The sequence below is a fragment of the Lissotriton vulgaris genome, chromosome 5, assembly GCF_964263255.1.
Source record: "Lissotriton vulgaris chromosome 5, aLisVul1.2, whole genome shotgun sequence".
Taxonomy (NCBI): Eukaryota; Metazoa; Chordata; class Amphibia; order Caudata; family Salamandridae; genus Lissotriton; species Lissotriton vulgaris.
The window spans coordinates 494,755,026-494,827,114 of NC_141693.1; positions in this window are offsets into that span (position 1 = coordinate 494,755,026).

Here is a 72,089-nt window from a genome sequence, read left to right on the forward strand (position 1 = left end):
TGCCTATCAGTTTATATGCAGTCATGTATGAGCCTACGCACAAAAACCTAACTTAGAACAAGACAGATTTCCGCGCCAGAATTTTAAAAGAGAACATTTGAGCAACAACCCAAGAATATAGTTTGAAAAAAGTATTAAACAGAGGAAAACCACAGTTGAAATGTCTTCCTGTGATATAAAATAATGCAACTTACTTTTGTAACCCTTTAAAACACTTATTCTGAGTTGCTAAATTCAGCCCGTGTTAAACTAACAGAAAAAGCTCTGACTGAATGAACATTCCAATGTCTTTTATTGCCTTTCAAAAACAACACATACTGTTCTCAAGGCAGGAAATGGCCTGCACAAAGCTGACCCCAGAACTTACTGTAAACAGACAAATTTTTTTAGAAAAGTGTGTGCTACAAGATACATTTAAACGTAGCAAAAATTCACTGTTAGCTGAAACTTTAACATTTACATGTATGAAAATGCATGTAAGTAAAGGAAGGCTTCAAATTCGTTTTTTCCTACAGAACACACAATTTAATTTTGAGGCCTTTCATGTTCCTAGTGAATGTAAATTTTAACTTTATCTAATTTAAGCATTTTAACAGTTTGCACATATGTGCCTTTGTTTAGTCTATAATTTAAAAAGCAACATATAGCGATTTTTGCAGGTAACATGGCAAATTACTGCATTCTTATTTAATTTTCACCTAATATCAATTAATGCAACATTTTCCTTAACAGACTGAAAACATCAAGAAATCCACAATCACGCATTGAGCTCCTTTCACACAGAAATATTTCAAACATACAGGACACACAATACAGCGCTTAAGGCATGTGTTTCATAAATTCGCGCCAACGCTATTCACAAGCAGAAATTACACTAACAAGAAAAAAAAACACATTTAAACACACATTAAACCCACAGATCAACACATAAGACTGAAACAAAAAGACACCCCACAAACAGAACTTAAACCAAACCAATTGTAAATGCTAGTTGTATGTCATATTTACAAGGAACGTTTGGCAATGATGTTTCAATTCACAAGTTTTGACTGGCAGAGCACCAAAAACCGCTCTGCATTCCCCATTCAGAAAAGTGCACAGAACAAAGGATCCTTACATGTATTATGGCCATATTTTAGTTCCCTGGGGATACAATATCACCAAGGAAAAAATATGCTTTCACACCTAAACCTATTTAGGTATCCCTTATAAGGGAAGCCGGCTCATTTACTTCAAATCACATTATGGTACCTTTCACAAAAGCAACACATTTTAACATGTGAGCTTAACCAAAGACAACAGGCATGCCAAAAAATAGTGCAGCATATACACTACTATCAAAGGTTTGAGGAAATATCCTCGCATGACCTGCCTATATGAGTTTCAACACATACATATCAAATCACATCATATCGAATCATATTCACATCATATTCTTCAAAGGTCAAACAAAATCCAAAGTAGACAAGTCTATCTCAAATCCAAAATATGCCACAGTAAGCGTTACAAAGGCATTCAAAACTTAGAACAGGCGCCGCAAAATTACTTTTACCAAACATAAGCTGTCCAAATTCTAACTGCCAAGTTTTATCTAACAGTCTATCTTTTTATGTTACATTTTAATACTCACGCCAAAAGTGTTCTCAGCCGGGGGTGACATCCTAGGTAGGGTCAAAGATCAGGAAGGACAGAAAACACACCGAGCCGCAGACACAAGGAATCACCAGAAGCGCGCCGTGCACAGCAAACCTTCTTTGCAGAAACCCGTCCCATGCTGCTCAGTAGTTCTCTGTCTCTTAGCAAGTGATCACTCCTCCAGATTGTCACCTCTCTGATGAGTCCCTTCGTGGTCGCTAATTGTTGTAATCAAAATCCTGCCTCTCAGGGGTGTCAATGATACGTAGTCCATAAAGCAGTAAGAGACTGACACAGAATTCTGAAATATCAAAGGACAGTTTATTACATTCATATGAAGTGAGGCTGCGTCGCCCAAAGGCCATGGCAAATGAATGAGGCAGTCTGAGAAATTCAGAAGGCTGGCGCCTTATATACATTTTCAGACTTACACAGTAAGCATACATGAAAGGGGGCAGTCCTGGCTCCTGTGAGCACACAAAGAATACCTAATATAGACATATAGAACCAAGTGGGAGGAGCTAACAGTTTTCAGAACGTAGTGAACACATTCCTATGTAAAACTTAATCAGTAAGAGATGCAGACTCTACCAGGCATTTCTGAGCATGCGTGGAAGTGGAGGAGGCTAAATATATCCTGTTACTGGGCAGACTTCAGGCGCAGTGAAAAGGAAGGTAGGACAATGCACATAGTGAGCACATGGCAGCACATGGTAGCCAAGATGGCCTCCAGAAACTAAAATGGCTCCTAAAAAGCGGATAAGATAACTTCTAAATGCAAGATGTCTTCTGCTAACGCTAACCCATTTTTACCAATTTACAACACACAAACAGCCCCCATTTACTTTGAGAATAGAGAAGCTGTAGCAGGTGCAAATAAGCTTCAGACAGTGTTACAAGTGTTGCTCGGAACAATTAACTATGGCACCCAGCATCCAGGACTTATGCCATTTGTGCAAGGCAGTGGCATCGAAGCATCTCAGGGACCAAGCACCATACCATATCCAGAGTCCTTCCCACAACCTCTGCCTTCCTTGTTACCTAGTTATTGTTCTTTCACTCCCTCTCCAGGCTTTTAGTCTGTGGATGGAAAACCATGAACCTACACTCACCTATGAAAATCTTACTATTGATGGTTTATTTTGAGCCCAAAATACAAAGGCTTGCTTGGATCGATGTTGCAGCAGACTGCCATGTAAATAGTTATTTAATAAAACGTTTTAGCCTGTTACTTTGCTGGTGTGTTGTATATATTTATAATATTTGCATATATTCATAGCGTTCAAAGCACATCAGCGTGCATAAATACGAAAATGTTTATACCTACCACGTACTTGACATTTTACAGCTTTTGATATTTGCTATTAAAAAACCATTGAAATTCACTGAAAAAACCATAGGTTATAGACCATATATAGTTAGGAATTAGCATTTACAAAACCTTGAAAATTCACTGAAAAAACCATAGGTTATAGACTATATATAGTTAGGGATTAGCATTTACAAAACCTTAATTTACTCGCACAAAACCATTAAAATTCGCATATATAGTTAGTTGCACTAACTATATATCGCGCACCCGCAATCCACTGCTGATGATGTCACATATTACATCATTCATGACATGGTCAGTGACATCACTGATGACATCATTGATGACATCTCAAATGACATCACTGATGACATCACTGATGACATCTCATTTGACATTACTGATCACATCACTGATGATATCATTCATGTGATAATACGATGAACCTCTTCCAACTCTAATATAACCTTAGATACAATCAGTGTAAACAGACACTTACAGACTGTCACTTATCCATGGAGTTACTCACACACCTAGTCAGTCATGCAAAGAATCAATCACACCTCCATTTTCTCAACTATACAGTTATACACACCTTACGTATTCAAACATATACTAACACATATTTACTCTCTTATACAATCCCTGATACAAGTTCACAATGATCCATACAGCCACTCACACATTCACTGGCTCTTATGCACAGTTATTTATATATGTCAACTCTCACATGTACTGTGTTTTACATATGTACTTACTTTGACATGTAGCACTGAGAAATCCATTCACTCACCAATACACTCATATAGACAGTCAACCACCCATACAGCTGTTTCCACATGCACTTTTGAACCCATACATCTAGTGAATCAACTGCTCATACATCTATGCACAGAGTCACACACCTCCCAGCCACCCACACACACACTCAGTCTCCCATACAAATACTTGGGCAACCAATCAATAACCCATATAGTTACTCATATAGCTACTGATCAACATATGCAGCAGTTTACAGAACAACAGACATAATGATGCACAAATTAAGACAGTTTAGTCACTAACCCATGCACTCAGTGAGACACATTTAATCACTCACTCATACAGTCAGTCATGCACCTACTAAATCCTTCATCCAGACACTTATACATCCACTCATTCTTCAATATGTAAGACATATTTTACCTTTACAGAAACATAGAGTCACTGGATGTTGTCATCAGTGATGTCATCAGTGATGTCATTTGAGATGTCATCAGTGATGTCATCAGTGATGTCACTGACCATGTCATGAATGATGTAATATGTGACATCATCAGCAGTGGATTGCAGGTGCGCGATATATAGTTAGTGCAACTAACTATATATGCGAATTTCAATGGTTTTGTGCGAGTAAATTAAGGTTTTGTAAATGCTAATTCCTAAGTATATAGGGTCTATAACCTATGGTTTTTTCAGTTAATTTTCAAGGTTTTGTAAATGCTAATTCCTAACTATATAGGGTCTATAACCTATGGTTTTTTCAGTGAATATATATATATATATATATATATATATATATATATATATATATATATAATATATATATATATATATTACCTACTGGCGGTCCCCAGTAGGTATATATAGTTAGGATTTTTTCCCTATGGGATTTTAGAAAATTCTATGTCTAATAACTTTGGAGTTTGTGGACGGAATCGGCTGAAATGTTCAGGAAAATGGCACATTTTGTTTCTGAGCAGCCCCTGAAAATATGGGGGGGTTTCGTCAAGGGGGGGCCGAGAAAAAAGGGGGGTCCCAAAACACCTTTTTCCCATTCATTTTTCCATAGGGCGGTTGGCCTCACTTTTAGCTCGAACGGCTGAATGGATTTGCACGAAACTTGGCAAAAGTGTAGGGACTGTTAGCCTGATGTGCCTTTGCTAGGTCTCAATATATGTGCTCCAGTGGATTTTGAGAAATAAACGTTCAAAAAAAGATATATATCTGTAACAGCGCTCCGGGCAGCGCTCCGGTTCGCGTACTTTTCGCGTAACGGAGCTTTGCGAAGCAAAGTTGATTGGCTCTTCGGTGTCTGTCAACATTCTAAACAGTCCGGAGCGGCCGCCATCTCGTCTCTCGGTAGGATCGAGAGACAAGAGGAGGCCAAAACAAAGGGGGAAATTACCATAAGGGGGCATAGTAGATCCTCGTTGACCCCCTAGGTTTTATGTGGAGGTTTTAAAAGCGCCCAGCAGAGCAAAAAACATTTTTTTTTTTGCGTGGGGAGTGCCCGGTTCGCGAACCGGAAAGCGTTCTGGGCAGCGTACTATAAGGAAAAAAGAATGATAGACTTATTGTGATTGTGTTTCATAATTTATTAAACTTTCTAACATTTCACTGTCAGAAATTTCATAATTTTCATTGAATATACTTTGTAGTCTCTGAGGGTGTAAAATGTCCTCATTTTTAAGGAGGTCATCTACTGCTTGCACACATTGCAGTAGTTCTTTGTCCCAAGTTTCATCCATAAATTCAATATCATTTTGATCAATGATTTCTTGGCTGCTCTCTTGCAGGACAATTTGAAATTCAACTTTCTGTTCGCCTTCCATTTTGCCTGAAATTTGGATTAAAAAATATATATATTAGTAGAGATAGGGCACTGCTGGGATTAATTTTAGATAGGCAGTTTTTATCAGTGAATTTATCTTTTGGCAGTGTATAGTATCAGAGTGGAAGTAGGAATATAAAAAAGTGTATGTGATTTAACGTAAGTAAATTCATAATTATACAAGAGAAGCCTAACTCCATCCATAACTATAACAGAGAAGTCTATCTAATTCTATAACTACTACAGAGGGATATATATAACTATCAGAAAAAGTTTACCATATTAATTTATAGTACACAATATACTTCAGTTTTAAAAATAACAACTTACCTTTACAAACAAGTTGAAGTGTTTAGTGATAATTCAATTGAAATGTACAACAAGAAGTAGCAGTCAAAATGGCTGTGTTTCCTTCTCTTCCTTTATATATATTCAGGTATATAACCAATCAAATGTCAGGTAATAAAAGTAGAAAATGAAAGTGACATTTTCATTGGTTGTCAATTCCAACACTTCAGATGTGTTTTGTGAAGTAATTTACCTCACGGTATTTAGAGAGGTCTACAGGCTTAATGGCTAAATGGAATTTCAAACAAATTTGTAAAAATGAAAGGGATTGTTATGTAGTATGAGCTAATCTATATTTGGTGAGAGTGTCTCCAGTCGTTTTTCTGTGAATTACTTTCCCACCTTTTTTATTGGACCGCTTCCCGGGAAGCGTCCCGGTTCGCGAAACAGCAGCGTTACGGGAGTCCACCATTTTGTGTTTCGGTCGAATAAAGATACAAGATGGAGGGCAAATAATGTTCAGAATGGGCAGAAGGGGGCACGGTAGACGTATCTTGACCCCCTAGGTTTTCTGAGGGTGGCTGAGGAGGCCCATATGTGCGGGAAAAAAACATTTTTTTTAGAAATTTTGCGCGGTTAGCTTCCGGTTCGCGTACCGGGTAGCGCTCCGGGGAGCGTAGTTTGTTGAAAATTAGAGAAAAAAGTTAGAGTAAAATAATAATTGTGAGTGATCAGATGTAGGGTAGCTCTGAGAAGAGCTTTTGGGTTTATGGTACATTTAGGTACTTATAAGTAGGTACCAATGCACAGTCTTAAATTCAAAATGAAAACTCTGTTCCCTTCATCTGAGAAGTGCACGCCATTTCCTCTGTAGATATCTTGCATGTAGTAACGCAAGTTATTGTTGTACATGGAGCCCATTCCATGGTCTCTCATGTAAGCTGAAACAGATTTGTTTACATGCTTCCTCGACTTCTCAATTTGTGGACAAAATTGGTTGGACCACCTCCATTTCTGTCTTTGGCATATATTTGAATATACCATGGCAGTTTGAGGAAAAAGTGCCATTAATTGCTCAAAGGTGTCCTTTAAAAGCATTTCCAGACCTACCCCAGTCAAAGTGCCCAAATCATTACCTCCACAGTGCACAATTAACAGGTCAGGTTTTGGCAAATGCATAAAGGTTTTCACCAATGGTATCAATTGGTGACATTTTAATCCTCTTTGGCCCAACCACTTAATTTCCACATCTTGTAAATTGAGGTTAGGTAAATTTCTGTTTTCAGCATACCTTTGAGCCCAGTAGATGTAACTATATCCAACAATCCAGACATAAAACATGGTGAGAGAAGGTTGTGCTGCAGTCAGATGAAGTGTGGTAATGAAAGGGCAGTTGAAACAGTAGGAGTTTGTAAAGAAAAAAAACTGTGGATTTCCAGTGCTAATGATTCATTAGCAGTGATTGGTGCATTTCCATTTCTGAAAACAGAAAGTTAGGGTGCATGGATGTGTTCTTTGAAAGATGTAATTTTAATGGTCAAGGAAAAAACATTTAATGAAAGATTGCACTGGATACGCAGGTGCACTGAGAGTTCAGAGTTCAATTGAAACATTGTTGTGTGAACTTGCAAACATGAGAGGTCTTTCAGGAGGTGGTTGCTAAGCAAAACAGGCAGAGAGGGCAGAGGGGGGAAGGGTTTTGATTTGAAAAAAGTGAGGGAAGAGTTTTGATTGGCTAATTTGAGAGATATGTGTAATGAATATCAGCATTTCTGTGCTTTCTATAGCTGCAGCCTCTGGAGTGCATCCTCTTTGTTCTGCTGAAGACAATTTGGAGTATTTCTGAGACTCTTTTGAAACTCAAAAAGTATTTGCTAAGGTGAGAAAAGATTTATTTAATTTAGATAGAGAATAGTATGATTTAAGGAGAAAATGATGAAGAAAGCTGTGTTTTTAAAATGTTGCTTTGTCTCAAGTGATATACAAATAGATTTTGTTTCTTTGAGGAATTGTAATTGCATATTCTGTGTAGAAATCTTGCATGCAGTAACGCAAGTTATTGTTGTACATGGAGCCCATTCCATGGTCTCTCATGTAAGCTGAAACAGATATGTTGTGTTTAAAAACGATTTTTGAAAACAATTACATTTCTGGATATGTTCTGCTAGAGCTTCATAGGTTGTTTGGGCCATATTTATAAGGCATTTGAGTGTCTCTGATGTTATTTTTCCCATTTTAATTGAAGAGCTTTCTCTCCCACCTGTGCTTGGCAAATTTAGATTTTGATTATGGGAGTTACATAGCCATGTTAAAAATGACCCAAAAATGGTGCAAGGGCAATCAAAAAAATGCTTTCATGTGTCTTAAGGACATTTTTAGTCATTTCCTCTTGAATGTAGGTATACAATTGATTTATATGTTGTGTTTAAAAACGATTTTTTGAAAACAATTACATTTCTGGATATGTACTGGTAGAGCTTCATAGGTTGTTTGGGCCATATTTATAAGGCATTTGAGTGTCTATGATGTTATTTTTCCCATTTTAATTGGAAAGCTTTCTTCATGGGGCAAGTCTCTTGCAAATATGCTCCCACCTGTGCTTGGCAAATTTAGATTTTGATTATGGGAGTTACATAGCCATGTTAAAAATGACCCAAAAATGGTGCAAGGGCAATCAAAAAAACACTTTCATGTGTCTTAAGGACATTTTTAGTCATTTCCTCTTGAATGTAGGTATACAATTGATTTATATGTTGTTTTTAAAAACGATTTTTGAAAACAATTACATTTCTGGATATGTACTGCTAGAGCTTCATAGGTTGTTTGGGCCATATTTATAAGGCATTCGAGTGTCTATGATGTTATTTTTCCCATTTTAATTGAAGAGCTTTCTCTATGGGGCAAGTTTCTTGTAAATATGCTCCCACCTGTGCTTGGCAAATTTAGTTTTTGATTATGGGAGTTACATAGCCATGTTAAAAATGACCCAAAAATGGTGCAAGGGCAATCTAAAAAAACGCTTTCATGTGTCCTAAGGACATTTTCAGTCATTTCCTCTTGAATGTAGGTATACAATTGATTTATATGTTGTGTTTAAAAACGTTTTTTGAAATCAATTACATTTCTCGATATGTACTGCTAGAGCTTCATAGGTTGTTTGGAGCATATTTATAAGGCATTTGAGTGTCTATGATGTTATTTTTCCCATTTTAATTGAAGAGCTTTCTCCATGGGGCAACTTTCTTGTAAATACGCTCCCACCTGTGCTTGGCAAATTTAGATTTTGATTATGGGAGTTACATAGCCATTTTAAAAATGACCCAAAAATGGTGCAAGGGCAATCAAAAAACGCTTTCATGTGTCTTAAGGACATTTTAAGTCAATGAGGAAACACAGGTGATGTAATTCTGAAAAAAGGAAAAAGGAAAAAAAACTCCACATTTTTCAATTACATTAGTAGTGTTTCCTAAGTTTATGAATGACATTGTGCAGATGAAGTTTAGGTCTGACCACAGATTCAAAAGAGGTCTGCCCTTTGTTCAAGAGTGAAGTGGACATGACTTACTTCATTGGTAGGCCTTCACATGTATTATCTCCTTTGTATTCTTCAACAAGCGAAAAACTCATCTGCAACCGTGAGTAGGCCTCACCTTAAACAAACCTCTGGATAGGCCACACCTTATCGTCATCCTGAATCAATCATTTAAAATGTTACGGAGAGATTTATGATAGGTGTATGCCTGTTTTGTACCACTGTGCGTCACTTTTGTGACGCAGTGGTGGTGCAAAACATTTGCTATGTTAAATAATAAGTAGGGTGTTACGTTTTTGATGACTGTTATTCATTTACTGTTTGGTAATAGTGGTTAATAACATTTTTTATTATATTTTTCCACAGATTCAACTGCAGATCATTTCAAAATTTGAAAATGCCAACTAAGAATCGAATTAGAAAGGCTAGAAAACGTCAAAGACAGCAGGTTCATCTATTACTGCAGCAGTCCTCTCCCAAAAAAACTTGTCAAATCACCAAGAAAGCTCCGGGTAAGACCACGAAATCATTCATAAGAAATATTTGTAGTAAAAAAAGTATTTCTACAGAAAATGTTTCAGTCCAGAAAAAGAGAAGCAATTTAAACGGAAAGGAAAGACCAATCAAAAATGTTACTGCTAGAGCAAGAGATAACTCTGTGCATGATAGTAGAAGGAAACAACAGTTTAGGGACATTCGAAAACGAATGTTCCGCAACAGGATAATAGTTAATTTATTAAAAAATATTAAGAAAGGCCAACAGAAAGTGGCATTTTATAAGAAAAAGAAAAATGTAGAGAAAATTATTGATCATGCTTTCGAAATTAAGCGAAAGTTATTTATTTTGGTAACCAATAGAATTAGGACACTAAACAAGGTAATTTCTGATTTCAAATCAAATAGTAGATGGTAGAGAGTAGTTAATCGTAGTAACTTTTGCGAAGTTTTTTCCGGAGAATGGATGCATAGTTCAAGTTGTGAGGCATTTTTTAATGAGGAGAGTTATTTTCAGGATAATGATTTGGTGTTTGCAGTTGACACCAGTGGTCGAGCTTATGAAGTGAAGGATGGTTGTCCAGTTGAAAAAGAAAAACTTGTGACAACAGAGATAGAAGAGGTGTTAGGTAATGAGGTTTTAGAAAGACGTCCTAAAGGTCCTGTGTACATTTGGAAGCGTAGTTCTATTTGCAGTGTGCGACAGGAATCCATCAATTTGCTTTGTGATTTTGTACGGACATTTAATAAGAAAAGTTTGAAGCAGAAAATGAAGTTGTTGCTAGAATTAGATCCTTGCAGAGTGAGACAAGTGACAGGTTTGCGTGGTCATTCACTGGCTTGTCTTTCCAGGAGAGTATGCCAGAGTGTTTTTCATCATTTCAGGATGCTAGAAGTGCATCATAATAAAGTGAGGAAATTAGTCAGAATGTTGTATTATGCTAAGAGTCCAGCAATTATGCTTAAGCAATTATGTTGTGCTCTTTTGCATGGTTCTGAAATAGATGTCAAGAATATTTGTGAAGAAATTGAGTTTTGTTACTTTGGAAGTAAAGATGAGAATGTTCAAATTGACCCAGCAGTAGAGGGTAATGCTGAAGATAATGTACAGGTTTCCAGTACAGATAATTTTCAGAAGGAAATTGCCACGTTTCAGATGAAATCAAGTGAGAGGCCTAATTTCACTTGTGTGTGTTGTCGACGCACTTATTATAAGAATCAGACTAAGTTAGTGGATTTATATGCAAAAAGTGAAAGGGAAAATAATAGTGAATGGAAGGATTTTGCCACATACTTGATGGTAGAAAATTGTTTTGATTTGGGATCGGATCAACGTGTGTGTACTTATTGTTGTAACAAATTAAACCAAAACCAGATGCCTGCTAGGGCGGTTCATAATAATCTGGAATTGGTTGAGATTCCTTCTGAATTGAAGGATTTAAATACTTATGAATCTATTTTGATTCAAAGTATCCATCCTTTTCAGGCTATTGTAAGAATGGAGCCAAAGACAGGGAAGTTGCCTCCATCAGAATTACAGAGAGGATTAAAGGGAAGAGTTGTTTATTTGCCTCTAGATTTGAACAAAAACATTAACACAATTGGAGTAGAAAAAGTGGAAGAGGAACCTCTGGTTATCTTAGTTAATGGGGTTCCGACAAAGAATAAGAAAATATGGCAAGATTTAGTGGATGTTAGGAAAGTCAAAAAGGCAACATTGTATTTGAAGAAAAATAATAAGTACTATAAGAATGTATATGTTGCAGAAGAGGAAGTAAGTGATGAAGAGGATAGCGATTTGTGTGCTGGCCAAATTGAGAAAGTAGAGGCCTCTAAAAGTGAAGAAATATATGAACATTATAGTGTTCATCCTTTGCATTCCAAGGAAGTCATGGGGAATGCTATTGAGTTGTTTCAAATGAAACAAGCCAAAGGGAGTCCCATTAGTGTTTGGGAGGAAAGTTTAGAAGCTCAGTGTTTCCCACAGCTATTTCCAACAGGTCAAGGAGGAAGATATGATGAGCGACCTCATCAAATTCCTGCTTCTGAATACCGGACTTTACGATTGTATGCAGAAGATCCTAGGTTTCGTCAATGCATTCCCTATTTGTTTCATCTCCTGTTTGAAAGCGATCTGTCTGGACTGTCATATGCAGTGAACCACATCTTGAAAAGTGGTATACAGATGCGAAACATCTCGGCAAGTGACTTTATGCATAAAGTCAATGTCCAAGACAGTATTTTGGATTCTCACCTAATTAATCTCATGGTGTGTCAGCGTGGTACTAATGACTACTGGTACCGTCGTCATGGTGATTTAAAATGTATGCTGAGGAACTTAGGAACTCCGACATGGTTCCTCACTCTGAGCTGTGCCGAGTATGGCTGGGAAGACTTACTTGAATTTCTACGAGAGGCAAATGGAAACATTGAAAACATTGAATTCAAGACACCCGGAGAACTGTGTTCTTTGGATCCAGTGAATGTATGCAGGTACTTCAATCATAGATTTGAAGCTATGATGTCTTTCATCACGAATAAGAAGAATCCACCTCTTGGAGAGGTGTTGGATTTCTTCTTGAGAAAGGAGTACCAAGCAAGAGGTGCTCCTCATATACATATGCTGCTGTGGATCAAGGATGCACCTAAATTTGGAACAGATCCGAATGACTTAGTGATGAATTTCATAGAACAGTATTCTACGTGTGCTGTTCCAAACACAACGGAGAAGAAAAGCCTAAGAGAACAAGTTCTATGTTTCCAAAGCCATCGTTGTGGAAAGTACTGTCGTCGTAAATTCAGAAACAAGGACAAATGTCGTTTCAACTTTCCACGACCGGTGATTTCTAAAGGAAAAGTGAACAGTTTGATGTCTTCTCTGCGACATAATGTGACGAGGAAATCACCCAAAAATACATACAATTTGAAAAGGAACGAAGAGTCCAAGTACATCAACGACTACAACCCAGTGATTTTGTCCATGTGGAATGCTAACATGGATATACAGTTTGTGCCTGACAACTGTATGGCTGTGGCTCGGTATGTGACATCTTATATCACCAAAAAAGAAAAGACAGAATTGAAGGATATGTGGGAGGACATTTCCCATGAAAAGAGCCTCAGTAAGAAGTTGTACAGTTTCAGTCTGAAGATGTTGTCGCATCGAGAAATTGGAGCTTACGAATGTTCTGACCGGTTGTCTTCAGCAAGTCTTTATTCTAAATCTAGGAGTATCGTTTGGGCGAGTCTTGGTCTTGCTGCAACGCGTAATCGAGTTCTGAAACCTGTGCGGGAAATTGAGTATTTGGCGGAAAAGGAGCCAAACAGTACCGACATTTTGAAGACCAACATGTTGGATACATATTATCCAAATCGAAGCAGTCACCTCGAGAATGTTTGTTTGTATGAGGTTCTACAAAATTACATATTCAAGAGGAACATCAAAGAAGATATTGAGAAAGGAGTGTATGCTGTAATTGGAAGTGAGGGATGTCTGGTGAAGCAAAGAAAATGCCACTTGGTAAATCATCGAAAATTGAGTGGCGAATCTCCTGAAAAAAAGGAGTTTTTCTATTTAGCACTTTTGCAACTGTTCAAGGCTTGGCATGCAGAAGAGGAACTGCTTGGAGATTTCCTCTGTTACGAAGACTCTTTCACTGCCGCCAAGGAGACCATAGAATGTCCTGCTTTTCCCAAATATCAAGAAATGTTGACTTTGGAAATTGAGCAGGAAGCAACGATTGCAGCCGAGATTGCCAGAGACAGTTCTCTGGACAGTCAGAGTTCTGTTTCATTGAGTCAGGATCCACTAGGAGGACCTATTATCGAAAATGAAGCTGCCACTGCTATGAATGAAGTGGAAAGAGCCATGGCACATGCTCAGGAGGATGCGGTTAACTTAGAAGACTTGGAAAAACAACTCAACGTTGAGCAGAGGAAAATATATGACGAAGTTACCAAGCAAATTGATCATGGATTAAGTCATGAGAAGAAAGAGTGCTCATGTACGTCGTTGAAGCCTGTCCGACTGTACGTGAGTGGAGAAGCTGGAACTGGGAAAAGTTTCCTTATTAAAGCAATTTCTTGTTACTGCAGGAAAGGACTGAGTCATCGCTGTCTTGTGTTGTTACCGCTCCTACTGGACTGGCAGCACATAACATTAAAGGTATTACTTTGCATCGTCTACTGATGCTGCCAGTGGAGCATGACAACAAATTACAATACCACAAGTTATCTGGGGATGCTTGTTGTGAAGTTTCAAGAGTCTTGAGGAAAATGAAACTTCTTCTCATTGACGAAGTAAGCATGGTTTCCAATGTCATGCTTGCCTTTGTGCATTTGAGAATGCAAGAAGTTCTTAAAACTGAGTATGATGTGTTATTTGGTGGCAAACACATCATTGTTTTCGGAGATCTTCTACAGCTGACACCAGTAAAAGGACAACCTGTGTTCAAAATACTCACGCATGAAGATACCAGGAAGTGCCTAGGGAGCATTGGCAACGTCAATATATGGTTAAACTTCAATTATGCTGAACTGCATGAAAATATGCGTCAGGCAAAGGATGAAGATTACAAGAATATTCTACAAGATATTAGAATTGGAAAAGTGACCAAGCATGGAAAAGAAGCTTTACATGCACGAATACTGTCAAATTTATATCCAGAACAAGACGTTTTGCCTGAGAATATTTTTCAGAAAATTACTGAGAAGAAATCCGGAATATGTTTGATGCCAACTCTTGCAGAATGTGCCATATTCAACAACAAAATGTTGAATTTAGAAAAGCAAGAGATTGTGAAACTGGAAGCTATTGACAGAATAGAGCATATGGGATCAACAATTATTTTGTCTGAGAATTTCAACTCAAAATTGGATTCATTAGAGAAGACTATATCTAAAACAGCGGGTTTTGAAAAGACTTTGAATGTGTGTTTAAATTGCCGAATCATTTTGAGAAGGAATTTACATGTTGAAAGAGGTCTGGTAAATGGATCAATGGGTAATGTTGTTGATTTTGAGAAATACAGAAGTAGAGATGGAATTGAATTTTTAAAAATTTAATTTGATGGCATTGAGGAAGTACAGATAATTGGTCGTTGTTCTGCTAGGTTTTTGCTTGTTAAAGACTTATATGTTCGCCGTAAACAGTTTCCTGTTTGCTTGGCATATGCGGTGACAATCCATAAATCGCAAGGTTTAAGTGTAGATAGTGCATTGGTGAATATTGGAAGTTCTGTGTTCAAGGAAGGTATGGCATATGTGGCTTTGTCACGAGTTAGATCTTTATCGGGATTGTACTTGATTGACTGTGATGTCACAAACATTTGTGCAGATCTAGATTGTGTTAAGGAATACAATAGGTTAAGAAGAGAGTATGCGCCACATTTGCCTCAATATCCTTTGTTTGAGAAACGTGTGGTAGGCCGGAAACGAAGAAATATCAGTAATAGTAGGGAGGTTGTAGCAAAAAGCCCAAAAGTCGATGAACCGAAAATTGTAAGCAGAAAGAAAATGGATTCTGTTGAAGATGTTGTCGGTTTTCAATTTGAAAACAGTTCGGGTGTCAACTGCTATGCTAATGTAGTTGTTAATGTTGTCTTTTCACTAGATACTTTAAAAGAACAGATTGTGATCAATTCTGAACAAAGTTTATGCTGTTTGTTGAATTCTTTGTTAGAGAAATGTAGCACTGATAGAACAAAAGTAGAAAGTGTGTCTGAAGTTCGTTATCTGTTAGACGAATGTTCAGGTCAAACAGACTTCTCTGAAAATATTCAGCAGGATTGTCAGGAGTTTTTAATGTATATGCTTGATGTATTGCAAGATGAGGGTGTAGATGTAGATCACCTGTTTGGGCTTTCTTATCAATGGCAGCATGACTGCGAGAACTGTAGGGTATCAAGTACTACTAGTGTAGACTCAGAAAGATTTATATATTTAACTTTGCCAGACAGTAAATCAGTGTCCTTTAATAAGCTAGTAAAAGCAGCTGATCACAACATGGAGTGTAGCCAATGTAAATCTGAAATGATGTCAACATTATTTATACGAAGATATGGCCAGTATGTCATTTTAATGATCCAACGATGTAGGCCTGATGGATCAAAATTGACAACTTTAATAAAAAATGTTGTTGCTTCGCAGTTGTCAATATCAGGAAGGACTTTTGTAACTGCAGCAATTATCTATCATGACGGTCCTTCAACAACATCAGGACATTACACAGCTTATTTAAAGTCTAGAAACGGCTGGTCATTCTGCAATGATTCTGTTGTAACTTTCAAAAAAAAATTGCCGTATGACCTTAAAAATTTTTACCTGGTGTTTTTAAAACCAAAATTTTAAGGAAAGAATCTCAGGATTTGCTCTAAGGAATTCCAAGAGGTTCATGGAGTAGAGGGAATGTAAGTCTGCAATGCTGTCTAGATTATTGGTCAAAACTTTAAATTATAATGTCATTTTAAAAATCCAACTATATAAACCTGATGCAAGTAAGTCTGCTTCATAGTAAGCAGTATCAGTGTCATAGGAAAAGTAGAACATGAGTGAGCAAGAAGGGTAAGATATTAGTAGTCCAGGATTGTGAAAGTAATCTTAAATGTTTTCTTTCTGAAAGTTGCGAAAATAGAAAATGACGGGATTTGCTTACAAGAATTCCAAGAGTTGTAAATCGCTCTAACATGATTTGGCCATGTGGAAACATGTGGTAGAATGTGAGAAGTCTTTTATCGTATGTAACATATTTTTCAAAACGATGGAGGTTGTCTTTCAGAAAGTGGCGGGCTGAAAATATTAATAGCACAACAGAGTGTAAGCTGTTCATAGGACATCCTTCGACGTTATGGAAAGTAAGTTAATTTTAAGGAGTTTTGAATTCAGATTTCTTATGTTGTATGGGTTTTTTAAACACAATCATTTTGATTGTGTTTTTTTTCCCCGCTGTTACATGATGAATACCTTCAAGTCACTGATTTTAGTGAAATTTGATACATTCTGAGAACAGCAAAAATAAACCATTTAACATGTATAATTAATTCTCTACTTTTTGTACTTATGATATACATTTAGAAATGTGAGGTAGACATGGAGAAACTGAGGCTTCTGTAAATGTCAAAGTTAATGCATACACTGCTGCACTTCTGGGTACTGTTTCATATGCTGGACTACATCTGCACTATGAGATACCTAAGCAAAGGCAACACAGGTGATGTGATTGTGAAATGAGCAAAAGAAACTCCACGTTTTTCAATTACATTACCTGTGTTTCCTAAGTTTACGAATGACATTGTGCAGATGAAGTTAGTTTAGGTCTGTCTATGGACACAGAAGAGGTCTGGCCGTTGTTCAAGAGTGAAGTGGACATGTTTTACTTCATTGGTAGGCCTTCACATGTATTATCTCCTCTGTATTCTTCAACAAGCATAAATTTGATATGCAACCCTGAGTAGGCCTCACCTTAAACAAATTTTTGGAGAGGCCACACCTTATCGTCATCCTGAATCAATCATTTAATCTATCACATTTAACTTCTATTAGTTCTACTGCTTCATTTGTTTAATTCTTACTTTCCTGCCTTTGCTACTTCCCTCATTCCTTTCTCTATTACTTAATTATTCTACTCCTTCCACTATTTTTCTCAGTTCCTCTCTTCTCATACTTCTTCACTCTTGTTCACTCACTCTGTCTCTATTAATGTCACTGTTTCTGAGTGATCACAATTTTTTTTTTTTAAAAAGAACAGTAAGTATAAGGGAAGGAAACAGACAGTTATGTTACAAAAAAGACAGCTATAGGGAGTAAACAAAAGATACTGTTACTCGCAATCCACTGCTGATGATGTCATTGACCATGTCATGAATGATGTAATATGTGACATCATCAGCAGTGGATTGCGGGTAACAGTATCTTTTGTTTACTCCCTATAGCTGTCTTTCTTTTAACATAACTGTCTGTTTCCTTCCCTTATACTTACTGTTCTTTTTAAAAAAAAAATGTTTTGATTCGCTCCCGGTTCGCGTACCGGAGAGCGAACCGGGAAGCGAACTAAAAGAAATAGAGGTTGGCAGAGTTCCAAATATTCTACCAATTTTTTTATAACGGGGAGGTAGTTCTGAAAATAACTTTTTTTTTGTTTTTGTTGTTTTATATTTTTTTTATTATTTTTCTGAACATTTTTTAATTTTTTTTGTATTTTCTGAACATTTTCATATTTTTTTGTTTTTTTTGGGGGAGGGGGGAAACGAAAACGATTCATTGTAAAGGGCTCAACAGGAGCAACAAAAAAAAAGAATTTATTCTTTGGGGCGTTTCAGGCAAACATGATTATCAATAGCTTTGATAATTAGAGTGATGCTACTTTCTCTGTAGCAAATGAACTGATTGCAACGCACGCACACTTGTTTCACTTCCCCAAACTTCATTTGTATATTTGGGACCATCTCCCTCGCCTCTGGTCCCGTCACTTCCTGTACAACCGATCTTCTGGCCATCGAAGGGGGATTGTCTTGCTCGTCACGTAACTGCGCAGCACTGTAGTTGTTAGGATGCCACCTACTCATGTGCCGATGCATTGTGTAGTTGCCGTAACTGTATTTATTATCGGTCCCCCTGGACAGTCTATCATTACATATACGGCAAAACACGTAGCGTGCATTTATTTCTTTTGGCCCTCAGGAAATTAAAAAAATTGCCAAATATAGTTCTCCTTCTGATGATACCTCCTGGGCTCCTCTGGAAAAAACAGTGTCTCTTCCTGCTCTTCCTCCTCTTCCTGTTCTTCCTCTTCTTGTTGAATAATAACTTCAGCAGGTGGTCCTCTCTTCCTTGGATGTGGTGGAGGTGGTGGGGAAGAACCAGCTGAAGCTACCAATGAAGCCATTGCTCAATGTTAATAAAGGGTCTTTCTCTCACCAAGATGAAAGTCAGAGTGAAGAAAGAAGGAGGGGTTTTCATCATTTGGGAAAAGCAAAAGTTCTAAACCAATGAAAAGTGTTAATTTTAGATCACATGACCTAGTATTACATCATTAGGAAACCAAAAGTGAAATGAGCCAATGAAAAGTGTTATTACCGAGTCACATGACCTGCTGTGTTTACGTTACGCTCTTTGCGCCGCGTTCAGGTTCGCTTCCGGGTACGCTAACTTGGCGCCTCACATGACGTATTACGCGACAACGCAAAACGTCATGCTAACGCAACAGTTACGCAAATGGAACGTTTACCGGTTCGCGGACCGAGTCGCGGCTCCAAATTGAGCTAACGGGAAGCTAACCGGTTCGCGGACCGGGAGCGAAACAAAAAAAATAATAAAAAAAAAATTGTATCAAAAACATGTAAAATATATTTTAAGATTTAAAGAAGAATACATTTTACAGCTACAGATATTAGCTTTTAAAAAACCAATGAAATTCACTGAAAAAACCATAGGTTATAGACCATATATAGTTAGGAATTAGCATTTACAAAACCTTGAAAATTCACTGAAAAAACCATAGGTTATAGACCATATATAGTTAGGAATGAGCATTTACAAAACCTTATTTTACTCACACAAAACCATTGAAATTCTCATATATAGTTAGTTGCACTAACTATATATCGCGCACCCGCAATCCACTGCTGATGATGTCACATATTACATCATTCATGACATGGTCAGTGACATCATTCATGACATCACTGATGACATCTCAAATGACATCTCTGATGACATCACTGATGACATCTCAAATGACATCACTGATGACATCACTGATGACATCTCAAATGACATCACTGATGACATCACTGATGACATCTCATTTGACATTACTGATCACATCACTGATGATATCATTCATGTGATAATACGATGAACCTCTTCAGACTCTAATATAACCTTAGATACAATCAGTGTAAACAGACACTCACAGACTATCACTCATCCATGGAGTTACTCACACACCTAGTCAGTCATGCAAAGAATCAATCACACCTCCATTTCCTCAACTATACAGTTATACACACCTTACTTATTCAAACATATACTAACACATATTTACTCTCTTATACAATCCCTGATACAAGTACACAATGATCCATACAGCCACTCGCACATTCACTGGCTCTCATGTATAGTCATTTATATATGCCAACTCTCACATGCACTGTGTTTTACATATGTACTTACTTGGACATGTAGCACTGAGATATCCATTCACTCACCAACACACCCATGCACACAGTCAACCACCCATATAGCTGTTTCCACATGCACTCTTGAACTCATACACCTAGTGAATCAACTGCTCACACATCTATGCACAGAGTCACACACCTCCCAGCCACCCACACACACACTCAGTCTGCCATTCAAATACGTGGGCAACCAATCAATAACCCATATAGCCACTCATATAGCTACTGATCAACACATGCAGCAGCTTACACAACAACAGACATACTGAGGCACACATTCAGACAGTTTAGTCACTAACCCATGCATTTAGTAAGACACATTTAATCACTCACTCATCCAGTCAGTCACGCACCTACTAAATCCTTTATCCAGACACTTATACATCCACTCATTCTTCAATATGTAAAACATATTTAAAACTTTACAGAAACACACAGTCACTGAATGATGTCATCAGTGATGTCAAATGAGATGTCATCAGTGATGTCATCAGTGATGTCATCAGTGATGTCACTGACCATGTCTTGAATGATGTAATATGTGACATCATCAGAAGTGGATTTCCGGTGCGCAAAATATAGTTAGTACAACTAACTATATAGGAGCTATTTCAACGGTTTTTTAAATGCTAATTCCTAACTATACAAGGCCTGAAACCTATGGTTTTTTAAGTGAATATATATATATATAAATATACATTATGTACAAGCAGTTTAAGCACTTCATTTCACATGTGTCTGCTTGTCAGCAGAAAATTCAAAATGATGGATCTCCTCTCTGTTGGTGCATTCAAAGTATTAGACACGGTACTATGATGCAGTAGTGTACGTATTTTATGGATATGTCCTCATATCGTAAAGTTTAGAGGTGAGTGGTGTGTGACAAAAGCGACCACTCAGAATGGGGAGGTACCTTGTGACAGTAGCACCACAAGACCTGCACGCCTACTTGGGCGTCGAGTGGTATAAGTGCATGTTTGGCGCACAGAAATTAATTGTGACTTTCACCACCCCTTTGCGTGTGCAGTGGGCGATTGTGATGCCTGGGATGGAGATACCAAAAACATGAGATGACTATTCACACCATGGGTCTCGGGAGGGGGTGATGGCTGAATATGCACACCCTGTGGAGAAAGAAAGTAAGCAATCAGAAAGAGCGGAGATCGTCCTTTTCCTGCTAGTTACTTATCTGTATGTGGCGTTGTAAGGTTATTATTCACTCACACCAGCGCAGTCAAGCACCCTCTTGGTACCTGTTGTCTGCCTCGATTACCGGACCCCATCAATGCCGAGGTAACTGTGTGGGTGCCATTAAGTATCGGAGGGTATTGATTCCCTGCCGGTTGCTGTAGACGCAAGTGCGCTGGGATTCAGCACGCTCGCGTGTCCGCGTGATTACTTCATTACGTGTCCCCCTCTAACTAATCGTATCGTCAGCTAAAGGGCATGTGATCGCGATTGTCTAACGAAAGCTGGAGCGTGAACCAGTTTTCGGGCTCAGTCTTCATATTTAAAATAACTAAGCTTTATTGACAAAGGTTCTCCATATTCCTATGCGATAGGGTGGAGATATGGTAAAAAACAGAGGGATAACAAGGAAAAGGGGTAAAGAAACATAGGACGGAACGTGACAGAGACAGAATTTAAAAACCAAGTATAGTGGTCAATTTATTTGATTAGAAAAAATTGTATTTAAGGGACACAAGTGTGATGGCATGAAAAGTTGAAAGGGTAAACTCTGAGATGCTGCCTCATAAATAAGAGGTAGATGCTCCCTCAGTTAGTTTTTTTTCTTTCTCAAGTCGGCTAACGTAGTATGGTCACCAAACCTAGTCAAGGATCTGTTTACAGAATAAGGTTTAATCGGTGAAGGGCAATGGTGGTGAACAAACAGCAAGGGGTAGATCATGTCCATGGGTAGGTGGAGATAGGCCCTAGTGTTTGAATATTTATTGAGTACAGTGCCCCAAGGAACATTGTCATTGAGCCCAACCCTGTCAGTGCCCAGGCGATAGACCCATCTTTGTTCTTTCTCGAACACAACCTGGTGGATATTACGGCCTGTGTGCACTTGTTCAATCACTGTCCATTTTAGATCGTCTGTGGAAACTTGACTTGAGCGGAAATCAGTCAGGTTACTGCAATTTCGCCTGAGTCGCAAAAATAGCCCATATGGTAGATTTTTTTGGAGTGGAGTGGAAACTGGTAAATTCCAAGAGATTGTTCTTAGCCGTGGGCTTGTAATGTGTCTGGTGGCAAAGATCCCGTCGCCTTTGGATATGATCACGTCCAGAAAGACCACCTCCTGGTAGTCAAAGGTGTAAGTGAACCTCTGATTGTGGTCCAGAGTGTTAATCCATTGTAGAAAGTTAGTCAGGTTAATCTCGGATCCCTTCCATATGACGAGGACATCATCTATGTACCTCTTCCATAAGGGTATGGAAGAGGCAAAAGGGTTAGTGGTATCAAGGAAATGTCTGCGTTCGAAGTCGTGTACGTAGAGGCCTGCCACGCTTGGGCCGAAAGCACTGCCAATTGAAGTACCAGTGGTTTGGAGGTACAGGGTGCCTTTGTATTCGAAGTAGTTGTTTTTGAAAGCTAAAGTGGCACATTTAATGATGAAATCCTTGGAGGTCTGGTATACCCAGGTGGTGTCAGCAAGAGCTTGACCCAGGACCATGATGGTGTCGTACTGGGGAATACTGGTATAAAGGCTCTCTATATCGAGAGTGACCAGTATGGTCAGGGTTTCATCAAAGGTCATGTTCTGTAAGAGTTGCAGGAGGGACTTGGTGTCTTTGAGATACGTAGACGTTTTTTGTAGGAGAGGTTTTAAGAAAAAATCGCAGTGGCTGGACAGTGGCTCAAGGATGGAGCTGATACCTGAGACTATCGGGTGTCCCAGTGGGGGGGTTATTCCTTTGTGCATCTTTGGCAAAATACTGAGCAAAAGTTACAAAAGGGCCTGTCACCAACCCAGGGAGGCTCTCTTAGAAGACACCTCCAAGGAACGGAATACAATCCCACTGACCTGCGTCACCACTTACAGCAGTGCCTCTAACACAGTGAAGAGGGTGATAAACAAACATTGGAGCATAATAACCAGCCACACCAGGAGATGGGAAAACCACTATTTTAGGCAGTAGTTTCAGGGACTCACTGGTACACACGCAACCCAGGGCACAGGTTTCGCTGGACCCCCATCTATTACTACATCTTGGGGTTTACAGAAAAAAACGGACACTATCCTTCCTACAGTTGTAGTGTATGCCACATGACAAAGCACACTAAAACACTTGAACTTGAACCTGGAAAGACATGGTCAAAACTCTCCCACACAAAGTGCAATTCAACTAATGTTGTGTATTTAATCACCTGTCCGTACGGTTTGAACTATGTGGGGATGACCACACGTAAGGTCAAACATAGCGCATATGTGAACACAGGAGTAATGTCCGGTGTGGTAGAATCACGACTAAACTCAATGAACACTACATCCAAATCAAGCATTCCACAGACGATCTAAAATGGACAGTGATTGAACAAGTGCACACAGGCCGTAATATCAACCAGGCTCTGTTCGAGAAAGAACAGAGATGGGTCTATCGCCTGGGCACTGACAGGGCTGGGCTCAATGACAACGTTCCTTGGGGCACTGTACTCAATAACTAGTCGTACACTAGGGCATATCTCCAACTACCCATGGACATGATCTACCCCTTTCTGTTTGTTCACCACCATTGCCTTTCACTGATTAAACCTTATTCTGTAAACAGATCCTTGACTAGGGTTGGTGACCATACTACATTAGCCGACTTGAGAAAGTAAAAAAACGAACTGAGGGCGCATCTACCTCTTATTTATGAGGCAGCATCTCAGAGTTTACCCTTTCAAAAAAACGAACTGAGGGCGCATGTACCACTTATTTATGAGGCAGCATCTCAGAGTTTACCCTTTCAATTTTTATGCCATCACACTTGTGTCCTTTGAACACAATTTTGTCTAAACAAATGTAATGACTACTATACTTGGCTTTCAAATTCTGTCTCTGACACGTTCCGTCCAATGTTTCTTTCCCCTTTTTCCTTGTTATCCCTCTGGTTTTTACCATATCTCCTCCCTATTACATAGAATATGGAGAACCTTTGTCAATATAGCTTGGTTATTTTAAATATGAAGACCAAGCCCGAAAACTGAAGCTGAAGATAGGATTGGTTAGAGGGGGATGCGTGATGATGCAATCACGCGGACACCGCAAGTGCGCTGACGCCCAGGAAAAGGATGAGCTCCGCTCTTTCTGACCGCTTACTTTCTTTCTCTACAGGGTGTGCCTATTCAGCCATTCACATGAGGTGTAAATAGTCATCACACCTCACGTTTTTGGTATCTCCATCCCAGGCATCACAATGGGCCACTTCACACGCAAAGGGGTGGTGAAAGTCACAATTAATTCCTGTGCGCCAAACACGCACTTATACCACTCGATGCCCGAGTATGCGTGCAGGTCTTGTAGCTCTACTGTCACAAGGTACCTCCCCACTCTGAGTGGTCTCTTTTGTCACATACCACTCACTTCTAAACCTTACGATATAAGGACACATCCATAAAATACGCACGCTACTGCACCATAGTAACGTGTCTACTCCTTTGAATGCACCAACAGAGAGGAGATCCATTGTTTTGAATTTTCTGCTGACAAGCAGACACGTGAAATGAAGTGCTTAAACTGTTTGTACATACTGTATATTTATATATTTATATATATATATTGCGCTCAAACTTTCACCAAATTTGTAGAAAAAGTGCAGCACTCAAGGAGGGTTCTCAGTCAAGGAAGGGTTTATTGTGAGGGAAAAATGCACAGACGCGTTTTGGCGTAAGCCTTCATCAGTGTGTCAGATCATGACTCGGAAACAGCATGTTATTGAAGTTTCACGACAATCATTAACAAAGACATAGGACTAAACCCACGGACATCAACATATTCGCCATCTTGGAATGATGTTGTTCTATACATTCATCTACATACTCATAGCAGTTGAACATATGCTGATATGGTTAGGATGTATGTAGAGTGGGTTAATATGATATTATACAGTTCATAATAGATATGACAAAAATAGAGCCGTGGATAGGCTAGTGTCCTATGTACATATTGTTTGTTCATAATTCGAACAATGTGCCTGTACTGAAACAATAATACATTAATAGGTTGATAAATTATTAAATTAAACACTGCAGTGCTCCATAAGGTGATAACATACATAATAATCCTACCATTGCAATTCATTGAGATTAAGCAAAATCAAAATCAAAATCATTCAAAGTACAGTATAAGCTGCACTAAACTGTTGTTAGAATAGCTAGCATATTTAGAATCAATGCATTGTTTCTATATAATGGAAAACATCCTATTTACTCAATAGCCTTGGTGAAGGATGTTATCATGTTACAATATACCCAATTCTGTACAAATCACATCACAGCAGCAGAATTTGTGTCATGTTGTGTAAATATTCTATCATAACTTAATAGGATGTAAATAGATGTTGAACATTTACAAAGGAAAATCAAAACTACAGAACAGTCAAGCTGACTAAATATACTTGTGAGCAGCATAATGGAGGATTATTTGGTTAAAACAAACAGTCAAGAAAGGAACCACTATAGCTATTCATTTTGTGAGTATACATCTGTCCCTCAGCAGTTCCCATCTAATCTCTTTCTCAAATTTGACTCTAGGACTATGATGTTACAGGTCGATGAGTCGAGTATTGATGGGGTTACTTCCCTAGGTGAAATGCCATTTCCTCCCCACTGTTAAGACCTCCTGGATGTTTAGTGGAGAGGTCAATGATATATCTTGATTCCAACCTGCGTAATCTTCTTAAGCGATCGCCTCCTCTCGGATTCGATGGGACAATATCCAACCCAAAGAATTGGAGTTTATTGCGATCTCTCCCGTGTTCTTCATCAAAATGTCGTGCAGCCGGATAGTCGGAATCCGCTTTTTCGATTGCACGTTGATGTTCCAGTACTCTCAGTTTGAGTTCCTTAATCGTGCTTCCGATGTAGCGTAGGCCACATGGGCAGTGCAGACAATACACTACAAACTGAGAGCTGCAGGTTATGAATTTCTTAATGGGGAGTGTTCTCCCTGTGTCAGGTATGTTGTATGACTGCACTCTCCTGTTGCCGACACAGGCTTTACACCGTCCACAGGGGAAGAAACCTTTCATCTCTATTAAGCTGTTAGTTGTTGATATAGGTTTCTCAAGATGGCTGGAAACCAATATATCCCCCAGTGATCTTGCTTTACTGAATGTTAACAGGGGATGAGCTGGTAAATCCTCCTTAAGTATGCTGTCTGTTTGTAATATATGCCAGTTCTTATTAAGCATCGCTCTCAGGTCATTGGCACCTGACGAGTAAGGGGTAATCAATCGAAATTGCCCTTCACTACTAGCACCCGTTTTGACTCGGCCAACACCTTAGTTTCTTGTAGTTAATAGTGTCGCCCTCTGTATCCCTCTGACCTTCTTCAAGGTTTCATTCAGAAGTTTCTCCCCATATCTTCTGATAGAGAAGCATGCCAAAACTCCGAGGCAGCCGCCTCGAAGTCTGAATCCTTGGAACAATTCTTCCGGAGCCTCAGAAGTTCTCCGTAAGGAATGCTCTTTATGAGCTGGGGAGGATGACTGCTGCTGGCAAAGAGTGTAGAATTGTCAGCAGTTTCTTTCCTATAAAGGGCAGTATGCAGATGGTCCCCATCGACAAACACCCTCAGTTCCAAATAGTCCGCTGCCACCGGACTGATCGAACCTGAGAAATGCAGATTCAGGTCATTGGTGTTAAGTACCCTGATATATTCTTCTGCTGTGCTTGTCTCACCGTCCCATACGATAAATAGATCGTCTATGTAACAATGCCAGCATACTACCTCCCCTGTTTCTTGTCCAACTGTACAGCTCCTGGGCACCCGCTCCTCCCACCAGCCAACGAACAGGTTCGCATAGCTGGGAGCGAAGCAGGTTCCCATCGCCGTGCCAGACCTTTGAATGTATAATTGGTCCTCAAAAAGAAAGATGTTGTGTGTTAGACAGAATTCCGTGAATTCAACAATCATTTCATTGTGTTTGGCAAATCTTATCTGACGCTGTTCTAGGGAGTATCTGACTGCCTCCAGGCCATGCCCATGTTCTATGCAAGTATATAAGCTGGTAATATCCAGCACCATCAACAGATATCGTGGGCTCCATACTAGTTCCTGTATTTTGATTAAAAAATCTTTGGTGTCTTGTACGTATGATTCTAATTTTACCACCAAAGGGAACAGAATATTGTCCACGAATCGTGACATGTTCTCTGTCAGGCTGCCAATGGAAGAAATTATAGGGCGGCCAGGGGGACAGTCAATGTTTTTATGTACCTTGGGGAGATGACAGAAGGTGGGTATCATCGGGTTGCTATTCCTTAGGAAGAGATGCTCGTCTTTTCCCAGCATCTGGAGGCTGTACCACTTATGGATCAATTTCTCATATTCTGTGATACTTTGTTGGTATATGGCAGTTGTGCATTTCATGTAGAATTTTTCATCTGAAAGTTGCCTCAGTGCTTCTTTTTTGTATTGTTCTCTACCCATTGTGACCACATTCCCCCCCTTGTCGGAGGACTTGATCACAAGGGTTTTATCATTCGTCAGGTTCATCAATGTCATTCGCTGGCAGTCCGTGATGTTATGCTTTACATCAGAATGGTCCGCTTTCCTGTATTGCAGGAGATCTCTCTTCATGGCCTCAGTAAAAACATCCACAGCGTCCCAGGGTGATTGTGGCACAAACGCTGAGGAAGGTTTATACGTACTCTCATCCCTCTCTTGCTCTATTCCTTGTAGGATTGCACATTGTGCTGTATTCAAATGACTAATGTCATGTTCCTGTTCTAATTGCAAATCCTCAAGGGCTTTGATAGCTGGTAAGTCTCTACTGCTTAGGGTGTCTGTTGCCGTCATTCTCACTCCCTTTTTATCACGTTCTTTCAAATGGGGACGTAGTTTAAAATGTTTGTGGAGTTTAAGCTTCCTAGTAAAGCGGAATAAATCAATTCTGGTTTGCGTGCGTGTACTCCAGATCATTGGTTGGACAAAACGTGAGGCCCAGGCTTAGCACTTCTTTTTCCAAATCGGTCAACTCCTTATCAGTCTAGTTGATCACTGTTTGGTTGGCCGAGGGTCCAGGGCCTTCATCACCGCCTACTGTTGTTTCTTGTTCATGTTCCGTGAATCCGGATGAGTTGAATCTCTGCCTCAGTGGTCGCGATGGTGTGCAGTGTGACTCCAATCGGAAAACGCTCAACTCCCGCATAGAACTGCTCACTCCTGAACGGGTTCTGCTAGCGGCTCGCGGGACGTCGCATTACATTGCGCTCGAACTTTCACCAAATTCGTAGAAAAAGGGCAGCACTCAAGGAGGGTTCTCAGTCAAGGAAGGGTTTATTTTGAGGGAAAAACGCACAGACGTGTTTCGGCATAAGCCTTCGTCAGTGTGTCAGATCATGACTCGGAAACAGCATGTTATTGAAGTTTCACGGCAATCATTAACAAAGACATGGGACTAAACCCACGGACATCAACATAGACGCCATCTTGGAATGATGTTGTTCTATACATTCATCTACATACTCATAGCAGTTGAACATCTGCTGATATGGTTAGGATGTATGTAGAGTGGGTTAATATGATATTATACAGTTCAAATAGATATGACAAAAAATATCATTATCATATATCATATATATTGCGCTCAAATCTTGCTGCATTATACGCAAAATAAGCTGCACTCACACGGGGGAAACTTCTTAGCAGAACTTCTTTAATGCGTGGTAAACAGACGCGTTTCGGCGTCAAGCCTTCTTCGACCCCACCGACATCGATGAAGGCTTGACGCCGAAACACGTATGTTTATCACGCATTAAAGAAATTCTGCTAAGAAGTTTACCCCGTGTGAGTGCGGCTTATTTTGCGCATAATGCAGCAAGATTTGAGCGCGATGTTTTAGCGGGTTTTCACTGCCGCTGTCCGCACCCGCCTGAGAGTGCTCCGTTTTTCAGTGGAGAACGAGCTTTGATATATACATATTGTATGTGTCTGTTTCCTTTTCAGATAAGCTGTTAGGTGCCGAACATCATCCGGTACCCTATACACAGCAGGTTTTAAATTATTTTTTTTCCTGCTTTTTTTCACATTATGACCACCAGGTCAGGGTGAGCCTTAGCATGCTCATACCGCCAGGGGTCTGCACACTGGTCCTGATGAATGCCTAGCTAGTTTGCACCCAGATAGGCAGAAACATGTTGCCCACACTGAGCGTGGCATAGCTGAAATATCTATCCAGCTTTCCACCTGCCCGCTCTTCTTTTTAATTGTGCTGCATTGTTCTACGAATAAAAAAAAATTCATACATAACCTAGTCACTTTTACCTCACATCACTTGATCACTCATACACAAAATACCCGGCTCTGCTGTAATTCTGGTGTCGAAGCACACCGGGGGGGGTTTTGACCTTGCTGGTGGGGCCCGATGCTGAAGCATGTCACCAACGCGGTTGGTGAGTGAGGACTTTCTAAAGAATCCATTGTGATTCTTTTTCCGACTTCTCCTTTCTCAAGGAAAGGGCACTCTTTTGTTGTTTTTGAGTATATTGCTCAGGGGGACAAAGAGTGCTTCTTCATAGATTACCTGAAAACCCTTTTTCTCCTGTTGTTCATTGGTGATTAACCAGTATTCTGACATAACAATTCGAATCGCTAAGCTGCCTTTGAATTTCATTGATGTAATTAGATCTATTCATAATCACGATGTTCCCACCCTTATCTGCTTCTCGAATTATCATGCTACTATCACGTCCTAAATCATTAAGTGCTACTCTCTCGTGTGGGGTAAGATTATCCTGATCATTAAAACCCCACCTGCCCTTATCTTCTAATCGATGGAATTCATCCAAAGTCTTTTTAACAAATATGTCTATAGCCGCAAACTGTGTTCCTTGAGGTATAAATTTGGATTTAGTTCTTAATCCACTCTTACATGAGAAATCCGTTCCCACATCCACATCCACATCCACATCCACATTTCGGGGAACATATGGCAAAATCTGCATCTTTTTTTTCATACACGGGGGATATTCACAATGAGCTATTGTGAATTAACGGCACTTTATCGCAGCTAAAATCATGATAAATTTACCCCACCATTCACAAGCAGGTGCTAACAGCCCACAGCACCAGTTTTCCCGCAATAGCAGCCGCAAAAAACATCACCCCAAGGGACGCCCGCAACTATCGCTAATGAGATGCAGAGCAGGCGTTCCTGTGCAAAACCCCATGACAATACCACACCTCAATATTCACAACAACCAGACAGATTGGTGAAATAGAACACAAAACACACAATAAAGGCCGTTATCAGCAGGAATTTTACTCCGGCTCTTACCTGGTGTAAAGTCGTAAGGGAACCTCCACCACAATAGGGAGCCCAGCCCAGGGCATCATCGGAAGGGCAACATATGCCATGGAGCAACTGAACATGCAGCACAGACACCCAAGAGGGCCACAACACCCACCAGGCACACCCCCCCAGACCACCACAGAGGCAGTGCAGACAAAGACAGTGGCCCCCAGGAAACTCACCTGCCTCACAGGCACAACATCTGACAATGTACTTTCCACTACAGGCTGAAAGGAACAACCATCATACGCATCCTGGCCGTCATCATCCAACAGGCCAACTGCACCAACACATCGGACAACCAACATCCCTCCCCACACCAAGCAGCTGGCTGTGCAAACCTGTTGGCCCCTGGCACACCCCAACCAACACCCGCCAGAGTCTGTGGAGTCTCACAGCCAGCCATATCCAAGACGCCCACACCTGTCCAGGACATCACCCTCACCCTGGCACCCCAGTCCCCGTATTGCAACACAATGCGCAGGTACCGCTGGAGACCAAGCATGGACCATATGCCATAGCCGGATGCACGCACGTGTTGGGGGCAAACCACTGCATACATGTCCCACCTATGCCCGCTGGTGATACAGCACTCAATCAGCGCAACATGAAGCACACGTCACACATCAATGTGCAGGCAACATCAGAACACCGTGGGACCAACACCAATCTCGCCTCCAAATACACAACAAGTGTGCATGGTCCCTTTACCATCAGACAGTCAAACAGCAACCGGCCGTCCCAGGATTGCACCAAGGCAAATGCACAGCCGCATGGCAAATTCTCATTGAACTCCCCACTCACCTCAACTCCACAACCATGCAATCCACAACTCTGGCAATGCACACGTCACAGGTCGACAACCAAGATGCACAACAACATGCTCATGCCCACCCACCAGACACAATAAAACAACTCACAATGTTAACATGGGCAATCAACAGCATGGCACCTCAGCCACACAATAGACAAATGTGGGGAAAGGAGGCAACCAGGCATGTGTGAAGGATGCAGTAGAATCATGGCTGGGAAAGTATACTATGCCAAGAGTGGCGGCAAAGTGCTGAACAGACCACAGTATGCAGAACTCACCCATTTCCATGGCGACATACACCTCTGATGAATAGAGTGTAGTGGTCAGTGGACGCAACCCTGTCACCCCATTCAGACGGGGTCCTGACTGAAATGTTGCTTGTTACGCCCGCAGTGAGCGTGATAAGAGTGGGATGGGCCGATGTACAACAAGCCAGTGTAGGGGTGTGAAAAATTGCATGTAGCCCGGGGAGTTGTCCACTTACGGAAAGCGTCTCTGCCAGTACCCCGGCCCACTGGACCACAAACCCATCAGGGCTAACCCTACGCAGCCAGGCCACACTAATCAGCATTCGACACCGGTGTGTGTCATGGAGGGCCCACCACATGCCAGGGTTAGCTCCAAGACCGAGCCCTGCGACCTGGCCAGCCTTTCAGTCCCCCAGACGCTGGCCCACATTACTCCTTTCTCGTTTAGATATTCTACCCGCAACCTCTGCGGCCCAGTGGGTCCCATATGTGAGACTGTGTCCTGGCTCTTGAATGGCAGTGACCCCGACTCCGGGACAGAGGCCACAGCACCAGACCCCCTTCGATCCATGAGGCATAGTGTCATATGCTCAACTTGCGACACATGCTTCCGCAAACCCTGTCCACCGCCATCCGGTGAGCCGTGCTGCCACAAACCCTGTCCAATGCCATCCGGTGAGCCGTGCTGCCACAAACCCTGTCTAACACCATCCGGCGAGCCGTGCTGCCACAAACCCTGTCCAACGCCAGCCGGCAACACGTGGATGAGGGACCAGGACTACCCTGCGGACCAATAGGTCTCACATCCAACACCTAGTCGCGAATCTCAAATGGCTGAGTCCACACCAGTGGAGAGGAGTAAGAGGAAGATACGGCTCAGTCTGGATGAAAGCTGGGTCACACTCACAGAGGTGACTGAACACGTGGTGCCACTGAACCTGAACTACGCAGGCTGGTAGGGACACCAACCAACGCCAGCTACACTCGTGAATGGCCCGTGCTTACCGCTGCCTCAGGCCTACCCTGCTCTTGGCCTAGGCTGTGCTCGAGTAGGTCACAGATTTGGAACTGAACATTGATATGCAAAGGCAGATGACAAATCCTTGCACACAAGGAGAGGCCTCAGAGGATGTCGCCTTGCATCTTGGCATAGAGAATAGGATCAGTGTTACGGAGGTGTTTGTACACTACCGACAACTGTCCTGGTGTCACTAGCGATGTACATTGTGAGCCAAAGACACGTGGCTGTTGGCCACTGCTAACAGCTGCCTACGGCCTACACTGCGGTCCAGTCGTTCACTGAGTCATGATTCAGCAATAGCGGAGTCCATATCAGTGTACCTGCATCTGCATAATCTGCATCCCCACTCAGCTCCAGTGCCACTACGTCTGTTCCCCGACATTCATGGACACTCTCTGGTCAAACAGTGGTGGCGTCTGAGCCTGTGGACTAGGGGGCAGTTTTCACCCCCATGTAGCTGATACAGAATTAGTGGTGGCAACGGGCTGTCTCATTCCACTCCTCCATTTCCTGCTTATGTATAAAATCAAACATTTCGGCGTCTTGCCCTGGAGGACACCTTCCACTATCTCCCGAACCTTTCTGAGACATACACCTTGGACAATGATGGTTGCCCTCTCAGGTCGCATGACCCAACTGATCCGTGGCAGGGTGCCTGGGCTTGCCGTAGTGCATCCGGGGCCACAAACTCTGTGCTGGTCCTGTCTGGGACCCCTTCTACGGAGACATAGGTTGGCCCCTGAGGCGTAGGCCTTGGGGTCATCAATTCCCTGACTCTGTGGTCTTGCACTGTATGCAGCCTCTGGGCCCAAATGCGTGCCACCAGGGCTCACACACCACAGTGAGTCCAGACCGGCCTGGACGACGCATCACCACAGGAGACACACGCCACCACCGCAAGGACCACCTCCAAACGCTATGGCCTTCAACTCTGGCCAATGACGTTTGGAAGCAGTGGTCCTGACAGGTTTCTGGGTTGCTCAGGCCTATTGTGGATGCCATCATTGGCCTGATTCCTTGATTAGCACTCTAGGTGCCAGTAACTCAGTGATCCGCAGGCCATTGTCCATTACTGATTGTATTTTATGCTGTGGAGCGGTTGCGCAGGTGTGTCACCTCAAACAGTGTGGGGGCCCTGAGACATTGATGGTGAAAGTGATGCAGGTCTGACACACCCCAATGCATGTGCATGTGCATCAGGAATGTATCGAAGGGGCACTTCCAAAACTTTTTCGGCACATGACTGCACTCATCTCTAGTGTCCACAGCCCAGTGCCATGCAACTCACGGACACTTCTGTTTGCATGTTGGCTGTCCTCTGGACTTTATCTGGCTCACCCCATGTTGCTCAGCAGTTGACTCTGTATTGCATGTGTTTTCTGTTTCAGTTGCACTGGTGTCCAATGTCCAAGTGTTTGCCAACACCATAGATTCTGTGTGCTTTGGCTGACACTCACCCCACAAACATCCAGCACAGGCGTCACTGTACATGTGGCTCTGCCAATAAAGGGGCCAGGCGCATGTGCCCGTAGCCAGTTCAACATGATCTCTGCGTGAGTCCCTGTGGTCCTGTAGTATGCATGTGGACACTGGGCCCTGCAACTTTACATTATGTGGTGTACATCGGATGCAGACATGTCTCCGGAGGCAGCGGGTTGGGGCTTGGACATGTAGCTTTGTTGTCACCCATTCAATTTGTGAGGGGACTGGGCAGGGCCATCGTACGCACAGCCAACATGGGTGTGTGAGTCTAGCGGAGGGGTATTTTAGTGTATCAGAATGTTACAGGGCGCTCTACCAGGGGTGGACGCTAAAGTAGTCAAAAAAAATTGAGTAGGTCAGGTACAAAAAGGTGAGCGGAGAAAACCCCTTACCAGCACTAATGGAGACCTAACCTTGATCCTCTCCCGGGATACAAGCACACTAATCACTTGACCGGAACTAACTCTCCACGTTCAGAAAACTAGACGTCCTTTGGTATTGAAGAGTGACTGGAATTTTAAAAGACTTTTTTCATTATTCGGAATAACGCGCATTAAAGATAATCATCTACAAGGTCACGGGCCCTGCCGGGTCGGAAATATAACCGGTAGAGCGATCTATGGGCCATATTACCTTTAGCACAGCCCTGATGAGTCGCGGTGATATTATTCCCACGCGATGAAACATGTGTTGGCTGGTGTAGAATCATTAAACCTTCCCAAAAAGCACCTCTGAATCAAACACTGGGCTTGTTTTTTGACTTTGGCTTTCTCTAAAAATTGTGTGTTATAACTGTACACGACTGAAATATATTACGTTATTGTGTGCATAGGCAATACTGCAGCAAGATGGGTGTGTGGCTGCTAATTGCTCGCCCCTGGGTGTGGTTCTGTGTTGTGAATGTGCATCTGCATGTGTTTCTATGGCAGCGTGTGTCAACTTTGTGGGGTGTGGGTGGGCCCTGAAGGGTGATAGACTCCTATGTATGTGTCCTTGTTCGCATTTCATGGGCTCAGCCCCCACCCGCACCTGTTGGGCCGCCTCCTTTTGGCATGCTGACACATGGCTTTGGGGTGCCATGTGTGGGTGGGTGAAGTGTTGTGAACCAGCTGTGCTTGCGGGTGCTTCCTGCTGTGTGGTCTGTCGCAGGCTCAGTGTTCTCCTTTGAGTAGCTTGGCTGTCCGGGTCCTGGTGGGGGGTTGCGTGGGATATCCATGTGCGGTTGTAGGGCATCGATGTCGATGGTGTGGTGGTCCTCTTCGGCATCACTGATGTGTTGTATTATGTGCTCTACTGCAGGTGTTGTACACTCCTCTGCGATGTGAAGGGGAGGTGCGTGTTGCCTTTGTGCTGACAGATATGTTGGCACATTGTGGTAGTTTGCATGCAGATTGTATAGCAGTGTACATTGTGACAGTTTGGGGGCCGCTGGATTATTCTGCGGGTAAGTGTACATTTGGACTAATAATAATAATAATCATAATAAAAACAGCTTGTATAGCACCTGGTTACACTAGGAAACAGTGTGTCCCCGCGCTGTGTAGACAATAAAGTGAGCCGTATCAGAGAAATTACAAAGGACTGGGGTCGGTCAGAGGGTCTCACAATTTCGGAAAAAGATGCGTTTTTAATTTTTGACAGAACCTTGTCTCCGATGGTTCAATGCGGAGTTCAATGGGTAAAGCATTTCATTGTTTGCTGGCCAGATATTTAAAGAACCTTCCCCCCATATGCGCCCGGTAGATTCTGGGTACTTGGAAAAGCATACTACCCAGAGATCTCAAATGGCGCTTGGGTTGAAACTTGGTCAGTAGTTTTTGGAGATAGATTGGCCCCTTCCCTTGCGCAATACGGTGAGCCATACACATTGTTTTGAATACAATGCGCTCACGAATATGCAGCCAGTGAAGGGTTGCTAAAGCCCGTTTCCCTGAGGACTTTCTGGATAAGTTCAATGCCAGTCTGGCAGCAGCGTTCTGCACACACTGTAAACGATGGAACCTTTTTTACTCAAGCCCATATACAGTGAGTTGCTGTAGTCTAGATGGGGAGTCACGAGGGTATGAATCAGGGTTCTCCTACTGGTTGTAGGGGACTGCATGACGAATGTGAGGTTGGATGCGTACATTTCCATTTCACTGTTATAGGCTCTGCCAGCTGCAGTGGGCACAATTCTGTGCATGTGCAAAGCCAGTTGTGTCCTCTGTTTTGCAATGTTGGATATGCGCATAGTTCCACGTTGTCGTCAATGTGGGTGCGCTGTTCATGCTATGTGTGCATGATGCAGTGTTTCAAGGGGATCTGGGACATGATCTTGGGTGTTTGTGGGTGTGCAGTGTGCTACGCCTCATTGTGCATTTATGCCATTGTGCCCATCTCCCCCGTCCCCCCAGGCCCTGTTTGTAGCACTCTCTGTTGGTGTTGTGTCAGGTCCTCTTGTGCTGTGTCCGTACATCCTACTCCTTGCACCGTCTAGACACCGATAACTGTGGCCTGGGTTTTAACCAGCACCTCCGGTGCGCTGGACTGCCACCTCCTTTCGCCTTTGCTGCCTTCTTGTTGACAGCAGGCTGGTGCCTGGTTTGGGTTGTCCCGTCATGCCTTCGCCTATTAGCTTCCTCGATTGGCCTCCTTGGCACTCCGACTGCATTTCAGGTGGCCTGGTTTTGGTTCAGTTGCTGGTAGTGTTCTGTCACCTCCGTGACGCTGGTCTTGTTTTCCTGTGGTCTGCACCCCGTCTATCTCTCCCTCTTCTCCTTGGCCTTCCACGACCCCGTTGTTCCTTGCAGGTAGTCTGTAGGGGTTGTGGGGTTCGAGTTGGCCTCTGCGCTGTTTCAGGGTGCATCCATATTGCTACATGCTTTGGCTTGTTTCTGGTGTATTGTTGTGGTTTTTATGGTGCATTGTCAATCAATCAATCAATCATGGGCATTTGTATAGCGCGCTACTCACCCGGAAGGGTCTCAAGGCGCTGGGGGGGAGGGGTCCGCTACTGCTCAAAGAGCCAGGTCTTGAGGAGCTTCCTGAAGGAGAGGTGGTCCTGGGTCAGCCAGAGGTGGATCTGGTGGGAGTTCCACGTCTTGGCCGCCAGGTAGGAGAAGGATCTTCCCCCGGCAGTGGCTTTGCGGATGCGTGGTACGGCGGCGAGGGCGAGGCTGGTCGATCGTAGCTGGCGGGTGGGTGCGTAGAAGGTCAGGCGGTTGTTGAGGTACTTGGGGCCCAGGTCGTGGATGGCCTTGTGTGCGTGGGTGAGGAGTCTGAACGTGATCCTCTTGCTGACGGGGAGCCAGTGCAGGTCTCTCAGCTGGCCGGAGATGTGGCTGTGTCGGGGGATGTCCAGGACGAGCCGTGCGGAGGCGTTCTGGATGCGCTGGAGTCTTTTCTGAAGTTTGGCTGCGGTTCCGGTGTAGAGGGTGTTTCCGTAGTCCAGCCGGCTGGTGACGAGTGCCTGGGTGACCGTCTTCCTAGTTTGGGTGGGGATCCAACGGAAGCTCTTATGGAGCATGCGCAGGGTGTTGAAGCATGATGACGAGACGGCGTTGACTTATCTGGTCATCGAGAGGGAGGAGTCCAGGATGAAGCCCAGGTCGCGTGCATGGTCCGTTGGTTTGGGGGTGGTGCCCAGGGCAGGGGGCCACCAGGAGTCATCCCAGGCGGAGGGCGATGATCCCAGGATGAGGACTTCCGTCTTGTCTGAGATCAGTTTCAGCCGGCTGTTCTTCAACCATTCGGCGAGGTCTTTCATCCCTTCGTGTAGGCTGATTCTGGCGGTGGCGGGGTCGTTGGTAAGGGAGAGAATTAGCTGGGTGTCGTCGGCGTAGGAGATGATGTGGAGGTTGTGTTTGCGTGCGATGGCTGCTAGAGGGCTCATGTAGACGTTGAAGAGGGTTGGGCTGAGTGATGACCCTTGTGGTACGCCGCAGATGACTTCGGAGGCCTTGGATCTGAACAGAGGGAGGCGGACTCTCTGGGTTCTTCCGGCGAGGAATGAGATGATCCACTTCAGTGCCTTCTCTCGGATTCCGATGTTGCTGAGGCTCTGTACTAGGGTGCGGTGGCAGACAGTGTTGAACGCTGCAGAGAGGTCCAGAAGGATGAGGGCCGCTATTTCCCTGTTGTCGAGCAGTGATCTGATGTCGTCAGTGGCTGCGATAAGGGTGGTCTCGGTGCTGTGGTTGGCTCAGAAACCGGACTGAGAAGGGTCCGTTCGTCTTGGGGAAGGCGGCAAGCTGTCTGTTGACGGTCTTTTCGATGACTTTGGCAGGAAAAGGGAGGAGCGAGATGGGGCGGCAGCTTTTGAGGTCAGTGGGGTCCGCTGTTGGTTTCTTCAGGAGGGCGCTGAGCTTGGCGTGCTTCCAGGCCTCCGGGAAGGGGGCGGTGTTGAAGGAGGTGTTGATGATGTCCCGGAGTTGGGGTGTGATGATGGAGTCGGCCTTGTTGAAGACGTGGTGGGGGCAGGGGTCGGTTGGTGATCCGGAGTGGATGATGTTCATCATGCAGGTGGTGTCTTTGGTGCTGATCGGGGTCCAGGCGCAGAGGGTGATGGTGGGGGCATTAGTTTGGTGGTTGGGTGCGTGGTTGGTGCGCCGAAGCTGTTGTGTATATCGGCGATCTTGCGGTGGAAGAACGAGGCGAGTGAGTCGTAGATGTCTTGCGAGGGAGTGATGTAGTTGTTTCCGGTGCTGAGGTTGGAGACCTCCTTGACTATGCTGAAGAGTTCCTTGCTGTTGTGGGCGTTGTTGTCCAGTCGTTCTTTGAATGCTGTCTTCTTGGTGGTGCCGATCAGCTGGTGGTGTTTGTGGGTGGCGTGCTTGAAGGCCGTCATGTTGTCCGTGGTCTGGTCGTGGCGCCAGGCTTTCTCGAGGGTGCGGCAGTTCTTCTTGGAGGTCTTGAATTCGTCGGTGAACCAGGGGGCTTTCTTGCTGCCGGGTCTGCTGGGAGGGTCCTTCAGTGGTGCGAGGTCATCTGCACAGTTGGTAAGCCACTGTGTGAGGTTGCTGGCTGCTTCGTTGGGGTCCGTTGTGCTGGCGGAAGGGTTCTGGCGGAGCGAGGTGGTGAGCTGCTCGGCGGTGATCTTGTTCCAGCTCCTGCGAGGTCCCTGTTGCGGGTGGTGATGGGTGTGGTTTTTCTGAAGCTGAAGTGGATGCAGCTGTGGTCAGTCAAATGGAGTCCGGTGGAGTGGCTGAAGGAGATGTGCTTGCTAGTGGAGAAGACGGGGTCAAGCGTGTGGCCGGCGTGGTGGGTGGGGGTGTTCACCAGTTGCTTGAGTCCGAGGTTAGCGAGGTTATCCAGCAGGGTTGCGGTGTTGCGATCCTTGTTGTTCTCCAGGTGGAAGTTGAGGTCCCCTAGGAGGATGTAGTCAGCGGAGGGGAGGGCGTGCGGGCTGATAAAGTTGGCGATGTCTTCGCTGAATTGGATGTGTGGACCCGGGGGTCTGTATATGAGGGTGCCTCTGAGGGTGGTCTTGGGGTCGGAGTGTATCTGGAAGTTGAGGTGTTCGGCGGTGGTGAAGGTGTCGTCAGGGTTGGTCGTGATGCGGATGGTGCTCTTGTGTATGATGGCGATGCCTCTTCCAGTCTGGTTGACGCGGTCCTTCCAGGTGATCTTGTATCCGTCCGGGATGGCTATGGCGATGTCAGGCGCTGAGGAGGCGTTCGTCCAGGTTTCTGTGAGGAAGGCGACGTCAGGTGATGTTGTGTCGAGCAGGTTCCAGAGTTCGATGGCGTGTCTGTGGATGGAGCGGGTGTTGAGCAGGATGCACTTGAGGTGGTTGTTGTTGGTACTCGGCTTGTCAGCTGTGGTGCAGGTCCGGAGGCAGGTGAATTTGCAGACTTGGCAGGTGAAGAGTCAGTGGGTGCGTTTCGGGGTGGCTCGGTAGCAGGTGGGGTTTCGGCCGGCATTGAGTGCGTGGATGGTGGTGTTGTCGTAGGTCTGTTGCGTGGTCTGGCGTCGTCGGGGGACAGGGGTCCTGGCACTGGGCGCGGTCCAGGCGCGGACGGGCACAGACAGGCTTGCCTTTGGCGTGCCTTCGGCGCACAATCGGCGCACAATCGGCGCGCCGGCTGCGCGTGAACTCTGCGCGTACGTGCGGACTCTGCCATAAATGGAGAGTGGGAGGGAGGAGGGAGGGAGGAGCAGCTGGGAGGCGGGAGTGGGGTGGCGAATAGGAGGGGAGAGGGTACAGAAGAGAAAGGGGGGCGGGCTGCAGGGGAGCAGCGGCAGGGAGCGGGGTAAAACAGCGGGAAACAGGCGGCAGAACGAGCGCAAAATTAGAAGTACAGGGGCACAGCGGGTGTACAAATAAGGCACAGAACACAATACAGCACAAGATTAGGCACAGAGTAGAGTGAAAAAAAATACAACCAAGAGGCACCTAAGCCCTGGGGGCCACGGCAAATTGGCGGCAAGAGGAGGGAGGACCGGCGCACTCAGGAGGAGCAACACGGCGGGAGGAGCGACCGGCTCTGACGAGGTCAGGTCAGGTCACAGCTCTCTGCCGCGTGTCACCATCTAAGTAGTCAGTGGGAGGGAGGAGCAGCTGGGAGGCGGGAGCGGGGTGGCGAATAGGAGGGGAGTGGGTACAGAAGAGAAAAGGGGGGCGGGCCGCGGGGAGCAGCAGCAGGGAGCGGGGAAAAACAGCGGGAAACAGTTGGCAGAACGAGCGCAAAATTAGAAGTACAGGGGCACAGCGGGCGTACAAATAAGGCACAGAACACAATACAGCACAAGATTAGGCGTAGAGTGGAAAAAAAAATACAACCAAGAGGCACCTAAGCCCTGGGGGCAGCGGCGAACTGGCGGCAAGAGCAGGAGGAGCCACGCGGCGGGAGGAGCGACCAGCTCTGACGAGGTCAGGTCAGGTCCCTCCAGTCACGTGGGATTTGCATGCCTGTGGCTGGTTTTCGCTACTTTTCTACACCGCGGTTGGCCTCATCGCATTTGTTTTTGTTTTTGATCGCATTTTAGCGGCACAGCATGGATTTTCACGCAGACATTTGTCGCGTTATCTGGTGTCTATCGCGCGCTACCACCTTTTTGTGAATTCCACGTTGACACAGGGTTATTTTCCCGCGATAGGCTGCAATGTTGAAAGTTGCGTTAAGCTACTCTTGCGATAGTTATCACACATTCTTGTGAATATACCCCAGGGTTTCTTTAGGACTATTTGATCTGAGCCCCACCTGAGCAAGCAGGTTATCAGATGCTACCCCTCTCCTTTATGGCTCCTCATTTTTTATTTTTCAGGATGTGTGTCCTGTAATGACAATTGCAACAATTTTCTTCAAGTTGTGGCCAGGCAGTCAGGAAGCTTCTGGTCTAGGAACCAGGCTTGGTGAGTTGAAATAGATGACAGGAGAAAAAGCTCTATTGTCCAATCAGATATAAGCATTTTTTTTTAAAGTTGGAGTCCATGAATGGTCAGCAAACACAGGTTGGCTGAGCCTTCACAGATTGTCTCTGATTTGATTGACATCTGGGGAGACGCTTCCCAGCTTTGGCACCGGGTGACCAGTGGGGACTACACGCCTCAGAATCCCGGCGAAGGTGGCCAGCGAGGACAGCAGCCCCTCCCCCTGACACCGGGGGTTTTATCAACGGTTTGCGCCTCCCGCTCCGCGGGAGATGCTTCACGGCTTTGGCACCCTATGACCAGTGGGGACTACACACCCCAGAATCCCAGCGAAGGCGGCCGGCGAGGACAGCAGCCCCTCCCCCTGACACAGGGGGCTTTATCAGCGCTTCGTGCCACCCGCTTCACGGGAGACGCTTCACGGCTTTGGCAGCAGTTGACCAGTGGGGACTACACGCCCCAGAATCCCAGCGAAGGCGGCCGGCGAGGACAGCAGCCCATCCCCCTGACACACGGGGCTTTATCAGCGCTTCGTGCCTCCCGCTCCGCGGAAGACGCTTCACGGCTTTGGCAGCCTGTGACCAGTGAAGACTACATGCCCCAGAATCCCAGCGAAGGCGGCCGGCGAGGACAGCAGCCCCTCCCCCTGACACAGGGGGATTTATCAGCGCTTTGTGCCTCCTGCTCCGCGGGAGACGCTTCACGGCTTTGGCAGCGGTTGACCAGTGGGGACTACAGGCCCCAGAATCCGGGCGAAGTGGCCGGCGAGGACAGCAGCCCCTCCCCCTGACATGCGTGGGGTATTAATTTAGAAGAACCATCCCGCATCACGAGGCGCGCGCGGGCAGGCGCCGGGCTACGCCCGGCCAAAGGGCTGGTCGTCTGTGGCCGCCAGGGGCCAGAAGAGGCCGGGCCGGGCTATCCCCCTGAAAACCAACGCAATGGGTAAGCGGAAACAACTCTGTAATGGGGGGCAAGAGGGACAAAAGACCAAAGTACCCCGGAAATCTGACTCAATTATCTCTTACTTAACATCCGCCATGGGTGTTATTAGTAAAGAAATTGCAAACGCAGAGAAGGAGCTAGGTCTGTCCTCTCTTATAGCGCTGGAGGATGGCTCAAGAATACCTGAACTTACTACAGACAGGGTAAATTTAGATATCCAGCCAGCACAAATAGACTCTCTAGTGAGAATTAATGCTGATGATACTATAGTGCATGATTTAAGCATGGATAACTTGGCCTTGCGGCCTCGTCAAGAGGAGATACCTAGCTCAAGCTCAAGCGCCCAACAGTCTAAGGGTAAATAAAGCACCAGGAAGTGCACAAGAACGACTAAACATGTTTCCAATCCACCTAGGAATACTGAAGAAGTTATTTTGAACAAATTGAGCGATAAAATAGAGAAAATGTTTAACTCTCGTCTAGAGCCTGTTTTAGTGGGGATTGCAAAAGATATTGTGGACACATTAAACACTTGCGTTTCTAGATTACTTAAGAGATGTGACGCTATTGACACTTTTGTTAAAGAATATTGCGGGCAGCATGATTTAGTAAAGTACCCTCAGAAACCACATACGTCAGGTATAGGGCATAAGGAGGGCTATTCCATTAATGCCAGGCTAAGCGATACAGTAACTCCGTCTGTTGCCAGTAAAGTCTCAAGTGCTACTCCTATGCTCCCATCACTCATGGCATTGGCAGTAGCAAAATGGTAATAGTCAAAAACTGGTAGATGGTCACCTAACAATATGTAAGAATCCCTTAGCATCCTGGGAGACTAAGTTGCATCTTTCCCCTGAAGCAGCCCCTTTGGTGGCTGTATTAACAAGGGTCTCACCGCTAGAACTGAACAGTGGAGAAACCACCAGGAGCTCCTAAGAAAATCTAGGAATTGGTGTAGGCAGTATTCTAGTGGTGATATAGACATTTCCTCAAGCATTAGCATGGTAAGAAGGGTAGGATGGGTTGGCCCTTGCCATAAGAGTCTGGAAGGAGACTGCATTGGTATATATTTCAATAAATATAATGTAGCCGACAGTTTATTTTGGGATGGATCTGATTTGCCTAATACTGGCATTAAGCCGCCACCCTTGGGCTTTTTTTACCCCCTACCATTAAAACAGACATGGTACCCTGCCCCACGTATAAGTAAAACTCTTGTCTCATTATACTAACACTCACCCATTACAGATCTCCCCATTGATCCGGAAAACTCAGACAAGGTCTGAAAGCTCCCCGGGTGTGGGCTTAATCCTGGCTAATCGTTTCTTTCCCCTGTCCCAACTGGAGGTGAACGATTGACTAGGAGCCACCCCGGGGTCAGAAGAAACAGTCCATACCCAAGTTTCCGCCTGTAGAATCCTAAGCTGGAACACTGCCGGAATAAGGTCAAAAATCGGGGATGACAATTGGGTGGGTTTTTTCAAAATGTATGACATTATAGCTCTCCAAGAAACTTGGGATTTGTCAAATAGTTTCTTTTTAGATGGATATAGTCGCTTCTATATCCCTGCAAAATCTGGCTCGGTGGGTAGAGCTTAGGGCGGCTTGATAATTTTTTTCACACTTAAGTTGAAAGGTACCCTTAAACAGCTCGACTCAGGTAGTCATAATTGTTTAATAGTGGAGTTGACAGCTTCACAAACATCTAAATTGCTATTCATTAACTTTTATAACTCCTGTGAGAGCGACTATATAAATCAACATTTAGTTTTATTAGAGCACTTTTTGTCAGTATATAGTTCTCAATCAAGCACTTTTGAGGTCATCCTTATGGGCGACTTTAATATTCACCCATGTGGACAGCACTGTGTTGCTGATGAATATGAAGGACCCCCATACTCGGTGCCTACACACCTTGAACACAATAAGCAAGGAGAGGCACTGAAAACATTTTTGGCTACCACAAACCTTTACGAGTCAGGGTGGGTGGAGGATGGTCCAAGGGCTCCCACGTTCAAAGGTAAAGACTCAGGAACAGTTATAGATTATATTTTTTGTCACCTTTTGTTCTAATTAGGGTTTTATTGTATAAGGTTGAGGTCTCTGCTTTCAGTGACCACAATCCTGGGATAATAGAGGTGGTCCCAGGGGACCTTCTGGGCTTTAAGGTAGTGATGAATAGGGGCGGTAGTGATATGACACTTAAAGATCAGGGTAGAAGACTTAAATGGTCAAAAGTGGTACCGGACACCTTCCTGAAGGAAATTTTGACCATGGTTGAACCTGAGGTAGCTACTTGTTTGGACAACAAGGCATCGAGATTAGAGATAGTTGGTGCTTTTGACACCATCTGTATACAAATAAATAATCGTCTGAAGAGCGGAAATAAACAGAATAGGCACAAAGATAAAATATGGTTTGACAAAGCACACTCTGCTCGACTTAAAGCCTTGAAAGTACGTCCCAGAAACAGGGAGCAGATAGCAAGTTTAAGGAAATTATATAAACAGGCTATCCAAGTAAGGAAACACCAAATAAAAGAGGAAGCCTGGAGTAAACTCCTATCAGCAGAGGTTCTGCTAGATAATGGGAAATTTTGGTCGACCATAAACCAGCCTCTGTTTTCGAATGAAGAGAACTCCCCTTTAGATTGTAATATATATGATCAATGGATAGCCCATTCTGGGAATATTTATGGGCACCAGAGACATGAGATTCCCCCAGAGGCTACCACGTGCTGAAATGTAACCGTTCCAGTAGTTTTCCAGGTAACAGATGTGGAAAGGGCTATAGAAGAGACACAGAGGAATAAGGGGCTAGGCCCCGATGGGGTCCCCGCTGACCTGTTCAAGTGAGCCCCTAAAGTCTGGGCCAAAATCCTAACGAATGTGTTTAACGCATCAGGTCCAAATAGTTTCCCTGTATCTTGGACTAAATCTATTATTATCCCGGTTTTTAAAACAGGGGCATAGGGAAAACCCCTCTGCTACAGGCCTATTTTCCTGATAGACTCCGCAGTTAAAATTCTAGGAAGAGTCATCCTGCACTAACCGACGGAGTGGCTGGAAGACAGAGGGGTCTTGTCAAATGTCCAATATGGTTTTAGAGCAAAGAGAAGTACCCTCGACAAGTGTCTTAATTACAACTTTTAATTAGTAAATATACTATAGCTAAGGAGGGGTCGCTGTGTATGGGGTTCATGGATCTCTCTTCAGCTTTTGACCTGGTGAACAGGTCAAAGCTGTGGCAAATTTTATTGGACATGCGCATTGACCCCGCCCTAGTCAATTTTTTAGCTGACCTTCATTGTGGTCTTTTAGCTTAGGTTAGGGTTACCCAGGAAGGGCGATGCACTAGTCACTTTAGGTCAGAGAAGGGGATCAGGCAGGGGTGCATCCTGGTCCCTCTTCTCTTTACGCTATATATCAATGCTTTAGAGCCAGCTTTAAGAGAGGCCTTCTTGAATGTGCCGCGTATAGGAGAAACGGTTATCCTAGTTCTCTTCTACGCGGACGATGCCGTTCTTTTAGCTCGCTCAGGGTTAAGTCTAAAAATGCTGCTAGATACTTTTGCCAGCTTTATGGAGACCCTGGATTTGAAAATTAACAGAAAAAAGTCCCAATATTTGATTGTAGGGAAATGTAGCAGAAAGAAAAAAGTGAAAACGTTTTTTTGTGGAGAAGAAGTCAAGAGGGTGCCCTCTTTTACCTATCTAGGGGTCCTTTTTGACGAAAGAGGGAACTGGGGTTCGCAATTAAATAACAGAAGCAACGTGTTTGCTAGATCTACCTCAGCCCTCATGGGATTTACAAAAAAACTGCGGGCCAGACCAAAGGAGGCAATTTTGAAGGTTTACAAAGCTAAATGTTTAGCGATTGCCACATATGGTTCTTCAATTTGGGGCTATACCCCCCAAGATAGAATTCAGGTGACTGAAAATAAATTTCTAAGATCGGTATTAACAGTGCCACAGTCCACCGCCACTTTTACTATTCACACAGTTAGGGGTGGGGTATGTAACAGACCTAATAAAAATTGCCCCCCTGACCTGTTGGCTGAAGACCTGGCTTAACCAGGAAATTTCTTTGAATCACATGATTCTTAAAGATTGCCTTTTGTTGGATAAAGCCAGCAGGATCCCATGGTTGGCCTACATTAAATCAATATTTTCTAAAATAAGGAGACCTGAGCTTTTCTCCTCCCCCAAGAGTATAACATGAGAAGATGTTGGACAGACAAAAAATGCATTGTTGAATTTGTTGTCTCTAGAGAGGGAGGAGTTGGAAATGAGGAAACCTACCGATAGAGCCAATTTTTTAGTTAGCTCTCCTGGACTCGAGCCCTATCTTATTCTGGTGACCCGTCCTTTCCAATCGACACCTGTTAACAAGATTTCGTTTTAATTTAATTCATCTGACAATGGGCTGTTTTCCTACCTGGGGCACCACAGAAAATTCCAACCCTTGTAAATGTGATCATTTCTCCGCACAAGACACTTTACATTTTATTATGTTTTGCGAATACTATTCAGACATCAGGCAGAAGTTCTTGTTGCCTATCCTTAGGGAGGCAGGGTTTTTTTTCAAGTTAGGCCAGCCTCCTGTATTTACAAATGCTAAGGAGCCCCCGTATCATATTTCACGTCGCCAGTTTCCTAGTAGCTGGAGTGCGGATCAAGAATAAGAGTATATGTGGCCCAATTATCTCAGCCCCATTTGGATTGTATGAGATGTCTATTTTTAGATTGATGATGTTAATCTATTGTCTATTTGAAACCGATATCTTTTTTTTTCACATTATGATGAATTTTTAAAAACATTTATTTTTAAATTGTAAAACTGTTGTTTTTTACTTTATCTGTATATGATTGTGCCTCTATCTTTTTATGATATTAATTTATCGAATAAAAGTGTTTGACTGACTGACTGACTGACTGACTGATTGGCACCTCACGCAAATGTCACGCCTTTTCAAGACACTTTTGAAATGTCTATTTCTAAACATCTACATATTAACACCAAATCAGCACTTCTTGATTCTGCGCAGAGCAAAGTCTCCTATGTAAATGAAAAAAAAGAAATGTCACTGTTTTGACTCTCCATTTTTTTTGTCTCCTACTTGACACCAAACATAAACCTGCCATGCTGGGACCTAATAGGAATATTTTTCTTTCAATGTTTCTTGCAGATGCATCAGTGTTGCAGTAGCAGTAGTAATAATCTTTATTCGGCAAAATTGTTCACCATAAAAGAGTAGATATGCACAATAAATATTCAATTCCCCCGCTAAAACAATAAAATAAAATACAGCATAAAAAAATATCCTGAGATGAGGAATGCTCCACAGTCACTATATTAAGTGAGGGTATCTTCAGTTACGTACATCAATCCGTTGGTAACCTAGAATGCAATTTCAGTAACCGTGAGCGCGTCAGCCAAACGCTACCCAAAAATTTTGCCACCCCGCATATCATGACAGTGGATGATGAATCGGTAGAGAGTACACGTAATGCCAGACTATGACACCTCAACCCCAGCTCCCTACATACAGGTTTCAGCCAGATTTTCCTGGCCACTTAGTAGGCGGGACAGGCAAAGAATAGGTGGGCCACAGTCTCCTTTGGTGCTACACAGCCTGGGCACGAACGCAAGGGGGCACCAGATTTGGACCACCTCATGGTGAAATCATGCACCGGGAGCGTCCCGTAACTCAGTTTTAGATATAGCGCTCTGTCTAGGGGTTTGGTTATCAGGTCAAGGAAGGGTTCTAGTTTTTTCACCCATTTGAACCCCCAACCGAACCACTCAGTGCCTCACCCTGTACCCAATCCCAGTATAGCTTTTTGATCACTTCCTTGGGCGGCGGCGTTTGTGACTCCCATGCGTCTCTTAGTCCTAGTTTGAGGACCAGGTCTCTCACATTGTTCAGCCATCCAATTTTTTTGCCAGTGTCGAGCAGTAGAAGGTCATCCAACCCTTCAGCATATTTAGCAAGCTCCTCAGTACTTCTTAAGCGGGTCCAAAAAAGCAATGGGCTTAGCCTCACCAAGTCCTTGAGGGCTCGTCTGCCCAAGTCTAATCGCAGGAGGATCAACGGAGTGGAAGCGGGAAGAGCCACCACCTTCCTCAAAAAGTTATTTTCCGCTATGGAGAGATCTGAAACATTTTCGAACCCCCAGAGCTCGGAGCCATATAATGCCGCCGGGAGTATCTGGCCCTCATAAATCGCCATGGCCGGGGAGACAGGTTTGCTACTTGACTCACGAAGCTCCCTCAGAGTCACCCCAGATACTCTTTTGTGACCGAGTAACATTTTGGCCAGATGGTCCTTCCAGCTGATTCGACTATTTATCCGAACTCCAAGATAGTCGAATGAGTCGACCATCTCCAGGGGAGCCCCATTAAGCGAAAAGTTATTTTTAAATCTTTTGGAGGGTGAGAATGCCATCAATTTCGTTTTCGAGGTGTTGATGATTAAGCCTCTGTTAGTGGAGAAGGAACTAAATCGGTTCAAGAGTTTTTGCAGACCCACTGGGGATTTGGAGATCAATAAGGTGTCGTCGGCAAAGAGTAGGGTGGGGATTCTTTCCTCCGCCAGGGATGTTGCATCCGACTCTTCCCCTTTCAGATGGTCCACCACTCCATTCACAAATAGGGAAAAAAGAGTCAGGCCATAACACAGCCCTGGCGTACTCCCCTCCTCACAGGGACCCTATCCGTTAACAGGCCCTGGGTACCCCATCTGATCCTCGCATAATTCCCCTCATGGAGCTTTACGATTAAACTCAGGAGTCTACCGGGGAATCCCATCCCTCCTAGGATCTCCCACAATTTAACCCGAGGAACCAGGTCAAAAGCTGTTTTAAGATCTATGAAGGCCATATATAAACTTCCATTTTTGATGGTAACTGCCTTCCAATAGATAACAAAAAAGCAAAAGACCTGGTCCATCGTGCCAACCTTTCTTCGGAAACCCGCTTGGAGGTGGGAGAGGATACTAGCCTCCACCATCCAATCGCCAACCCTTGAGATGATGACCCTGCCAACCACTTTCTGGATTACATCTATGAGACTGATAGGTCTGTAATTGGCAGGGTCATCTCTTGCCCCCTTCTTAAACACTGTTACCACCTCAGCCCCCTTCCAAGAATCTGGCACCGGGTGTCCCCTAGCAATCAAGCCAGAGCCAGGCAGGGGAGAACGCAACCATTAGAAGCTCACATAACTAGCCAGCAATGGTTTAATCACTTTTTAGCCTTATATGACGGTAATGAGGATATAAACAGCCCCGGGGTAGCAAGTTTTGGAGATGGGGATACCACAGGGGTGGACGACCTCCCATTCACGGCCTCTGAAGTAGCAATGGCTATTAGACATCTAACCCCCAAGAAGGCGGCCGGTCCGGATGGGATCCCTGGGGACCTGTTGATTGCGGAACCTCTGGCTTGGGCCAACCTAATCGCCACAATAATGAACTTGATTGCTAGGGGACACCTGGTGCCATCAGTGTTGCAAATTTGTTATTGTTTTAAAATATGGTAAGTCAGACTTATCAGCAACTACACATACACTATCATAGCATGTGTAATACGATTTTATGTGCACTTAAAATGTCTTTCAGTCATCTTTCAGAAGTATAAATAAAAACTGTTTAACAAATACAACAATTTCTTTTTTCTAGAGAGCCATTAAATGAGCATGGAAATAATACAATGCTTTATATTGATGCAAATACTGAAAAATATGGTTAAATAATGTTTCTTCTGTACTTTTGTTAGTGCTCACTAATTCCTCTGTGCATGGTAATTAGTTTGTATTAGAAATACCATATTATTGTTTTCAATGCAGAAGTTTTATAGATATCAACAGTTCATTTTACCTGGTAATCTTGATTAACAAACATTTGGGCTTCACTCTGGGATGTATTACAGTGTTCACAACATAAAACAACTTAAACAGATATCTCTTTTATAACAATGGACATTGATTTGTCGAACTAGGCACTGTACAAAGTTATAATTTCAGGCACAGTCTCACTCAAAATCTGTTTCACTATAGAAGGTCAACACATACATGATACCAGATAATAGACTACAAGAATAGAAAACGGGCTGGCAATACATTTTAAATCCACTTTATCAACTGTTTCAAAAGATGGTAATGCCATCAAAACATAACTGGTCAGCAATATAAAATGTTAGCTAACACTTGAACACTTGGTGGTCATAATGAAACAGATGCGGCCGGCACAGGTAACAATGGTGGGGTGGGGGGCCGGTGGCAGTGGTGGGGAGGGGTAGTGGACAGATGACGGGATAGAGAAAGTAAAATAAAAAAATTCATAAAACCACTTACCTCGCGCTCACCGCATCGCTGAGACGGCGATGCGGTGAGCACAAGGTAAGGGATTTCATTTATTTTCTTATTTCATTTTACCTACTACTTATCCCGTCGTATGTCGATTTAGCCCCCCCCCCCCCCCACTGCCCCACCCAACCACCGCTCTTACCTGTGCCGGCTGCGCCTGTAATGAAAACACAAAAGCGCAGGGTGGTAATATTGGTGTGGTAATCATTGATCTATCCACCTGCTCCCTTAGATTATATCTGCAATGAAGTTTAGACTGAAGGCTGTTTTCTTTTACAAAACATAGAATTTTTGCAGCTAATTTCAAGGAGAGAAACTGTGTTTTGATGGGTACCTAATTTATGCAGCTGTATTATTCCCAAGTGAAGCATTTAGCAGAGTTCTTATGATAACAGGCACACTGTGAAGGTTAAAAATCTATTGATTAATGTGGATATTTTGCAACAAATCTGTCACACAGAAATTAAATTAAGTAAGATTCAAAACAACTACTTCACAAACTGTGGCTTTTGAAATATTATTACTATACCGGCCAAACTCAATGAGGTGCATTTTAATTAAGTGCATTAGGTTCAATTATTATGTGAAGCGCAGTCAGAACATAAAATCCCTAAGCAATTGGGAACTGAAATTCACTAAACGCTAGTGTGTCAACGCATCAGGGTATAACACGGAAGTTATTCACAGTGATTAAGAGCTATACAGCAGAACAGGGAATAGTTAGGCTCAAAGTACAAAAATTAATATGTACATATTTTTAGCCAAGGTGAGGATGAAATCAGACTGTAAGGCTACAGAAAAAGTATTACACTTAACATGTACTGTTTACTCAAAGTTCATATTATCCGGCATCAGGTGCTATCGACCTCAAATGATGTGTGGGACGCAGCACAAATGCTACGTCAAAGTATAATATATAATTTTGAGCCAAAAGTTGTATTAAAACATTATTAGAGGTAATCTATTAATTGCAAAATTTGTGTTCTTTCCAGTATACATGCCAGGACATTGGTGTACTTTTCACTTCCTGATGAGGAATAAATGTAACCAACATTGCCCAGCAGGAATGTGGATTTGTCACAATTTTTCTCATTTTGACCACGCTCTGCATCCACACTAACCTTTGGATCAGGGGCACAGTTTAGGTAAATATGGTTCAACTTTTAACTTCATCCCACATACAGGTTAAAGAGCCGCTCAGGTGACGTATCTTTGCCGCAATATTTTGAATCAGGAGCTATTTCCTCATGACAAGCCAAATTACATTGAAATTTTAAGTATTGTCAATGACGAGAGTCTGAGATATTTTTTAAAGCGTTATTTTGCATACAGAGCTTATTAAAATTCATATATTCTCTTTATGCAGATTAGCCAGTAAAAACAAGTACGCTTAAAGAAATCTCATCCAAAGCAATAGTTAGAACAAATAATCACTTAGTGCATTGAGCACGTTCTATAAAGGACCAAAATCCTTATTCTAAAATCAGGATCAGAATTTAAAGTTAGTGTAACTCATCAAGAGTTCAAGTTCAAAGGAAAAGAATGAGATATGACGAGAGCATATAGCTCAATTCTAATTAAGCAGTAGAACTTCCATAAAGAGTAGTTCATGAAACTCAGCTGAGTCTCATTAATTCGAGCAAACAGTTGCAGCAGCAATCTGTAAAATTAAGCATCAAAGTTAAAGTACGGGATGAACAGAAGCAGCAGTAGCCACAGCTGTCAGAAAGGGATAATGGCATGGGTCTCATATTCTAAAGTTAAAAGTTTCTATAAAGATGGTGGGCATATTTAGATGAATTTGGTGCAGCGCAGTGCCGCAAGGAACTTTGCTGCGCTGAGCTGCAGCATTTTCCAAGTTCAGGAAAGAGCCAAATTTACAACCAAACCGCGCATTTTTTTACTCACCCCTGCATTGGCACAAAAAAAAGCAGCCTTGTACCAGCACAGGCATCCTTCCACCATGGGGCAAGGGTGCCTGCGTTGTGGGGATGTTTGTTGTTGTGCAGCCTTTATGCACAAAAATAATCATCAATTGCGTTTTGTTGCTTCTATGTGTGCTGGAGAATACAGGACACATTGAAAGAGCAAAAAACAAGGATAAGTAAAAGTATTTCTTCTAGTTGGGTTACTCGTGCCCCCTTTGGGGGGGGCTTACGTTTTTGGCACTGCCTCAGATTTACATATCCTTATAAATCTGGAGCAGTGTCAAAAAGCAATAGGTGTTGTGTGGGAACGCCCACAGCAACACCCACTGCATGCCCCTTTGCTGCAGAAAACCGCATCGAAGAGGACCATATTTTCAAGGCGGCATTAAGCCAAGCAAAGTGGCTTAGCATCGCCTTGTAAATATGAAGCAGGGTACAGCACCACTGCAGCAGAGCAAAAAGTGACTCTCCGGTGGGGCAGTTCCCTTGTAAATATGCCCCTGTGTGTTTGACTAGAAATAGACACTGATATAAAAGGCACAAAATGTTGTAGACATTGTTGCAGGCTTCTCTTTCCTCTTATCCAATCATTCAGTAGCGTTCTTCTGAGAGCGAGTTCAGTTCTTCCTTTCCCACCAAAGATGCTGCTTGAAAGGTTTTTTCACAAAGTTTGTTACTGATATCTCACATTTTAGTCTTCTTGATTCAAAATTCTCCGTTACTAGGCATCAAACACAGTTAACCTTCTACTTTTGCATACACAGTAAACTACTCTAAACAAGAGGCACATCAACCTTTAAAATAATATTTAGTAATGCATTCAATTTACATGAACAAGAAATACTGTTTTAAACTGCACAATATTCTATTCAAGACTTATGTGAAACATGGTGTGAAAATAGGAAGTTTGGTCATTAAAATATTATGTTGCTTAGTAGATACATTTGGTAAACTGGAACCTTCTGCAGTATGACAAGACTTTCTGAGCATGTCACATTAAGGTTAACTTTCCAAATTGTATTGTGCACATTTCAGCAATATCGAGTTCACTTCTAGTTAAACAGAAACTTGCACTTAAGCTTTTCTTGCGGCCAGTACAAAATACTAAGTCTGCCTGGTGCAGCTTGCACATTTAAAATGTGTGTAATTTTCATCTTATTTTCAAATGTTATCTTAATTTTTGCTAATATAGCTGTGATTTTATATCATTTTCATCTTAATTAAGTTATCTCTTTCAGTTCTTTTGAGAGGCTGAATCACAGAATGAAATCCTGCTCTCAGACCTTATTGCCTCCACAATAGTGTTCCTGCTTGTGTAAACATTGTACATTGTATGTAAACACATGAAGTAGTGGTAGGAGAGAGAAGGAAATGCAAACAATGGGCTTGGTATTCTCTGATCACAAACTAACACATTTCAAAGTACAGTTGATAAAGACATATGATCTGACTTTTAAATATGTATTATGTGTGAAATTGGTTTGCATCACTAACATACCACAGTCAAAGAGAAAGACTATGAGCTGTGAACTATGTTTTGGGCTTTTAATTTTACCAAATGGACAGAATTCTTCACCAGTTGGTTTGTTAGATTGGTATTATTATTATATGTTTGAACACAGCAGCGTGGTGCAATGATAAAATACCCCTGAACCGTTGGTTCCTTTCTCTGTGACAATGCTCTACCAAAGCACAATGTTGTCACATATAGTGATAGAGAACAGTGGTCCCTATTTTGGAAGGAAAAATGGACAACCACAATAATCATACGCTTAAATAGATCGTATATCTTTCGTCCAGCCGGACAAGAATTTATTTTTATATATAAGTTCAGTTGATTGTGATTCAAAACATTAAATGACAAGTGGTCACAGCCGTGACCCACAGAACACAAGACAAACCAACGAAAAACAGAATGGCCAAAGGCAGGGTATAAGATGTGTCTGTTTGTTTGCAATCACTATGACAGACTTAAATATCCATTTTCACACTATTGCTCATTACAATATTATAAAATCGTATTGCATATGGTGCTTTTAGTGTCGACGACATTTCGATGCTATTCACAACAATATAAAGCATGCCAGGCCCAATCTCTCTCAAGGACTGACTGACTCACTCACTCTCACTGACAGATTCTCACTGACAGACTATCACTGACAGACTCTCACTGACTCACTCTCACTGACTCACTATCACTGACAGACTCTCTCACTCTCTCACTGACTGACTCACTCTTTCTCACTGATTGACTGACTGACTCTCCCTCACAGACTGACTGACTCTCCCACTCTCTCCCACTGAATGACTCCCTCAACCTCACTGACTGTGTCTGCCACTCTCTCTCTCTCACTGACTGACTGACTTACTCACTTTCACTGACAGACTCTTACAGACAAACTCTCTCTGACAGACTCTCTCACTCATTCTCACTGACTCACTCTCACTGATTCACTCTCACTGACTCACTCTCACTGACTCACTCACACTGACTCGCTCTCCCATCTCTCTCACTGACTGACTCTCCTACTCTCTCTCACTGAATTACAGACTTACTCTCACTGACAGACTCTCACTGACAGACTCTCCCACTCTCTCGCTGACTGACTCACTCTCTCTCACTGACTGACTGATTCACTCATTCTCACTTACTGAATCACTCTCTCTCACTGAATGACAGACTCACTCTCACTGACTAAGAGACTCTCACTGACAGACTCTCCAACTCTCTCACACTGACTGACTGTCAGACTCAATCTCACTGACTAACTCACTCTCACTGACAGACTCTCCCACTCTCTCTCACTGACTGACAGACTCACTCTCACTGACTGACTTGCTCTCTCTCAATGACTCACTCACTCACTTTCACTGACTGACTCACACACTCTCACTAACTGACTCACTCACTCTCACTAACTGACAGACTCACTCTCACTGACTGACAGATTCACTCTTTCACTCTCACTGACAGACTCCTCTAACTGACACACCCACTCTCACTCTCTCACTGACAGACTCACTCACTCTCACTGACTGACAGAATAACTCTCACCAACAGACTCTCATCTAAACTCGCCCACTATCTCTCACTGGCTGACGGTTGTATGATGTTACAACGCAATCTTTTAGATTGCGGTACATCACAACGCAGGTTTTACAACGCATGGCGTTACCACGACTTGCACTGTAGGATGCTGGACTTAGGAATAGTTAGATTTACTATTCCAACACCAGCCTATGTACAGTAGCGAAGGTGTTGGAATAGTAAATCTACTATTCCTTAGTTTAGAGCGCCCTCCAGCGCATGTCGTGGTAATGACTTGTGTTGTAAAAGACGCGTCGTAATGGCAGCGCAGTGTTTTGACCGCGTTGTCATGGATGTTCCCCCTGGCTGACTGACAGACTCCCGCTCACTGACTGATTGGCTCACTCTCTCTCACTGACTGACTGATTCACTCTCTCTGACTGACTCACTCACTGACAGACAGACTCACTCTTTCTCACTGACTGACTCACTCAAATTCACTGACTGACTCACTAACTCACAAACTGACTCACTCAATCTCACTAACTGACAGACTCACTCTCACTGACTGACAGGTTCCCTTTCTCACTCTCACTCTCACTGACAGACTCATCTCACTGACATACTCACTCTCACTCTCTCACTTACAGACTCACTCTCACTGACAGACTCACTCTCACTCTCTTACTGACAGACTCTCTCACTGACAGACAGACTCTCTCTTTCTCACTGACTGACTCACTCAATTTCACTGACTGACTCACTAACTCACAAACTGACTCACTCAATCTCACTAACTGACAGACTCACTCTCACTGACTGACAGGTTCACTCTCTCACTCTCACTCTCACTGACAGACTCATCTCACTGACAGACTCACTCTCACTCTCTCACTTACAGACTCACTCTCACTGACAGGCGCACTCTCACTCTCTTACTGATAGACTCTCTCACTGACAGACAGACTCACTCTTTCTCACTGACTGACTCACTCAATTTCACTGACTGACTCACTAACTCACAAACTGACTCACTCAATCTCACTAACTGACAGACTCACTCTCACTGACTGACAGGTTCACTCTCTCACTCTCACTCTCACTGACAGACTCATCTCACTGACAGACTCACTTCCACTCTCTCACTGACAGACTCACTCACTCACTCTTACTGAAAGACTCACTCTCACTGACAGACTCTCCCACTCTCTCACTAACAGACTCTCCCACATGGGGACATTGCAATCATCAATCACTCCAAGTTGAAGAAAATAAATTCATTAAGAAATTCCTCTGTCTACCACCTTCTGCCTCTACCAGTCTGATACATCAGGAGGTTGGTTTGGATCATCTTACAGATCTTATTGGTCTTAGACCCCTGCTGGTATGGAGGTCTATCTGGCTCAAAGAACAGACCAGTTTTACGAGGAAAATTATTAATGATTGTCTTCGCCTGGACAATTATATTCTGATTCCTTGGCTCAACTACATATGTTCTACATATGATGATGTTTTTAAGTTAAATGTCCGTGATAACCCCCTTTGTGCTTTGGACATCCCTAAAAACGAGTTAAAACACGTGTATTTGAGGGCTAAGGCACAAAAGTGTTGTTCTGCCACTAGCCAGCTCTCTACCCTTCGTTTTTATAACACATATAATCTGGCTGAACCTGGTTTTGCTGAATATCTAAAAATGGTAACTATACGATCACACCAGTTCGTTCTTACCAGATTACGTATGGGGATTGTTCATTTGCTTGTTGCCTGTCCGCACATCCAACTTCACACTGTAGCCCCTTGCCCGTGTGACGGATCATCCAAACAGAGCACTGTGCACTTTTTACTGATTTGCCCTTATTATCTACAACTCCGGATTATATACTTGAAACCACTTTTTAAAAAATATAGGGTATCCTCTGTGAATACAGCTATGAGTCTTTTATTCGCACTTGCCAAACCTGATGTGTGCTTTTTTACTGCTGTATATATTTTAAAATCTATATCTCTTAGGAAAAGTATGTCCTTTTAACAGTATGTTTATAAAATGCAAATGTAAACTGTAAATGTTGTGATGTACTGCTGCACTTTTATTATTATTTTATAATGATCGAAAAAAGTTTTGAAATCGAAATCGACTCTCCCACTCTCTCACACTTACTGACTCACTCTCACTGACAGACTCTCACTGACAGCCTCTCAATACTGACACTCTTTCACTACTGACTCTCTCTCACCACTGAATCGCTCTCACTACTGACTCTCTCACTGACTCTTTCTCACTGACAGACTCTCACTGACAGACTCTCTCACTGACTGACTATCCCACTCACTCTCACTGACTCACTCTCACTGATTCACTCTACCACTCTCTCTCACTGACTGACTCACTCACTCACTCTCACTGACAGACTCTCACTGATAGAATCTCACTGACAGATTATCCCACTCTCTCTAACTGGCTGACTAACAGACTCACTCTCACTGACTGACAGGCTCACTCTCTCTCATTGACTGACTCACTTTCACTGACTGACAGACTGACTCTCACTGAATGACAGTCTCACTCACTCTCACTGACTGACAGACTCCCTCTCACTGACTGACAGACTTACTCTCACTGACTGACAGACTCACTCTCTCACTCTCACTGGCAGACTCACTCTCAATCTCTTACTGACCGACTCTCTCACTGACAGACTCATTCTCACTGACAGACTCTCATTGACAGACTCTCTCATTCTCTCACTGACAGACTCTTCCACTCTCTCTCACTGACTGACTCACTCTCACTGACAGCCTCTCACTGTCAGACTCACGGATAGACTCACTCACTGACAGACTTTCTCACTCTCTCACTGACAGACTCTCCCACTCTCTCTCTCTGACTGACTGACTCCCTGTCACAGACTGATCGACTCACTCTCACTCTCTCAGTCTCACTGACTCACTCACAGACTCTCACTGACAGACTCTCACTGACAGACTATCACTGACAAACTATCACGAACTCACTGACAGACTCTCACTGACAGACTCATTCTTACTGACAGAATCTTCCACTCCACTCTCTCTCACTGACTGACTCACTAACAAATTCTCACTGACTCACTCTCACTCTCTCACTGACAGACACTCACTGACTTGCTCACTGACTCCCTCTCTCACTGATAGACTCTCACTGACACTCTCTCACTGACAGACTCTCACTGACTCGCCCTCACTGACTCACTCTCACTGACTCACTCTCACTACTGACTCACTCTCACTACTGACACTCTCTCACTACTGATTCTCTCTCACCACTGACTCTCTATCACTACTGACTCTCCCTCACTGACTCTCTCTCACTGACAGACTCTCACTGGCAGATTAACTCTCACTGGTAGACTCTCACTGACAGATTTACTCTCACTGATAGACTCTCACTGACAGACTCTCAATGACAGACTCTCTCCCTGACTGACTCTGACTGACTCTACCACTCACTCTCACTGACTCAATCTCACTGACTCACTCTCCCACTTTCTCTCACTGACTGACTGGCTGACTCACTCTCACTGACAGACTCTCACTTACAGACACTCACACTCACTTCACTGACTCACTGTCACTGACAGATATCTCACTGACCGACTCCCTCACTCTCTCACTGATGGACTCTCCCACTCACTCTCACTGACAGACTCTCAGTGACTCTCTCTCACTGACTGACTCATTTACTCTCACTGATTGACTCTCCCACTCTCTCTTACAGACTGACTCACTCACTCACTCTCACTGACAGACTCTTACTGATAGACTCTCACTGACTCACTCTCACTCACTCACTCTTACTGACAGACACTTTCACTTGCTCACTGACTGACTCACTTACTCTCACTGACTCACTCTCACTGGCTCACTCTCTCTGACTCACTCTTACTGACAGATTCACTGAAAGGCTCTCACAATCTCACTGACTCACTCTCTCACTTTCTCTCACTGACTGACTCACTCACTCACTCTCAATGATTAACTGACTCTCACACTCTCTCACTGACTGACTGACTCACTCTCCCTGACTGACTCTCCCACTCTGTCTCACTGACTGGCTGGCTCACTCACTCACTCTCACTGACAAACTCTCACTGACAGACTCTCACTGACTCACTCTCACTGACTCACTCTTACTGACAGACTCTTTCACTCCCTCACTGACTGACACACTCTCTCTCACTGACTGACTTACTCTCCCTGACTGACTCTCTCACACTCTATCACTGACTGGCTGACTCACTCACTCTCACTGACAGACTCTCACTGACAGACTCTCACTGACTCACTCTCACTGACTTACTCTCACTGACAGACTCTCCCACTGACTTGTAGAACATAGAAACCTTCTCAGGGGTCTCACTGATACTTGGTCCTTTTAAACCAACAAAGAAAAAATTGGCACAAAAGCTAAAATATAAAAAGAATACATGTATTCACCTCAGATGAGGAAGACTACATCACACAGAAGCCATAGCAACTGAATGAGGCAGTCTAAGGAGTACAGAAAACTGGGGCCTTATATATGCTTAGGGTTACAACATTAAATTAATTAAATTAACATAATTATCATTTAATCAATTAAATAAAATCAATTGGAAATTAAAATGTAATTAATTTCAAAATAAAAATTAATTAACAATTAATTATAAACAAATACCAATAAATAAATCTACATATTTAATTAATTATAATTAAATTACTTCCCACCCTATTCCCCTATAAACCCACAACCCGCTACAAAAACTAAATTAATTAAATTAACATAATTATAAATTAATCAATTAAATAAAATTAATTGGCAATTAAAATGTAATTAATTACAAAATAAAAATCAATTAACAATTAATTATAAACAAATACCAATAAATAAATGTACATATTTAATTAATTATAATTAAATTACTTCCCACCATATTCCCCTATAAACCCACAACCCGCTACAGAAATAAATTACGCAAAATTTAAATAACATTAAATTAATTAATGAAATTACAATATAAATAAATAAACACTTTTAACATATAAAATACACTATAAAAAATTCGATATTATTACATTTTCGATATCTTTATTAACCTATATTATGTACTTCGATATTTTGACTACCTGTATTTTAAATTTCGATATTACTTTGCTTACCTTCAAAATGATATTTTTGATGTCTATATTCTGTCCATTCGATATTCTGTCCAGCCTATATTTTGTACTCAATATTATGTCCATTCGATATTTTGTAGTCGATAATTTGACTGTTGACCACATCACACAATCCCAAGCAGCCAAGGAAGTCTGTATTAATTTACTAAACTCAAAGGAAAAGAGAAAAACAACACAGACATACCCTAAATCCTTACATTGGTGTATTCCTGTGTATTAATCTGAAACCCCTCAAAAAAAGAAATGTTCTACACTTTTGCTCATAAATTTTACATTACTTGTACAGGACTGCAGACACTTCTAAAATGATTCTTCTGAATAAAAGCACCTACATCGTACGCTTAGGACCATGCTCTCATGTTATAGGAGCAGCAGGAAAATCTAAAACTGCTAATTTAACAGGGTTTCTTATCTATAAAACAACATTTACTTCAAAACATTTTTGCTAAAGATCACTTAGGCATCTTCCCTGTGTTCTACTTTTCATGATCCAGACTATGCAACATCAGCTCTAATAATCAAACAGGATGGGCAGTAACATAACATGTATTTATTCATTGTATTAATGCTAACAATGTTTATAACAATAGCCAATTAAATGTCTTATTGCTATTTCACAGACAGTTTAGACAGGCAAAAAAAATGAGAAAAGGAGAGAGCAACATACATATTACCTAGCCTTAATTTGTAGAGGAGATAGCCTCCTTCCCCCATTTTGACAGTAGGAAATCTGAAACAGGGTTCACTTCTGTCAACACTATCAATTCCTATGTGTAGCAACTGGGCATAAACAAAGTTATAGGAGGTAGCATAGTACATTTGAGGAGGTAAATAATATGAATACCCAACCGCCAATCCTTTTAGCAAATGTAAAAATGTAACATGAGGGCAAATGAGTTCAAACTAAATTTCATTGCCTTAGCTGCTGTAGAGTAATCCTCAGCCTAAAATCATTAGTGCTGTATAAATGTGCCAAAGCTTATCTGTTAATCAAAGTTCACATATACCATTATATCGTTTTCTATCATATGAGTACATAAAGTGCTTGCTTTTGCCAAAAAAAGTAAAACTTCTCCTTTTCTCCCCTGTCGTCTTTCAAAAAGTTTCAGAGGTCAAAATGTCAAAGCAGACCTTCTCTGGGAGCCCTGCCAGGCTTCTAAATATAGAACTGATATTTAACTCTTCCCAGCTGTCCTATTCTGTGTGCAAGGCTGAGCAGCAGACCCATTCCCCTGTTTGTCAGTTTTAAGAGAATAACTTCTGCTGGTTTTTTATACATATTTTCAATTATAAGCAGTGTGCAGTAGACTTTTTCCAGCAATATTAAGGTCAGCTACTTGTTTTATACCTAAATGTATGCATTTACTAAAGCCTAGGGCACTTTAAAAGCTGCTCAGAATGCACAATTTGTTTTTAAATTAGTGAATTTTGCCCAATTTCGACTTTGATATTTGGGGCACTTAAAAATGAATATCCTAACATTTGTTTGCATAATAGTCATCCTCAAAATGTTCTCTATATATTTCAGAAATATATCTTTTATACCCTTATAAAAAAAAGATTTTCACGCCTGCGCAGAGTGATATTTCATATGCAAATTTCCTCATTATGTGATACAACACAACTTAAATTAACCCCTTCTGTGCTGCGAATGTCCAACGGTCGTCGCGTGCACTACCTCGCTGGTGCTGCGCACGACCGTTGGACGTCCGAATCTCGTTAGCGCGATCGAACGTCCGCACTGGGGCGGAATGTTCGACGCGCTAAACGGGTTAAATGTTGATGCTAGGAGGTCACAGTATGATTATTAAGCTTTATAAATATTAAAAACGAATTTAAAAACACTTATTGTTTTTAATATTTTTTTCATAATTCATATGTATATATTTTTTTTATAAAACCAATCATTTTGATAATTCCACATAGGAAAGCAAGCTTCATTCCTTGTCTATCATTCATTCATAAACCTAAGCACAGAAACCTAACTTGAAACATGAAACGTTTTGCACCACTTTTTTTAAAGGACAGACATGGTCATTATTTAAACATCAGAACCAAGAATGTTCTTACATAAAAAGGCTTTAAGAAAGGAAATCCCTACTTTAAATGTTTTCCTGGTATCTAAAATACTGAACCTGATTTTTGTAACTTTTTAAAACAGCAGTCTCAAATGCAGGATTTTACACCATGCTAGCACTGAGAAAAACCAAGCTGAGTCAACATTCCTGTCTCTCCGTGGCCTACAATCAAAACAACAGCTGCTATGGAGGACAGAGCACACGGCGAGCACATTGCAGCATATGGCAAACAAGATGGCTGCCAGAAATACAAAATGGCTTTCAGTTCATGCTAACAAATCTGTCCAACATTTAACAGACTGACTCACACTCTCTCACTGGCTCACTCACTCTCTCTCACTGGCTGACTGACTCTCCCACTCTCTACCACTAACTGACTCCCTCATTCTCACTGACTGACTCTGCCACTCTCTCTCACTGACTGACTGACTAACTCACTATCACTGACAGACTCTCACTGACAGACTCTCTCTTATAGACTCTCTCACTCATTCTCACTGACTCACTCTCACTGACTCACTCTCACTGACTCACTCTCCCTTCTCTTTACCTGACTGACAGACTCACTCTCACTGACAGACTCTCACTGACGGACTCTCCCACTCTCTCATTGACTGGCTCTCTCTCACTGACTGACTGATTCACTCATTCTCACTAACTGAATAACTCTCTCATACTGACTGATTCACTCACTCTCACTGACTGAGAGACTCTGACTGACAGGCTCTCCCATCTCTCTCACACTGACTGACTGTCAGACTCAATCTCACTGACTAACTCACTCTCACTGACAGACTCTCCCACTCTCTCTCACTGACTGACAGACTCACTCTCACTGACTGACTGGCTTGCTCTCTCTCACTAACTGACTCACTCACTTTCACTGACTGACTCACACACTCTCACTAACTGACTCACTCACTCTCACTAACTGACAGACTCACTCTCTCACTCTCACTGACAGACTCATCTCACTGACAGACTCACTCTCACTCTCTCACTGACATACTCACTCACTCACACTGACTGACAGACTCACTCTCACCGACAGGCTCTCACTGAGAGACTCTCCCACTATCGCTCACTGGCTGACTGACTCACTCTCTCTCAGTGACTGACTGATTCCCTCTCTCTGACTGACTCACTCACTCTCACTGACTGACAAACTCACTCTCACTGAATGACAATCTCACTCACTCCCACTGACTGAAAGACTCACTCTCACTGACTGACATACTCACTCTCACACTGTCACTGACAGACTCTTTCACTGACAGACGGACTCACTTTTTCTCACTGACTGACTCACTCAATTTTACTGACTGACTCACTCACTCTCACTAACTGACTCACTCACTCTCACTAACTGACAGACTCACTCTCACTGACTGACAGACTCACTCTCTCACGCTCAATCACTGATAGGTTCACTCACTCTCACTGACTGACAGACTCACTCTCACTGACAGACTCACTGACAGACTCTCCCACTTTCTCTCACTGGCTGACAGACTCACTCTCACTGATTGACTGGCTCACTCTCTCTCACTGACTGACTGACTCACTCTCACTGACTGATTCATTCACCCTCACTGAAGGATAGACTCACTCTCACTGACTGACAGACTCACTCTCACTGACTGACAGACTCACTCTCACACTCTCACTGACAGACTCACCCTCTCACTCTCACTGACAGACTCACTCTCAGTGACAGACTCTCTCACTCTCTCATTAACAGACTATCCCACTCTCTGTAGGAGAGTAGGGTCTGCTTCCTATGGTCACCCCTACTTTTTGCTGTGATTCTCTGGTATTTCGACTTTAGTGTGGCTGTGGGCCTGCTAATCGCACCTTAGGCCTACCAGGGGCTGCAGCATGTATTGTGCCACCCCTGGTTTGCTTTCCAAACTGACACCGCAGGTCTGTTAACACAGCCTGGGTAAGGTGGTGTAATCACCCCTTACTTAGATAGAGTATACCTATATCTACCTTTACATATAGACACATATACACATATAAGCCACTCCTGTGGTAGGCCTCGACAATCCTGGAGGCAGAGTGCTTGGTTTTATGTGAGAGGGTGCCCTAGCATGAGCTGAGCCCCTCTGCAGCTTTCAGAACAATCTCCTTATAGCTGTTCTATGATATAGCCATACCATATACTCTTAAGTGCATTATAATCCTCGCAAGTAATGCTAGCTTTGGTTTGGCTTTATCAAAACATGTCGTGTAAGGTGTCAAACATTTTGGAATACTACCTCTCCGCCAGTCCTGGCAGTGGGGGTAGCATTCCACCCTTCTAGAGGGAGAAGATATGTAGTTACTGCTTTACCCGGTTAAAGTTAAACAGAGACTCAGCATCAAAAAATGGATGCTGCTGCCACAGACATGAGTCCGGCCTCCTGCTTCTGGATGAAACTCCGGCAGTGGAGGCCTGGACAATAGGTTTCCTATCCAGGGAGGTGCCAGCACCTCCCCAGACAAGGTTTTGTGTATTGGGGAAGGGAGGGCTGCATCAGCAGATGCTTTTTCAGACACTGCCTGGGGCACACAAGGTGCTCCATGCATACCCTCGTTCAAACCAGTTTCTAGGGCACTCCAGCCCTGCTCTGGTGCAAAACTGGACAAAGAAAAGGGGTTTAACCACCCCCTTCTCAGGCCCAGCCATAGGAGGGACTTAGTCAGGTAATCCAGCCCCCTTTCTTAGTATAAGTATAGGAGCTGTGTCCCTGGACTTTAGATTATCCTGGAAGAATCTTTGAAAGACATATCTTGGACCTTTGACATTCCATTCTGACTGGAAGACGGAAGACATCTCCCTTGTGTTCAAGGAGTGACCACCCTGTGCAAACCAGCACCAAAAGCAACTTTGCCTGTCTGCAGTTTCAAGGCTCCCGTTGCGACCCGAAGACTCTGTGACTCATGAACTGGACTTCCACACTTCGCTGACCCCGACCCATATCCACAGCAAAGCTGAGGTCTGTGGCGCACACGAGAGACTTGGGACCAGACATCTTGGACATTCTGCATTTTGCTACCTGCACTCCTTTTCTGATACCTCAGTAAGTTGTGCATTAGGGTAAAAAAAGCCCCAGCCCCGAGCACCGTTCGCACCGAAGCCCAGGCCCCCACACTCTGCATTTGAGCTTGACGCATCTTCCCGGTTCTTTGCCTGTTGGCTAGTGAGCCCCCTGAAAATGCCATAGTTAATTTAATTTGCTTTACTGATTGCTCATGTCTCGCTCCAGCATCCCAGAAAAGGAGAAGCACCACAAACATTGCTGGTCTGCAACACAGCCAATCTCGACATCCTGCATGGGTTGCAGTTGCTAAGGCTTGTTGGGTCCAATCCGGATACCAACACCGCCATCATTTAGATCTTTTGTGGGTCAGCTAGAATCCAGCGCCTGGTCATCATCAATGCCTCCTGACCTCGTGGCTGAAGAGACAAACTCACCTTCTTCACCTGAAAGCACCCAACATCACCTGGTTCCTTCCTGGTACCTTCCTGGTCACTGGCTAGAAACCCAGACTCTGTCCCCTCTGCTTTCAGGATCTGCACATCATCGATCGACCCTTGGATCCACCCGGACACTTTTCCTCTGGTCGCCTGCAGCACTTCTTTGCAGCTCTCCATAGAAAACAATGACGAAACCCGACATGAAAGGACACCTATGTACCCGGCTTCCCTGGGTGAGGTAACACGAGTACTCCAGTCCTCCTTTGGCTCTTGACTCTCAAAGTACCCTAGTTTAAAAGGGTTGCATCCTAGTCCATCCAGAAGTGCCCTTAAATTGCATATTTGTTACTTCTTCGTTTCGAATAGAAAGTCAATGGGAACCCGCGTCTGTTTTTAGACACTGCACGCGTCTCCCGTGGGCCCCCTACTTCCTAAACATTGGTTGTTTAGTGTAGCCCCACCAATTCCATAGGCTCCAGGTCTGCTTTCTGACTCCCACGTGGTACTTATACCACTTTCTTAGTATATGGTTTGTGAGGCCTGTTAGAAATGGGGGTCTGTAGTTGGCAGAGGTAGGTACCACTGTCCAAATAGGGACCCTTGCTTCTAGACAGGGCAAGGAGGAATCCCTCCGAGATAACCCCTGCTCACCCTCTAGGTAGCTTGGCACGAGCAGTCAAGGCTAATCAGAAGGCAATGTGTAAAGTATTTGTACCAACACTCACAGTAGCACAGTGAAACACCACAAACTGACTCCACAATAGTTTAGAAAAATAAAGGTATTTAATCTAAACTACACAAGACCAAAACGACAAAAATCCAACATACACAGTTCAAGAATATGGTTTCAAAAGAGTTCTTAAGGTTGCGATAAAAATTCTTTAGGTTGTGTTAAAATAATCCACAGTTGCGTGAAAAGTTCACAGTTGCATCACGTTTCAGACACTACCTTTAGTTGCGACAAAGTTCCAAAAGCAGAAGCTGGTGCGGTGGAAAACAAGCGATGCGTTGCTCCTGAGACCCTGGGGAGGCGATGCGACAGCCCCGCTGCAGCAGCAGGCGTGTTGCGACGAATCCGGTCTGTATGGGGAGGAAGGCCACTTGTATGGATTCCGGTGCGTAGGTTCCGTAGGAAGTTTGTTCTCGCAAAGGCACGATGCGACGATCTTTGGAGTTGCGACGATCTCCAGGGCGACGATGTGCGGACCAGTGGTGTTCTTCTCTCTCGCAGCTCCTCGATGTGATGGCTTCGGCGATGACTCTCGCAGTGACGTGATGCGGTCCGCAAGCAGGCGGTACGGCGATCCCACCCAGCGACGACAGACTCTGCAACGACACTCGCAGCGATGTTGGACTTCCAGCACCGATCGGGTGCGTCCCGCAACCGAAGGATGCGACAGCTCTGACAGCAGCGACAGGCGCTGCGATGATCTCGACCTCCGTAGCGGCGGGAATCTTCTCGCACTGTCGGGGATGCGCTGCGCAGCGAGCGATGCAATAGCTTTTCTTTAGCAAAGTCTCTCAAGCTTAGTTTCCAGCTTCCCAACACAGGTACAACTTCCAGAGGCACCACACATGGGCCAAGCACTCCAGGAAGGACAGAACTCTCTCGGTAGAGCTCAGGGGAAGCTGGGGGTGAAGTCCTTTTGTTCCTGGGACTTCAGAACAGGGAGCCAGCTCTTCACAGGGCCTTAGAGATTCTTTCAAGCAAGGGGACACAGCACAGCAAAGTCCTTCCCCTCTCCTTGGCAGCAAAGCAACAGCAGGGCAATCCAGCAGAGCAACAGCTGGACAATCTTCCTTCTTCAGTTTCAGCTTTCTCCTTGGCAGAGGTTCCTTCTTGATTCCAGGATGATCTAATTTTCTGTTGTCAGGGGTCCTGTACTAATACCGCTAAAAGTCTTTGTTCTCTTTGTGCAAGTGGGCCCTGAGTGTTTCTTGAGCACTTTGTTTTCCTGGCTTCTCCTTTCAGAGTGAGGGGCAGGGTCGTCAGCCACCCAGCAGGAGGTGGAGCCAGCATTGTGGAAGGCAGGCACAGCCCTATTCAGGCCCAGGGGCTATCTCCTCCCACCACTCAAGTTGCAAATGCAGTTATTCAGCCTAGGGCTGACTCAGCCAGCCTCCTGGGGAATCCCCAGCCCCTGTCACTCTCAAACCAGACAGTCAATACCCAAACAAGCCAAGGCACACAGAAAGGTCAGACAAGAGCACAGCAACTTTCTAAAAGTGCTATTCTCAAACATAGGATTTTAAAACAACCTTTCCTAAAAGATGTGTTATTAAATTCTGAGTTCAGGGATACTAGACTTTTATGTCCTAGCTTATTCCTATGGGAAGAAATGCTCGTAGCCACTGTAGCCAGCATCCCTCTTGTTAGCCTGTGGAGCAAGATAGCCTTACAATAGTGAAACACGAAAATGGCTGTAATTCACTACCAGAGCATGTCACCTGCACCAGTACATGCTCTACCTTTCACATACACTGCACCCTGCCCGGGGGGGGGGGGTACCTTGGGCCTCCCATAGGGGTGACCAATGTGCACAAAAAGGAAAGAGTTAGGCCTGGTCAGTGGGGACACTGACCAGGAGGACATGGCAGTTCACAAACTGAACACAGGCACTGTGGTGGCAGGCCTGAGACACCATTTTAGGGCTACTCATGTGGGTGTCATAATCAGACCTGTAGGCCCACTAGTAGTATATATCATCACCAGTCCAGGCACACCCAATGCACTTTACTAGGGACTTCATGGTGATACAAATATGCCAATCATGTACATCCAATCATCATAGCAATTTACACAGAGAGCATATGCACTTTAGCACTGAACAGCAGTGGTAAAGTGCGCAGAGTCCTTTTGCCATCAGCCACGGGTCAGGAAAAATAAGGGAGGAAGAAGCAAAAAGTTTGAGGATGACCCTGCAAGAAGGGCCAGTTTCAACAAGGCCCGTAGGGCATAACGTATACTGTGCAACTTATCGTATATTAACTGTGAGACTTGTATTGTATTTTGACCTCTGACCTCCTAAAGAGTGAGGAGGGGTTGTGTTTAGATTACATACATATATATTTGATATATGGCTTGTGTGGTATTCTTTAATTTGGTATTCAAGGGATTATATATGGTAAAACAACTTGCTTAACTCACCTACTGAACTCTTACCCTGAAGACTGCTGGCTCATGCTACCACTAGAATAGCTTTCTATAAGATTGACTTTACAACCACCATCAATAAGGGTCGATTAGACTGGTGCAAGGTGCCCACTAGAACTAGTGGACATCATATGCCAGGCTAACTTCTCCCACTCTCTCTCACTGACTGACTCACTCTCACTGACAGACGCTCGCTGACAGTCTCTCACAGACAGCCTCTCACTGACAGACTCACTCACAGACAGACGTTCTCACTCTCTCACTGACAGACTCTCCCACTCTCTCTCACTGACTGACTGACTCATTCTCACTGACAGACTGACTGACTCACTCTCACTGACTCACTCTCACTGACAGACTCTCAGTGACAGACTCACTGACTGACTATCACTGACATACTCTCACAGACTCACTGACAGACTCTCACTGACCGACTAACTCTCACTGACAGACTCTCCCACTCTCTCTCACTGACTGACTGACATTCTAACTGACAGACTCTCAGTAACTCATTCTCACTGACTCACTCTCACTCTCTCACTGACTGACTCACTCTCACTGACAGACTCTCACTGACTCTCACTGACAGACTCTCACTGACTCTCTCAACGAAAGACTCTCACTGACTCTCTCAAAGACTCTCTCTTACTGACACTCTCAATGACTCTCTACCAATGACAGACTCTCACTGACTCACGCTCACTGACTCACTCTCACTGACTCACTCTCGTTACTGACTCACTCTCACTACTGACACTCTTTCACTACTGACTCTCTCTCACCACTGACTCTCTCTCACTACTGACTCTCTCTCACTGACTCTCTCTCACTGACAGACTCTCACTGACAGACTCTCTCACTGACTGACGCTCCCACACACTCTCACTGACTCACTCTCACTGATTCACTCCCCCACTCTCTCACACTGACTGACTCACTCACTCACTCTCACTGACAGACTCTCACTGATGAAATCTCACTGACAGACTCTCACTGACTGATTTGCTCACTCTCTCTCACTGACTGACTCACTTTCAGTGACTGACCCACTCACTCTCACTGACTGACAGACTCACTCTCACTGAATGACAGTCTCACTCACTCTCACTGACGGACAGACTTACTCTCACTGACTGAGAGACTCACTCTCTCACTCTCACTGACAGACTCACTCTCACTCTCTTACTGACAGACTCTCTCACTGACAGACTCTTACTAATAGACTCTTTCATGCTCTTACTGATAGACTCTCCCACTCTCTTTCACTGACTGACTCACGCTCGCTGATAGACTTTCACTGACAGCCTCTCACTGACAGACTCTCACTGTCAGACTCTCACAGACAGACTCACTCACTGACAGACTCTCTCACTGATAGACTCTCCCACTCTCTCTCGCTGACTGACTTACTCACTCTCACAGACTGACTGACTCACTCTCACTGTCTCAGTCTCACTGACTCACTCTCACTGACAGACTCTCACTGACAGACTCTCACTGACAGACTCTCACTCACAGACTTCCACTGACAGACTATCACTGACAGACTCTCACAGACTCACTGACAGACACTCACTGACAGATTCACTCCCACTGACAGACTCTCCCACTCTCTTTCACTGACTGACTCACTAACTAATTCTCACTGTCACTCTCTCACTGACTGATTGACTCACTCTCTCTCACTGACAAACACTCACTGACTCTCTCACTTACTGACTCTCACTGACTCGCTCACTGACTCTCTCTCTCACTGACAGACTCTCATTGACTCACTCTCACTGACTCACTCTCACTGACTCACTCTCACTACTGACTCACTCTCACTACTGACACTCTCTCACTACTGATTCTCTCTTACCACTGACTCTCTCTCACTACTGACTCTCTCTCACTGAAAGACTTACTCTCACTGACAGACTCTCACTGACAGGCTCTCTCACTGACTGACTCTACCACTCACTCTCACTGACTCACTCTCACTGACTCACTCGTCCACTTTCTCTCACTGACTCACTCACTCACTCTCACTGACAGACTCTCAACGACAGACACTCTCACTCACTTCACTGACTCACTCTCACTGACAGACTCTCTCACTTTCTGTAACTGACTGATTGACTCACTCACTCTCACTGACAGACTCTCAGTGACTCACTCTCACTTTCACTGACATACTCTAACTGACTGACTGACTCTCCCACTCTCTCTCACTGACTGACTAACTCTACTACTCTTTCTCAGTGACTGACTCACTTACTCTTACTGATTACCTCTCCCGCTCTCTCCTACTGACTGACTGACTCACTCTCACTGACAGACTCTCACTGATAGACTCTCAATGACTCACTTTCACTGACTCACTCCTACTGACAGACATTCGCACTTGCTCACTGACTGACTCACTCACTCTCACTGACTGACTGACTGACTGACTCACTCACTCAAACTGACTGACTGACTCACTCTCACTAACTCAC